Raw genomic sequence first — 72,089 nt, forward strand, 5'->3', positions numbered from 1 at the left:
GAATTAGATTTTGTGCGGCTACGTTCTAAATATAGCGTCAAGCATTTTTTAGTTTTATGTGGCGGAAATGTGTTCTTTTCTTTCTGTATTTCTCCGAAGTTGTGATGGCATAGTTTCTTTTCAGCTGACTAACCCTAAGGCAAAATGTACAAGTCTGCTTGGTGCTGCTGCCTTCTTTCCTTTACCAGACAGCTCACCTCCTCAAAGGATGCTGGAGCAGCGATGAGGTGTGAACACGGGAAGGGGGCTGGGAGAAAGAGCATGGAGGGAGGCGGGAGGGTTTGGCTCTCATGTTGAATGGGGAGAGAATGAGAAGCCCTTTTGGTTGCCTTGCTCATCGTGGAAAATTTAGCTTTGACCCTCCCTTGCTTCTTCTGCACCCTCCCACCCCTATTTTAAACCCCCCCCCCCCAACCGCCACAGCCCCACACACCACCCATACACAGTCCAGAAGATAGGCAGCATACCTCACTCGCCAGCTTTTTCCATCCAGCACAGTGTTTTTATACACACACACACACACACACACACATACACACGCGCACACACACACGCGCGCGCGCACACACACAGAGTTTGGTGCATCTACTGACATTGTCACGAAAGGCACAGTGGGGACAGGGCAAGAGAAAGGGGAAGGAGTAAGTCTCTAGAAGGCTGTTTCAAAACTATTCAATTTTCTCATTTATAAATTTGGATGCAATTACAGCAAAAAATTCTCCTTTGAAATAAATAACGTACAAGATAAAGCTATACTATATTTCTACACAAAAAAAAATTGGGTTGAAGGTACCCCCAAGCTCAGCAGGATGCTGCCTAGTCGGTAAGTTGTCTTTGGTGTTTTTTTTTCTTCTGGGGGGCTCATTAGGAGACTGCCAGCCGATTGGTTAGTGCTGTTGCGTTACTGGCAAGGGGGAATGAAGCATGAGCGTAGGGCCTTCGTCACTATACTTCACACTCTGGGCTTCTTCATCTTTTGCATTGTGTCTGCGAGCGCGTACGGTTGCGGCTTCTCGCAAGTGTCGCCGTTGCCAAGCATTTCCGGGGAAGGTGCTTCCGATGAGCCTGAGCCAGCTGCCTGTGTGTTGGTGGGCCTTGCCGTGAATATGAAGATTGGGGGAGAGATGCGTGCGCTGGCGGGTGGGGCGGAGCAACGAAAGAGGGCACATGCCGTGTTTATGGGCTCTCTGTGGGGCGTCTGATCTTCAACAGATTGCTGTTGTTTGGTGTGATCAGCCAGCTCTGTTGTTTGGGGCACACAGAAAGGGAGGGGAAGGAATAATAGACGGCAAGATCTGGGGAAGAGGAGGAGGAGGAGGAGGAGGAGGAGATAGTGCCAGGGCTCCGGGCTGTTTTTTTACATCCTTGACAAGACATGATGATTGCTGTGCCCCCCCCACACCATCATTCTCCCCACCTCACCCCCTGCACGATGCAGCCTTTTTCCCCCTCATTTGCGTGTCAAAGCAATAGAAGTGGTGGCGCAGATTAGTATGGAGATGACACAATGATGTAATGAATTAAACACACCCGTTTATGTGTGGCTCCGCGCCGCGGTGGGAGCTGGCAGGCAGCGAGGGAGCAAGGAAGAGGGTGAACGACGGCGGAAGCAGATAGACCCTGGGGCTATTAGAGCACTTTTCATACATCCAGCCTCTTGATATAGACATGAATGACTACATGAGATTACAGCAAAGTTCTTGGATTTTGCAGAGGGGGGAGTCAGACTCCAGTCCCCATTGTTTTCTCAGTTTTTGACATTGAGGTAGAGAACAATGCTGCTGCTGGATGATGGCAGCTCCGTCTGTGTACTGCTCTGCGCCTTCTATTTGACAGTTTTGTTTTGACGTTCAATTACAGTCAGTTCCGTTATTTTGAATCCTGCATTTAAACCTGTCTGTTTATCCACTTACAATGCGTATTTCTATTGCTGAAATGCTGGTTTTCTAAAAAGCCCATGTAGTTTTATTATTTGCAGCTCCATCAGTTTTTTCCACTGCATTGGAATGGGTAGACGTGCTGTTCTTTTTGGCCCTTCATCTACATTGTGTCCTTTCATGATGACTATCAAAATCATGGAGTCTTAGTCACTGTGCAGTGAGTAAGTCTGAACTGAAAGCTCATAAGCTTGGCTTACTTATGAAATATTTTAAAAAAATATTCACTTTCAGTAATGATGATAATTTAAAAAAAAAAAAAATCTTCATAGATATCTCTCTTAGGGACCACTCTCTTTTGAATCGGGTGTGCTTCAAGAATTTCTCTGAGATCTTCATAAAGAAACGGAATCCATTGTTATTCTTAGAGCCAGGAACATGGCTGAGCATGCACACTGTCTCATTCTCCCTCTCGGTCTCTAACCTAGCCCTTGAATTTTAAATTCACCCGGACTTTTGTTGTTATAAAGAAAATAGTGAGTTCCTGCTGAAGAGAACGGTTTTATATAAACGGTGAGTGGAAAAACAGGCCATGTAAGAAAGATGAGTAAGAGATGGAGAGAGGAAACCTGGCTTGTTCATGGGTGACCTCAGATGCTGAAGCATTTCTTGCCCCCATCCCCCCAACCCATGCATTATCAACCCTGAAAAAAATAACTGGGCTTCTTGCATTGGTTTAACACCCTGCTTGGCATGCTGGAACAACTGGAATACATTGGGTTTCCTTGAAAACTCACCTGTTTGTTTCCTATTCCACAACCCTGCAAATCATACAGAGTTTGTATAATGCTGACAAAACCTCATATGATGAAGCCAGGCAAAATAACCTGCGAATTACAGAGTTACTTGTATATATAAAATCAAAATAATTTCTTCAAAGCATGGATTTTTTAAAATTTCTACTAGCAATTTTAACTCTAATTCTCCCCCCCCCCCCCCCCCTCGGGTACTCTGGGTCACCACTTCCAGTCACCCAGTGCCCACCCATCACATGATGAGTAAGATTCACAGCTAACAGGAGAGGGCAGGGGGGTTTAGCATCTCACTGCAGCCAACTAGTCAAGTGCCTGAAAGCCAGCTTCCCCTTCGCATCCCCGTTCGCAACCATTAACTTTGGTTATGTTTCACACTGCTGGATTTGTGCTATTGTGAACACAGGGCCAAATACAAATTCTGGGATCTGATCTCGGTGGACATTTTTACCTGTATGTGGAAAGCAGTGGTATAAAGGTCATTTCCTTGCTTTCTGCCTGACTGATGTCCTTTCCAGTGCTGTTAAATGGTCACTGTACAGTAGGGATTAAAATTTACCTGCTTGCAGTTAATTTGACTTAACTTCAGTTAAAGGGAATAGTACAATGATGAGAGGATCAAGTCACAAGCTATATGAAACATCTTTAGTATGAGCTACTCAGGAAAAGGTGATAAATGGTGGCATCCTAAAGCTAGAAATAATGTATTATTCCAGGGCACTTTATAACGTAAGCAGCTGCAAGTTGTTGTAACCTTCCGTACGTTGTAGAATAACAGTTGCACTATTGATTTCAATGATGAATATTTTTTTCTACTATCACAGAAGAAAAAATAGTAACATCTCACTTACTGCTGGTGCAGCCCTGGCTGTAATTAGTTTAATGAAACATAAGTTTTGCACAGTTGCAGACCACATCACAGCTGAAGTTTCAGAGCCTGTGGCTCCAGTGGTTCAGATATAATTAACAAAGTTCACTGGTGTCGGTCAGTGTGATTACACTTATGTAACTGCTGGCTCAGAATTGGTTGCTTGGGGTCCATGAACATCATGATTTTGATTTGATTTCATGTTTTCTCACAAGTACCTGTGGGTATGTGGGTATGTGTGTTTGTGCCCTTGTATCCGTGCATAACGGAGAGATTTGGTGAGCACTGAATCCCTAGCCCCCTCACTACACCCTGCAGTTTCCACTGTGCTCTTCACAGGTCTCTTTTGCCAATGGGTGAGAAAGAGGATTATTGCTATTGATCTACCCGGGGGGATCATTAGGCATCACTATCAATCCACAAGTCCTAGCACCCAGCACTGGGTAGCACAGACATTGCCAATTTGTCCCTATTAGAGAGTGCCGCCTCTTGATGTCTGTTCCGATAGAAACTGCCCGTAGCCGTGCAAAAGTGGGCTGACTCAGGCCTGCCTCGTGGCATTCGCAAACGGACCTGCAGAGGCCTCTAGGTGCTTCCTATACTGCTGGATGTGAGATGTGTGTGTGCGTGCATGATTATAAGCTGGTCTTATTGTTGGAGTGGATCTCAGTCCGGCCATGTAAGAAGGCAGGTAAAGGTAAAGAAGTAGCAGGCTGTCCACACACATAGATGTGACACGGTTCCACAGGTGGTTAGTTTGCTTTTTGATGGGATTCTATTTTGTTAAATACCTTCTCGTGTCTTCTTACTTCTAATAAGTGTTTCATTCCACAGTAGTCCGTGCAGGTTGGAGTCAGACGTTCCTGGATAACTGTCGCTTTGTCTTATTAGTTTTGTGAAACGTGAACCCCGAGATGTCTGTTGTCACTGACGAGGCACCGGGATGCAGTCCTGAACAAATCGGTGCTTTTACGTAACAGTCGCAGGACCACGGGGTCTTTCGTGCTTTAGTTTTAGGGCTTGCGCAAGCTAGTCGTACGTGTGTTTTAGTAACATTCCGAAGAAATTAGTTTAAGGCTCAGCGGAATGTTTCTCGGCGATGGTCAGGACACGTTAAAATAATACGTGACAACGGGGCAGGGAGATCGACGGCATGGAAACAGCTCTCAGAATGGCAAGGCTGTCCCCCATCTACATGGGCTGTCCCCTTGCTATTATATCATTTTCTGGCTGTTAATTACAGCTGTACTAGCTTAGCTGTGGCTTATCCAGCCTCACCTGATGATTAGTGTAAGCCCTGGTCTAGAGGAAGATACCTGGTTTACTTCCTGAACCACTGACAGGTGCTGTAAATCCCTCCTCCCCCTCAGGCACAGAGAGAGACATGGAGATGGCACTTGGAGCGGCGATGTTTTGACACTGTGTCACTGCCGTGTCACCAGCGCTGATTAAAACCCAGCAGCAGTAGCTCCTTAATGCCTTCCGCTCTGCATGTCGAGGGAGGCGTTGCCCCTCTGCTCTCCTGCTCCTAATCTCTCCCGTGCAAGGCGCACCTCTGAAGTGGAGCCCTCGTTCATCCTTTCCAAGGTACAACTTTGCTCTGTGGGGGGAAGAAAAAATGTCCATTATTTCCATCAGGTCAAAGCCACCGTGAAATGCCTGGTTTCAATTGATTTGATTTGGTAAGAACAGTGAGCAGGATTCTGTTCTCCCTGCGGAATCAGTTTCTTTTTTTTTTTTTTGTTCCACAAGAAAAAATGCATTTAATAGTGGTTTTCAGAAACCCAGACAACGATGGCCGTTTTTTGTATAAACCGAGTCAACAAGACAAACGCTATAAAAATTCATAACCTACATGCCGTTACAGTATGTACCTAGAATGCCACATTTTTTTTTTTTTTATGTTGGCAAGCTATTTTAGTACTTTGGGATATTGGCACTTGGTTTATGATGTGCTTTGAAATCTAAACAAGAGAGCCTGGGTTCCATGCTGAGTGAGTGCTTGTCCAGCCTCCTAGTGAGCGGTGCTCCAACTCCAGATTGCAGTGCTTTGGAACTGGTGGAAAGGTGAAAACCCCACCGAGGTGGGTCACTTCCTGCCATCAGCTTCCTGCCACTTTCATTCGGCTCCTGTGGGTCGAGGGAGGACAGTACAGAGGCCGTATATGTCTGTGTGTATAAACACAAGGTGGAATCGGAAAGGACTGAGTGTTGTGTTAATGGGGTCTTTCTTGGGTTTTTGTTTAGGGGAAGTAGATGGAATAGTGGTTTGGGATGTCACTTGGCAGTTTTAAGATTCTTATTTCAAATCCCACTCCTGCAGTTACTACAGGAAGAATACGGGTCTATAACTCGTAACACCGTAAGTCACGCAGGACGAAGAAGAACCTTCTTTGTTCAGAATTATTTTATCACTTCGGATTAAACGAATTTCAGATCAGGGGTAAGTTACGCGTTCTTTCGTCCCTGCATGACTGCCGAGCACTGCAAACAGGCCGTGTATGTAAGGTGTTCCGTATTTAGAAGTTCTTTTCCTCTACTAACTTAGACATAAAAGAAGCCGTAGCTGACTGAGCGTGTCATCAAGGTACCAACTTAGTCGTACAACACATCTGCCTGCACGATCATGGGGTCAGTAGAGGGCGCTGTGGTCTGTTGAGCAGTTTACAGGGAGCCAGTCCGCAGCGTTTGAGCGCTTTACATGTTCAAAAAAGATACTTTGTTATTTCAGGTGCACACATGATACACAGGGCCTGTTGTCCTCTGCACCGAAACTGATTCACCATGGTTACATGAAAAAAGTGTCTGATTGCAGCAGTGGTAGTCTTGTCTCCTGCTGCAGTACATTATACTGGAGCCCATTCTGAATAATTGTAAATTTGCTTTCCTCTTCTGTAGTCTGAGCCAAAGGAGAAAGCACATCAGAGGCTGTATATTCTGTAAAGGAAATACAAGAGAAAAAAAAACATTACACATACCAGAATTTTCTACATATTCTAACCTGAAATTGATTTTTTTTAAAAAATCGCCCATGTTCATCATGCGTAGTTTGTATTTATAGCGTTGTCACAGCTGCATGGTATTCCGGACAAAAATAATTGCGTGTATGAATATAATATGTAGTGTAAAGGACAGTGGATGGTGTAGTGGATTTATGGATACGTGGAGGGGTATAGAAACTATTTCCAGTTGTGAGTGAACTGGAACATATGACACTGGAACTGATGCTATCAAACATAACACACGTTTTTTTTCAAAGGGTGGACACAAGGTACCTCCTTTTTAAGATTTTATTGCTCTGTCAAAATTTCTTTAATTTTGTACAATTTTGGAATATTTCTTTATAGTTGTATTGTGGTGGAGTATCATTGTGAAAGCTTAAATTTTTTTATATTTTAACTTTAAAAATTTCATACGAAAATGAAGGTGGCTGAGACCTTGCCTTCTTTCATGTTTTCAGGCTGTAGTTTTTTTGTATTGGTATGGTGAGATGAACCCTTGAATTCCCTCCTATGATAATGTAAGTGCATGTCTGTGGTTTTGGTCAGGAGAGATAGGTGGAGATGGTTCCTGGGCTTTAGGGTTTTTTAATTATAATGGCAGTGTGTTGGGCCGAAATTTCACCGTTTCCCTTCGGCTTTGCATCCGTTTCATGATTTCAACAGTACCTTCATCCCTAAGCCTTCAGCTCCACTGGCCAAACAAAGAATAAAGGAAAGGGTTTTAGAGCAGTAACCACCATGTGCTTACATAAATATCTTTCAGTCTCTTCACTTTTATAGAGAAGGCACTGCAGTAACTCTTCTAAATGAAGTCCGACGTGAAATGCGCCCATCGAACACAGTTAGCATGATGCTGCGGACACTTTCATTAAGTTAGGTGTGAACCTGGCTCCCCAAAAGACCTTGGCGCTTTAATCCCCTGGAGCCGCAGCAGGAGGGGTCACTGTGCCGTTGGCTGCACGGGCTGCAGGACAGGAATAGCGGCGCAGCTGTATTTGTGTTTTGCTTTCGCTTCTCACCACTTCTCTCACGACGTCTTTTATTCTCCATACAGCAAAAAATCTTCAGGTTGTCTTTGGTAGCTCCAGGTGGAAAAGTGACATCTGTGGAGTGGTGTAGTGGTCACATGTCAACCCTCCTTGTAGCAGTTTTCAGTGTAAAGCATCCATTTCTGTGTTTAGATACACACTGTTTTCCTTTGTCAAATGTTTTAGTCTTCTGGCTTTTTTAAAAATTTTTTTTTATTTTTAAAGAAATATTCACCGGGGTCACGGGAGTGTTATCGTGCCAGTTCATAATACAAGAAAACCTGAGTGAATTCTCTGTTTTTATTTTGTTTATATATATTTCTTCATTTAGCTGATGATTTTCCCCAAAGTCACCCGCATCTTACTTAAAATGATTTACACATTTATACAGCTGGCTGTTTTTTACCTTATTAATTTAGGGTAAGTACCACAGCAAGAAGTGTGATTTCGTAACTGGGAACTCACATCTTTTGAGAGCAAAGGAGCTACTCAAAACATTACTCAAATATTGTACTTATTTTCTCCTGATAACATGGATCTAAAAATCCAAAAAAAGATACTAGACATAAATTTGTCACTAATTTAGCCAAGTTATCCACTAATTAATTTCTTTAATGTAAGTTATCAACCAAAAATATTGTTGGTGTAAGTATACAAATATATAAAAATGAGTGAATTGATGGTGATTAGTAATTGCTCTGTAGAGACAGAATCCCTGAGCATCAAACTATAGTGACAACAAAGGGTTTTAGCCATTTTTCAGGAAACAAATGTACATCTACAGATAGGTCAAGACTGGTAATATATAGTCTCCATGCATCTCCATGACAACCTGATTTTGATGTAAGTTTCCTGTCTTATGCGCACCCTTCCCCCCCATTTTGGTTTGGTGGTTTGGGCTCTGAATTGCTTTTCTCCTGCCTCTGTGTCATATGAAAAAAAGTGGTGGTGTTATGGTGGGGGCGCTATGAGGAATCTAATGGGTGTCTGGTCTGATTGTCCTCAGCCCTGGCAGTAGAGACAAAGCAGATGAATTGTGAAATGTATTCGAAGAGATTGGAGACAAGTGCATGTCAGCACCCCCCCCCCCCCATCTTTTCTCTCCTGCTCCCTCTTTTCCTCTCCTCCTCTCTCTGCACCCCTCCGCCCCCCTCCCCTCTCCTTCATCTCTCCTCTTTTTGTCTGACACAAGAAAAAAAAAAAAATGGGCTTGACAGCAGTGTTCTGTTTAAGCAAAACATCAAAAAAGAAAATGCAATTTTCTCAGATTTTTCTTTCATGTGAGGTATTCAAGTAGATTGAGCTTGATATTGGGCACATTACATTAATCATAACACTTATTTATTGGATACGCAATAAACTAAGAGGATTTGAATATGTTTTCAAATGACTTAAGCTAATGTGTTGTATCATTCGGCATGCTCAAGGAGTACAAGTAAAATTAAGAAAAACCTTAATTTGCATTTTTAGCACATATTTTGAATAATTTTTTGCGCTGTTATTTTTGTCACAGAATTAGTTATTTTTGCTACCGAACCTTTTCAAAGTATTACATATAAAAACACAAAATACGTGCTTTTATATATATATAGAAAGTTTTTTTTTTGTAGATATGTATCACAAAGATTGTCAGGGCTTGTCATTTACTAGCCACTTGCATGTTACGTTCTTGTTCCGCTTGAGATCTGTGCCTGTCCTGCTGCTCTCCATGCCCCAGAGGGGCAGCAGGGGGAGTCAGTAGAATGTTCGGCTCTGGGCTCCCGTGTTCCCCTCCCACACCCAGGTCCTCACAAGAACTCCTGCTTTATGGGCATGGTGAGAGCAGATGTGTATAACAGTACGTTGCAAGTTGCTGATATGACTTGGAGACCATTTTGGATAATAGAGTCTCAAAAACTGCTCTTACAGCACCTATAATATACATGAAAGAGAGACAGCTGGTAGTGTGCTGTGTAGAGCTGCTGCTTTTGGACTCACAGGTTCGAATCCCACCTGTAACTGTAGTACCCTTGAGCAAGGTACTTACTCAGTAGTACTAGTAAAATTAGCCAGCTGTGTAAAATGGGTAAATAATTGTAAAAAGCTTAACATGGTAAGTTGCTTTGGAGAGAAGCAGCTAAATGAATACTGTATGTGTAAATGTAAAGTACTTAAGTAGTTTGTGACAATCAGGATTTTGTTGTGCTTTAGGTCGCGTAGTTACCGCCATCAGAATACATATCATATTTCTCATCTAAAAGTCATTGTAAAAGAATATAATTGAAAAAGTTTTGTAATGTTCAAACGCAGCCAGAGCCCTTCTTTGATTCAGATCACAGAAACAGAAAACGGGTTTCTCTTAAACCTCATACTAAGACAGATGAATGTTCAGTAATAACACTGGGCAGTTACTATATTTAATTTTGTTGTATACAGCCTTACTTAATGTTCTGCACAGACACCATTTCCTTTTTGGAAAAAAAAAAGAATATGATTAGGAAGAAGCAGATGGTGGCAGCTTGAAACCTGCTGCAAAGTATTAATGGTCACACTTCCTGAAAACGGTGCTGAGCAGTTTTTAGGGTTAGAGGAGTTCTGACACGGCAAAAACTGGGCTCAAATGGAGCCTTGAAGTGCGTACGTTAGCTTCAGGCCATGGCTCGTCACTGGCTTCCCTCCCCGGACAGCTGCCCAGGCCCTAATAACAGTGGATATATCACCAACCGTCAGTCAGCCAAGATCCCTTCATTTAAATCAAATGTGCTTCCAATCCAATATTAATAAAATGTGGTGGTCATCAAATATGGCTTAAAAACTGGTTGCACATCCTTGTTGTATCTGCCTGCCAGTTTTGCCAGTGCCGATTTTATCAGTGCTGAAAAGCACTCATACAAACATACACTTGCATAGCGGAATTCACAAGGTTGAACCTTAAACACAGTTTGTACATTGTTGCAAGAAAGTATTGACATATTTACTATTATAAAGAATAGTTGAAAGACTGCCAGAGTTGAAGAAGAACAGCTCCAACACCAGCAGCACTTGCATTTACCTCTGCGTGTGTGTGTGTGTGTGTGTGTGTGTGTGTGTGTGTGTGTGTGTGTGTGTGAAAGAGAGAGGAAGGTTCACTGGTGTTTAGATGACTGACTCATTGTAAGTAGCGTATGCAGAATTGCAAGACACCTTGGATAAAAAGATGTGTCTGCTAAATACTACTACATAATGTTCATTAGAAGCTGCTTTGGAGAAAAGTCTGCTAAATGAATATTTGAGAGACTTTTTTTCAGAGAACATGCTTTGAGAGTTTCATTTTTTCTTTAGCAATATTAGGTGCTGTGGGTTTTTTAGCAGGTACTATACAGATATTTTTTTCATACATTTGTGTATATTTGCATTCATCTAACATTCTTACAATTTCTTGAACTGCAAATGTGCTGCACACGTGTATATTCTTTATATTTTGCTTAAATTTTTTAACAGCTCATAAAAATATGGAAATACATGTCAATAAATGTAAATAAAAAATGATCAGAGGTAGAACTGGACAAAATATGAAACATAAATTACGGCAGATAAATACATTTGATTGGTTTCTGCCAGTGGATAATGTGGGGAGCAGTGGGTGGAAGCAACACATTGAGCGTGATAGGAGGTGAAGTGTTCAGGAAGTGTAGGAGGATAGACTGGGGTGGTTCCTGTTGGTGCTGTTTCCCTGTACGTGTGTGACTGTAACAGTGACCGTGCTGTGACCGTGACCAGCACTGACAGCACTGGTGCGATGCCCATGCTGTCCTGTAGTGACTGCAGTACGGTGGATGTGTGACCACAGCTCTCCTACGGGGCCCTGTTTGTACCATCAAATATCCACTGCTCTATGGTCCCACCAGTTCTGCATGAACCATCGTGCCAAAAGCTGTATTTAGAGCTAGTTTGAGTTGTCTTCATTTTCCATCTATTTTAAATTACACTCTTTTTTGAGTGCTTATGAAGCACAATACGAAAAAAAAAAATTAGAGCGCATGATTGTTCCAGTATTATGTAGAGGTGTTATGTTAATACAATTCTGTAAAAATATGATATAGAAATTTACTCACTTCACTATTAAAATTACAACCCATTGATTGCACTTAACTGTCTTACTTTATATAAAAATTCAGTTTATAGTTATTTATATAAATTTATAATTTATATAAAAACTCAGTTTATTGTTATTTGTATATTAATGCAGCACTAGTCACCGAATGAGTTTTAATTTAATGTACAAAATAAATTATGGCCTAATTAGGGATGTGGGTATTTCTTTATACATACAAAATAATTAAACAGGAGCCCTGTAAGTTGTCCTGTGTGCGCTAGGAAAGGTGTGTGGAACTCTTTCTCATGCGTCAAAGGGCTGCTACAGGTACACCGATGAACCCCAGAGCAAGGGGATCCACCTAATATCCACCAGCTGATACTCTTATTTTGTCTATGTGTGTGTGTGTGTGTGTTTGAGTCTGCTACTATATTTCTGTTAATTCTATTTAACTAACTTTGAATGTGTGACTATATTTCTTTAGCAGTGCTGTGGATGTAATTTATTATCATCAATGGTACTTCTTTTCTGGTAAATGTGCAAATAGCTCCATGTTGTACGTGGCTGGACAGAGCAGGGAGAAGATGCGTGCAGTGTTTGAGTCCTAACCTGTTGAAATTATGCAGTAGCTGGCTGCAGTGCATTGAAGTCATTGTGCCATGGCACTCATCACAGCGAATATATTGCTTGTCAAAGTGACAGTGAGAATGTGCTGCAGGTGAAGCTTTGTTTTTTTTTTTTTTACCCATTCTTGGAGCAGAAAGCCTTTGCTAAAAGCCATTCGGCCAAGGCAGCCTCAGAAAAAACACAATCTCTTTTTTGTTAAAATCCAGGTACTTACCATATTATATGGTAGATTTTGCTTTATTGACTTTATGTAATAAATGCATCTTAAGGATATACAGTATCTAGGCTTTCTAAATATTTAAATAATGTCACTTCAAGTGTGTCACTATTAATACTGTTAATATTGTTTCTGTATGTTATTCACTTGGTTGACTCATGGTGGTTGTAATCTTTACCTGCTGCCAAGATACATGACACCCATTTCTCTCGTAACTGTTGAATTTGTTCTGTGAAATCTCCCCAAAAGGTCTAAAAAAATTTTATTAATTAATTTACTTATTTATTGTAAACATAATTTGTTCCCACACAAAATTTGTGTTAAAATACTCATATATTTACATTTATTAATTTAGCAAATGCTTTTTTCCAAAGCGACCTACATGATGATGTGATTCTTAAATAAACTTAATTTGTTTCTTTCCATATTATGCATGACAATATGTTTTCAACATACTTTCTAATATTTTTAACAAAAATTATTAACAAAAGGTGCTGTGTATAGTTAAGAAATGTTTGATCCCTGCTCCTGCTGTAGTACAATTGAGGGAGGTACTTACCCTGATATGCTCCATTAAAAAGCACTGTTTTGCATAAAATTGGTAAAAAGAATTGAAGCCTTTAATGATAAATGTTAAGAGTAATAATAATAATAGTAGTGAACTTGCTGTTTTTTGATGGTTGTGTTTAGTTGAGATTGTCAGTGTGATAGAGATCAAGTGACAAGTATATAGTATGTGAATGTAAGTAGTATGATTGTGTTAATAAACTGCTCGAAGGAATATCTGCCTTTAATAAAGGCACTGAATATAAAACCACAACTGTTCAGCATCCTACTTGGACACTAGCAGTCATTGTTTCCAAGGTAATTTAGAGAATAAAATACTATATTTAGCTAGAAAATATGTAGATTGATAACTGCTGAGGGTCAAAAATCATTTGAATTTAAGACGGCAACTGTGTATATCTGTTTCAAAATGTCTGTAATAAAAATGATAAAAACAAATGTACAAATTAAAATACATGGCATGGAAGTATGGTTTCTGCTTTGCATAGTACAGCCTTCTTGCATCTGTGCTGCGGCGAATGGTGTCGGCTGGCAAAGGGTCACTGCAGTATTCCTGAGCCCATGTCATGATATCTGTTACAGAGACACAACAGTTTTTAAAACAGTGACGTCTGAGGGATCGTAAATCATGCACATTCGGAAGTGTTTTTTGGCCTTGCCCTTTACGTGCCGAGATTCGACCAGATTCCTTGAATCTTTTCATTATATTGTGGGCTGTAGAGAGTAAAATGGCCAAAATCCTACCGATTTCTCTTTGAGGAAAGTTGTTCTCAAAGCGCTGGATTATTCACTGACACATCTATTGACAAAGTGGTGAGCTTTGACCCATCCTTGCTCTTGAAGGGTTAGGCCTGTTTGGAAGGCTCCTTATATACTGTAACCTGATTACCTCATCTGTTTAACTTCACCTGTTTCACATCACCTTGTTATTTCAAGTTGTCACATTGTTATTTGTCCTAAATTACCCCTGTCCCAACTTTTTTGGAACGTGTTGTGGACATCAATTTCAGAATAAACGTATATCTTCAGAAAAACAATGCAGCTGATTAGGTAAAACATGAAATACCTTATCTTTAGACTGTTTTTGTTTGAATACAAGTCAGTGTAAATTTACAAGTGACTCCTTTTTGTTTCTATTAACATTTTCTATACTGTCCCAATTTTTTTGGACTTGGTGTTATATGTATATCAAACCCTTATGGTTAATTATAGTGTGTTGCATCTCTTTGTGTGCTTGTATCTTGGTTAGAAGGGATAGTAAAGTCACAAGCCACAGCTCAAGACTTTTCAGAGCTTTTCTAAGGAAATATTTACAAAACAAAAACATTTTTCTAGAAACTGCATAAAAATTGAAGGCGATTGTAATACTGACAATAGTATTTAGAATTCTGATATGTGTATTGCACAAAAATATCAATAAGGGGCACTAAATTAAAATAATTTAGAAAAACTATATTCTTAATATTTTACTACCAAAAAGTCCTGATAAAACTTCTGTTTTAAAATTCTGGAAACACTTAGCAATGTCGCCTTTTCTTTGCATGGAGGAAATATGTCCACAGGCTGCTGTTCATGCACAGATATTTAATTTCTTGTATAAAAGAGAGCAGCAGCCTGTGTGTGTTTGTGTGTAAGAGAGAGAAAGGACCCAGAGTGCTGTAGGACAGTGTGCTGAATGTAATTTGCCTGTGGTTGTCTTGCAGGACTGATGGTTCAGAAACCCAGCATCTTGTTCTACCCCTTTCTACGAGACATGTCCCCCAGCTAAGCAGTGCAAGTTATTGTGTTATTTCAGGAGAGGGTCCTTAGCAGCCAAAAATTCTAGTTCGTAAAAGTGTACATGGTGTAAAGGTGTTGGTGATGTTTCGGTCAGAGAAGGGAATGGTATTCTTTGTTATAAACCGCTGTGTAATACGTTATTACGGGTTCTGTTTTTCAACTCCGTGTTACTAACTCAGGGAAATTCTGCAATATTCTCTCTTTGCTTTAACACCCCTTGCATTTCTGTACATGAATCTACAGGTAAATTGCTGCTTATTCTGTTTGCAGGTAACATTATAGTCACCATGTCTGCTTCCCTGTCTTACGTAGGACTAAACAAAACATGCTCATCTTGTTAGTCCTTGTACGGGGATGCACTGTAATGCTGTAGTGCCTGTTGGGCTTCTCGGTATTTGCTCCTGTACAGAATTTAAAAACATGCCCAGGCAAGCATGAAAAAGCTGGATCTATGTCTTAAATAAAGCAAAGGTTTATTCCTTTCTTTCTTTATTGGTTTTCTCTTCATTTAAAAGCAGATTTGTGGACAGTGCATCTCATAAATGATACACATAAACTTGAAGGTGAATCCAGACCTGCAGTGAAGCATACATACGTAATGCGGGGTGACAGTGGTATGCAAAGCGACAGCTTTTCGGGTAAATTCATTGGCTTTCTTTTATTTGAGATCTTTCTCGCCAATAATTTATACTTTACTGCGTTCAGATGATTTTCACGTCCTGTTCAGTGTTTCAGAGATCACGGGAGTGTTCTTGTCATGGAATGAGAGCCTGGGGCCCTGATTCTGATTCCTAGTAGGATCCGTCCCTCTGTCTGCTGCCTTGTTTCACAGTCTGCTCAGGTTTTATTTGTGCTGGTGGTGTGACCATGTAGGGCTTGTGTCTGGCTGGAGGGGGTTTGCATCACTCATAAATATTGGGAGCTGTGGGGTAGACAAAGGGGGCTAGAATGGTGGGCTGTGCTGCCGGACAGGGTGGACCTGGCCATGTCCTGTACCCCAGTAATTTTTCCTGTGTGCTTAGAACTCAGTCAGGGGTTTAATTGGAATCCAGACTTCAAAGAATCTGTCGTCCTGACCACCCCCCACCCAGCCCCCTACCCTGGCTCTCTCCTGGCTGGGCCCTCATTACACTCGTACCGTGAACTGCACTTATCACAGTATCACACAGGACATCGAGTAAGCTCTGCTGATGCTTCCTCCTGCTCCAGTGTGATATACTTCAGATGTTCTGACAATTTGTGTGTGTGTGTGTGTGTGTGTGTGTGTGTGTGTGTGTGTGAGACATATTTTCTATACAGTACATTTACATATCGCAGAGGTTGATTATTTGGTCCACTGGCTTGCAATTTATCCAAAAGAAAAGAACAAGGGTTTGAAACACCTGGGTATTGTGTGCTACTTGTATCATGTCATTATTAGTGTATTTCCACATTTAGGGTCCTGTGTGTGTTAATTATTCTGGAGAATTTCAGTTTTGGTTGTTAGATAAGTGGTTGGGGTTAGATGTTGACTTGACTTATCTTGCTTTTTCATTTCTTCGGTGTCATATTAATTACAACATTTACAGTAATTGAGTAATTGACAAAAGTGTTTGATGATGGGAGAAGTCTAAATCAGTGAGCTCAATGCACTTGTAGTGGAGTTAAGCAACAGCTTCACATGTGACATTAATGGTAGCTTTTGATGAATGTGTGCGGTTTTGCTTTAGAGGTTTTCTTAGTGGTCTGAATCCTCAAAAAACACTGCTGCTGTATCTTTCATGCATTGTTTCAGTGGAGGTTCTCCAGTTTTAACAGCACGATGGCATATTCAGAAGAACTGTAAACTGTGTGTGTGTGTGTGTGTGTGTGTGTGTGTGTGTGTAAAATTTTGTATAACATCTTCATAACATTAACAGTCAGCAACTTGTTACAGTATGTTGCCTCAATTTTTTGTGTTTAAGGCATCTTAATTGGGATATGGGAAGCAACAGGCATTTGATGAGTAAATGAAAAACAGTATATTCATAATCATTGTGTCCCTGCTGCATTTGTAGTGGTCTGTCAGTACTTTAAAAGATGCACCCTTGTTTTTTTAATTTTTTCCATACCTTGTTAATATTGTGAAGAAGTTTCTTTTTTTTTTTTGAGAAACCGTACCTGAAGTTAATGTTTCAAAAATGTGTTTATAGTTAGGAATAAGACAACCTGTTTTCAGGCTTTCACCAAATCATTTTCCTCCACCAAATATAGTGAAAATGTTTATAATGCCTTGCCTTCTTTGATTTGAATGTATGAATAATGAATTGGCTGTATCATTAAAAGTGTAGTTAATAGTTAATAGATGAATTTCAGATGCCCTATCTGAGGAGGTAAGGTATGGATACCCAATTTAAACGCTTCCTACAGAGATTTTTTTCGTGTACTGTTCTCAACACACAAGCAATTAAAGTGGTAAATTGAACCTTTTGTGTTTCTTTTCATTCATTATTCACAGTTACGGGAGCAATTAAATGTGATACTGTAACAGGATTTAAACTTTTTTTGAAATTTACTTTGTCATGTTTTTGTTATGCTAATGATAATGATAGCTAATTGTGGTTTTAATAAAAACGAATAAAAATCAAAGCTCTTACTGAACAGGAATTCCAGCTACTGAAAAAAAGGAGCATTTGGTCACAGAAACCCAAAGTGACTTATTGGTTAGAGGGCAAAGTTTATAGGTATGGTGTTAAAGATCAAGTCAACACTTATTCCATTGCTCTTTACCATCCCCCAAAATGCGTGGTTTCTATGCTTTTTTTACAAGTTTCCTTATGTGGTGGAAACTCGGGGAGCATCAGGAAAGCCTGAGATCAAGGCTTGACAGTATAAGAGGAGAAGACTGAGGAAGAATGGAATTAACGAGAGGGGGCAAAAAAAAGAAAGACGGGGAGGAATCTTGTATCAAAGGGACTGCTGCAATAACACAACACAGCAGGATGCTAAGTTAAAGGGGTTGGCACATTATGGTGTGGCGGGAATCTCCCCACCGAGGCATCCATGCAGGGGTGTTGGCCACTTGGGGAGGTGTGCAGTGCGGCCTAGGGTGTCTGGGGGCTACACAGGCTCCAACCACTAAGCTCCCCCCATGTGGTCTCCTACCACCTCTTCCTAATTTCCATTTCTTTTCATCAAATATGAAAATACAGGGACCATGATTCTCTAAGCACTGTTTGTGGCCCTGTACAGCAGAAGTATTAAAAGGGGTTTTATTCTTTTGGGGTGGTCAGGGACTAGCTTTCATGTATAGCTTTGTGTCTGTGGTTTATCATTGCCTGTGGTATCTCTGATTTTTAGACTGGAAGAGGTAGCGTACACTGCTGAGAGCGACCCTACTGCTGTAATTTTGAGGATAGGCTTTGTGCTGAAGGTTCAAAATCACCACACTTCCTTTGCCTGGTCTCTATAACCTCAGTATTTTGTTTCCGCTTTCAGGTACTTAAGACAGCCTTATTTAAGGTGAACTTTCTATTTTTTCTTAAATCATTTAATCTTTATATTGTGACTTTAGTCATCTCCAATAATAGAATTTTTGTAGACACTACATCACATTAATCAGATTAACAGAATTTTTTCCTCTAATTTGTGGTTTGTACAAAGTAACTCTGTGTGTGTGTAGGGTTGTGCAGTGTACATTATTCTGAGCTAAGGGTTGGTGAATGTTTGTAGGGTGTTTCATGTATCTAGCACTGTAAATCACCCTGGATAAAAGCATCAGGTAAATGCTACACAGTACACACATTTCTGAACCGCTTGTCCCATACGGGGTCGCGGGGAACCGGAGCCTACCCAGCAACACAGGGCGTAAGGCCAGAGGGGGAGGGTACACACCCAGGACGGGACGCCAGTCCGTCGCAAGGCACCCCAAGCGGGACTCAAACCCCAGATCCACCGGAGAGCAGGACTGTGGTCCAACCCACTGCGCCACCACGCCCCCAAACTACACAGTTATCACTGAGTATTGCTTTGGAGAAGTGAGCAAATGTTTACCTTACGCTTACGTTTAGCACACGCTTTTCTCCAAGGCGACTTCCAATGAACCTTATATAGTAGTACCAGCCCGCACCTTATTCACCCAAGGTGACTTACAATGCTGAAGACAATACTATAACAAGTCGCTCATCCGTACAACAGCGAAAAACACTTTCCGTCTTTCACTCACACACTATAGGTGACTTTGAGAGTCACCAGTCCACCCAAACAGCATGTTTTTAGACTCTGGGGAGGAAACCCACACAGACACGGGGAGAACATGCAAATGCAGCACAGACTGAGGGGGATCCACCCCTTGTCCTCTCACACCAGCCATGCACTGTAAGAAAACAACGCTTCTCCCTGTGCCACCTTGTAAATGTGTCATGCCGCTCTGCTGTCAGCTGAATCCCAAACTCGACCTCCATAAATACAAAGAAACACCTTGTAAGTTGAAGTAGGAGTATCAAATGAAACTCCCGGTAAAGTCGAATTCTTGTAACTCGAATGGGTATATCTTGGGCGATTACGGCATTGCTAATTTACTGGTCTTGGCGATAGTGATGGTCAAGCTGGGAAGAGGAAGTGGAGGCCATAGCTGATTCTGAGCAGTGCGGAAAGCCATTGAATAATAGCTGTTTAAACTGGGCAAATTGCCTTGCTTGAAAGGCTATGCTAAGCTTTGAGTAATGGATGCTCAATGAAATCTGTTGGAAAAGAATAAACGGCATCAGGCAGGCTGATTTGTGCATTGCTCACAATACAGTAGGGTAAAAGAATGATTTAACAAATTAAGTATTGGGCAACAGTTACTCATTTAGCACAGAGCAGTATGCACAGCTTCTATAGCTTGAACAAACTAAAACATTGTCTCCAGAGAACTTTACTTTTTAACAAAATTAGGAAATTTAACTCCTATTTGCAGTACAAAACCCATCAATTTTTTTCTCTTCCAGGTGAGCTCAACTTTTAACTTTAAAGAAACTCCTGTGAGTGAATCCCAAAAATAATCAGTGTGAACTTTCAGACATACAACATATGAAAGGTTATTGTTGAGATTATATTTTAGTTTGAGGTTTCATAGTTCGTGGGAAATCGTCAGTGCATATTTGTGAATTACCTACCAGAGATTGTAACTTTGTCACCTTTTTGTTGTAGAAGTGGCTGAAGGTATGTCACATAATGCATTTAAACAAATCACATTGGGCACATATTACGTGCTAAGATTTGGGGCTGAAATGAATCATACGCACTTTTGCTTTGAAGAATCCTCTGCAATCTCGCTGAACAACCTTTTGACTACCATAGTAGTATTAACAAAGACTGATTTAATTTCTGAGCATAAGCCATTTCATAGCTCAATGAAAGACACACAAGCTTAATTAAGTAATTGACATTTTATTCTGTTTTTGTGGCTTTCATAGCAAACAATGTATGTACTGCAATAAACAGTGCATTTTTGACCATTCGCTCTCATGAAAAGTAGGCTTACGCATGTGGAAGTTTCCTGCTCAATTTTCTCCTAACATTATGGCACAATGGCAGCGGCTGTAATGGACTCTTTTGAAATGGTGGATGAAGTAGCTCAGGTGCATTTGTTCAATGAGGCGTCAGAGGTCCAGCTTCTCCAGGAGGCACAATGAATTGTTTTAGATAAGCGGCTGAATACATTGCAAGGTGTCAGCATTCTTCCCCCCGCTGCTAACTCATGCTGGCATCCTCCATTTGCTGTGAACACCCTGTGAGGCTCCTCTCACCACCTGGGCCTCCATGCTGTCCAGCCCACGGGACGCTAGTCTCAAAAAGGCCGTTGTCCCTTAAAAAGGCAGCATTTTTCACTTCAGTTTCAAAGAAATACCCAGAAAAAGTGTATAGTTCACATTGTCTGCAAATGTGGCATAATGCAAATGGTTTTGCTAAGAGCAATGAACAGTGCTTTGTTTATTGCTAGTGTACTGGCATGTAGATAGACCTTGATTTGCCACCCCTGCTTTATTGATATTTCTAAGAAATTCAAAGTTTCTAAGTTCTTGAGGATAAATGACATGAAGTAGCATGTAAAGGAACTGTTAGAGATTCAATATCATTATTATAAGCAGAGGATTGATGTGCAAAGCGTTGGTGAGAACAGTCGATAAGAAAATGAACTTGATAGCTTCCACTCTACGCTCCATATCTTGACAGCAGATGGATTGTCAGATCCTGGGAAGACTAGTGTTTGGACGCTTTTTTTATTTACCCGTCACTTTCAGAGCGCGGGAATTCTGTATGAATGTGATTTTGATGTAGAGTGTGCTAGGACCCGTTGGATCCCAACTCTAATGGAACTGTTTGAGCTGCAGACCTCGCCAGCTGAATCAGAATGAATGAGGGGAATAAAAGATAGAAATGCGTGAGGAATAAATGGGGTGGTGTTGGTGAGGCAATGCTGTGAATTACAGATGCGTCTCCGCTCCGAAAAATAGTTTTATGAATTTCTAAAACGAATTGAGCTGAGCTGATAATAAAAAGTAGCTGAAAGGAAGACAATGGAATACGTATACGAGCTTTTTAAATTCCTTACTGAAGAACTCTCCCACGTGCTGTTATGTTGTACACAGGTTTCAACAAACAGGGATGTTATGGCAACTGCTCACTCTAAATCAGTGTTTGGTTACTGGTGTGCGTGTTGCTTTTTGAGGACAAGTGATCCACACTAATCCAAGCTTTTTATCATGTGGTAGATTGCTATCTTTGTTTTGTGCCAGGAATCTAGCTTTCTGTCGCTGATTTGATGGAGGACATACACCTGGTTATGGTCTTAACCAAATGCCGTCAAAATGCCAGTCTCTCCTCACCTCCACACACAGTCTCTGCCGTGCATTTCATCATACCAGATGGATTACTTGCCTTTTAACCATATCTATACATTCTCGGTAAGCAGTATCACCTGTAGCTCTAAATAAATAAATATAAGTAATAATAATTGTTATTATAATAATTTCCATTTTTAGGATTAAGCAACAAGGACTGATTTAATTCTTTCAAATTTTATACAGGAAAAAGAACATTGAAAGTATGAAGTGTTTACCGTACTTTTAATTACAAAGTATGAACATTGTACATTAATTAACTTGGCTTGTGCATTAGCAAAATTTTATTTTACACTTACATTTATTCATTTCACTAATGGTTTTCTCCAAAGTGCCTTACAATGTTAAGGTACAATTTTAATGTGCTGCTGTACTTAATGTGCTTCAAGTGGGATATGCCTCACATTTTCACTGCTGTTGTCTACAGGGGTGAATTCATCATCTCACAAATAACGGTGAATAGTACATTGTCGTCATTGACGACACTGTAAAAAACAACCCAAGAGATCCTTCCCTAGTAGTGATCTGTGAAACCTTTTCTGTGCAGAAAAGCTGTTTGTATGTTTAGTGATGGATATAGTATGTACAGTCACACACACACACACACAAACTCTGAAACTGCTTGTCCTGAGCGGGGTTCTGATGAGCTGGAGCCTAACCCGGCAACACAGGACACAAGGCTGGAGGGGGAGGGGACACACCCAGGATGGGACGCCAGTCCATCGCACGGCACTCGAACCCCAGACCCGCCAGAGAGGAGGACCCAGCCAAACCTGCTGCGCCACCACATCCCCTCTGTACAGTGATAAAATATGCCTAATAGTACTTGGTCAGGCATCTGTTTCCAAAGTTGTGAAGAGCGAATCAGAGAACAATATAATGCAAAAAATTTGTGATGACGGAGTAGCTTATTTAGAAACCTGTGCTTATGGATTAGCTGCAGTTAAATCACTACAATCCATTTTCATACATTTCAAAACTGTGTGTAACCTGTCTCTGGCATGTTTCGTGCGGGATGTCCCGTCTTTTCAGACATTATTTTCAATAGGTTTTTGTGGCTTCGGCAAATGATAACGGCAGTTCTTCCCAGGAGCGAGAAAGAGAACCTTATGCATGGACCACGTTCAATCCATCCTGTGCATTTTTATTTCGGTGGGAGTGATGTGGCAGACCATGAGCCTAGGGGGAATATGGCCCATTCCATTGCATGGCAAGAAGCAGCTTTTCTGGGCGACTTTAAGCAGATTTTCAATTTAATATTCCAGAAAATAAGGTGGCCCATCCCCACACTATTGTTACACAGTCATGTTAATAAAGTAAGTAAAGTGGTTTTTGCATTCTTTGTGACTTGCTTAGCTCTCCAGTCTTCTCTGCTCACCCTCTTTTTCTCACTTACTCGCTGTTTTAAATGCAGTGTTATTAATTTTTTTTTATATATGTTTTTTTTTGTAGAAAAAAGCTTTATTTCTATCTTTTTTCCCCCTCTCCTGGAACCCAACCATTGTATTACAGACTGAGTGGAGGACTCGGCTTCTTTTCAGGCACGGATGACAGCTTTTCAAGTCATAATGGGCTGTTCATTTTGGAGCTGAGTGCATTGGTGGTGCTCTCTCTTTTCCCTCCTCCCATTCACTCCTGCCCACCTATCTGCACGTATACGAATGCTCCCTCCTGGGGTGAGTCCTCCATGGTCTGAACCACTGCACACTCCATGGTCCTTTGCAAGAAAGGATGATTAGAGCCGTTTTCCCCCTCTGCATTGCCGAGATTGGTGCCATCTGGGCCTGGTTCCGTAGCCCCATTGTCCGCCTGCTTTCCTCTGCCCTGTTCGTACAAGAGATCAGATTAATCTCGTTCACACTTTTTTACATTTTTGGCAGAAGTTACCGTTTCATTATTTTGTTTGCAGGCAGTTTGTCTGAAGAAATGAAAAGGACTACCCTCAGTGGATTTAGAACCCTAACTGCCAATGTCTTATAATTGTACTACATTAGATTGCATAATATAAAATATGCACAAAAAATGCTTTTTCCCCTCACACAGTGTCCCTTCCCAACCTTTGAGTGGAATTGATATCAGACTTGAGTGGACATTAAGATGCTGTTGATTGGTCCAGCTTGGCACACTGCCCATGGTCAGCAGTTGTATGTACTATTTGTATGGAATTTGTTGAATTCTCTTTATATTATTTTCTGTATTTGTCATAGTCTCTTCATAGTTTCTAATTTTGTTCTTGTTTCCCAGTATCTGTTGTTCTTATGTACTAAATGTGACTAAATTACCAACCACCAAGAAAAAGTTCTGTGTACATGTGAATAATAAGTGTTATTTTTAGGTGTATAAGCCAAAATGCTGAAAGGTCACTTATACTTCCTGAAATATATGAAAACAATTTTGTCAAGTAAAAATTACAATTGCGTGTATAGTAAGTTTTAGTGAAGTAGAAATTGAATTCATATACTATTTATTTATAGTAATTTATTTATGTCATGACAAATATTTTTTCAGAGGGAGGGAGAAAAGTGATATGTCCTATTGTGTTAATGTAACTTGTGTGTTTTTATTTGTATCCCAGTCACTCAGGAAAAAAGATGTTGATATAGCTACAAATATGAAATAGAAACTGTCAAATAGATACTGTATGATTCAGAATATTCTTCAACATGAAAGTATGTTCCCTTTTCTCTATACATTTCTTTCAAATTTTGGTCGTCTGTAAGTGCTGAAAATTATCACGACAAAATATAAAAGGGAGCGCAACATATTTACTGATTTCAAAGTGGTAATTTATGTCCATAGTGCTGTAGAAGGCTAATTTTAAAATAATTACATGCATCACTGTGAAAACGGTTTGGAAATAATCTGGTAATTGCCTCCATGCTACCTAATTGTGTAAAATGATTGCCATTATGTCTTTATAATCATATTTCTGGCAGTCCACTGCCTTTGCTGGCTCATGAAAGTGGGGTAGAGAAACTGAACAGCCCACTTGGTATCTGCCTGTTTTCCTGGGATAGAGATGTTATGGTAACAGTCGGTCAACCCCTCAACACCTCGCTCCTCTTTCTGCTCACCACCACCTCTCACTTATGTGGAAGCACCTTCCCTTTTCTGCAGCACCAAAAAAGATCTGTATAATGTTCACATTTAAATTGTAGGTTGTTTTCATAAATTTTTGTGATCAGTGTCACTTTTGCTGCACTCTTTCGACGCATTGCCAACCATGGAATCTAGAAGTCAGCACAGCGATGTGACTTGTTTAGATGTGGTGCAGTCCTGCAAACAAGGCTCTCCTGGAGCCTCACGGCCGTGTCTTTTCCATCTGCTCACCTCTTCAGGTTTAGTTCCTCCACCCTGCTATATTCCTCCCAGTCTCAGCCACAGACAAGTGTCCTGTTTACACTAACCTCTCCAAGGAGGACGTTGCTGTAAATGTTCCACCGCTTTAACCAAAGACCTGTTGGCCCTTCTCACTGTAGGAAAGAGTTCCTTTGTAGGCAGCCTGCAAGCTGCAGCTCTTCTGTAATCTTCAGCCCAACTATGTTTTTAAAAGCTCAGCAAGAAATATGGCCCATGAGTGCCATTTTGGTTGGAGATCTAGTCTCCAGAATGACCAGTGACTCCAGTGACCAGAATGTTTTTTATTAAAAGAACAAATGAGCTATTACTGTATCTTTCAACCAGGGCTCAGGTGCATAAATTGGATATAGGCTGGCCATTTGCTGTAATCTTCATATTAGTGTCTTAAAGAATAATAAAAATAATTGGAAACTGTGGCTTGAATGAGAGGAATGACATGTTTAGTGTGTTAACCTTGTTAATACTGTAAACATTAATTAAGTGAACTTTGGTAAGAGAATTTGACCAGTGTAGTGTCTGTAAAGGAGTGACACATATATAAAGATACAGCGCAGAAAGTGGGTGAGGGAGGGATGGAGGGTTAGAGAGCATATGCTGATTTATAGCTGGGCCAGAGAGCAGGCCCCTCAGGGTGAGAAGGCACTGCTTCAAATAGAAATTGCCGGTGGCCTCTTGTGTGATTCGCCACTCAAGGTGAGGCACTTAGTGATTTATCTTTCTCACAATCCGCTCAATCTGCAACCTTCTCTACCCTCCAGCACTAACCCATCCTGTGGGCAGTGTAGATTCTCCCTTACAGCTCAGCGTTCCCCAGGTGGGCTTCCGCTTTGGCCAGACAGAAAACAAAACTGATATACAGGCACCTGTATGTTAATTGATAGCAAGGGCAGTAGTAAATGTGCTTTAGAGCTTTTGCATACCCTATGGTGTAGGGTGGAAGAGTGGATAGGATGCACCTTTATCCTTGTGTCTTCTGGTTGGGTCTTGCTGGAGGCGCCCAGTACCCGTAGAGGCATCCCAACTCGCTGTAGTGGAAACTTTGGCGTGCATGACAGCAGAACGGCTCCATCCATTTCCTGCTGCATGCAGAGGCCCCAGGCGTACAGCTGCTTCTGCGTGGTCCCAGAGCCATCCACAATTCAGCTTGGTTAATGAGGAAGAGTCTCCTCAGCCGAGTGGACTGGACGCCAAAAGGAAAATTCAGAGATTCACCTCAGGAGCTTCATCTGTCAGCTGTGCCTTTGAGTGTGTATGAGAGAGTTCTCGGCTCCGCTTTAGCAGGCTTCACCACTTGGGACTGCCGCTGACATTTCCCCTGCCTTGGGATCCCTCAAGAGTGGATTTAGACTCATTTTCAGAGCAATTATGCCTGCCAGTTTTGACTGGTAGAATTGCCCTTCTTTCTGCTCATGTCTTCATGTTACAATGTTGGTCTGGTTCCTTAGGCTGAGGCTGGCAGTCTGACTTTCTGTCAATGAGGTGGCAGCCACACGGTTGGCTGGACTCTGTCCAGTGTTCTTTGCGGTAAACATGCTGTCCACCATTTTTTTAAAACAGATATAGAACAAGAAAAAATATGACAAACAAATAAATGTGTTCCAGTTGAAAATTTTAGGAATTACACAAGGGTAGACATACATACAGTGCTGTGCTCATACTGTGTATTTAACCTGTCTGAGCATTCAGCATTAACAGGCCCCATCCAGTGATTATTCTTATACGCTGCTGTTGTAAAGTGAACTGAACTGAAAGTACTGTACGATTTGGAGGTCATTCTATGGTTAATATACATCTTTGTGCAAAACTTGTTGCTACAAACTCTTTTTAGTAGATGCTGTAAATAATGCAGCCAGTTAAATTACTTACATCTGTACTGAAAATGTTAACTACAGCAAACAAAATTGTTGCTGCTGCCCTCTATTGGATTCTGAATGGAACAAAGTTAAAGTCCTGTTGCAGGCTAAGACAAAGCAAATGTCTATAAAATGCTTAGTATAAATAATCATTACATGATCGTTTCTCATTGTATTCACCTGTGAAGAACGAAGTGCAACTATCAAGGAAATGTCTCCTCAAGTGAATGCAGCAGGGTCTGTTTTTATTAATGGTGTGTTTTTTTTAAGTACTGTATTCACTATTTAGAAGATATTTTTACAGAATTTTTCCATGGTAATTACTTTTACTCTAATGCGTGTAGTGCATGTGATGTGTATTGTCCACGTTCTTTTTGTATTTTACTGTTATAACTAATGCTTTATCTAACCTCTATTGTAATGGATAAATGAAAAACCAGTAATGTGTTAAGAAAATGACATTTCTAATCTCAGGTGAGCAGTAATTTGTGATATATTTGTGATGTTATTTTTGCTGATTGTGACCCTTTAGTGACCTTTGCCTATTTCTGCTTTCTGATGCACTAAACTCGTTGTAAACCCCTAACTGCACATGCTTATGACTCATGGAACCCTCAAGTGATGCACTGGGACTGCAGGAAGGTGCTGGGGTTCAGACAAGCCTTTGGGAAAATGAGCCTCTGAGCTTTTATTTCACCACATTTTGCAGGATGTGCAGCATCTATCTTGCAGTTTGGTAGGTCAGGGACTGTTCTAAAATGCATTGCAGGGTGGATATTACAAAGGTTTATTTGGGCATCCAGGTTAATGTAATTTTAAGGCATTGCAGATCTTAATGTGTATCCCAAACCTGCTGTCATGAGGAGACATTGATTAACTAATTAGACAAAGAAAACTGCCATTGCTGATCAGTGTAAAATAGTTACACAACTCCCCTCAAAGTATCGCAGTCATTTTAAGATGACTTTATATTTACATTTACATTTATTCATTTAGCAGACACTTTTCTCCGAAGCGACGTACATCTCAGTGAAAATACAATGTGTGTATTACATTAAGAGAAAGAGACATGGCTGACATGAGACATGTGATTCTTAAGTAAACCTAGTTTGTTACTTTCCACTTGATGCACTGATGTTCATCGCTGAAGTAGGTGCATAGAATGCAGGATAGATGAATCTTGATAACCTTCCTACAATTTTTTTTATATATATATATAATAAGGTACACAAACAAACATTTACATACAGTGCCAGAGTAGTGGCTGTGTAAAGGCTTATTTGGGGATGATCATGGAGTTACGGGGGGACGCGGTGGTGCAGTGGGTTTGACCGGGTCCTCCTCTTCACCTGGGGTTCAAGTCCCGCTGGGGGTGCCTTGCGACAGACTGGAGTTCCGTGCTGGGTGTGTCCCCTTCCCCTCCAGCCTGGCGCCCTGTGTTGCCAGGTTAGGCTCTGGCTCCCCACGACCCCCGTATGGGACAAGTAGTTTCCGGTGTATGTGTGTGTGTGTGTGTGTGTGTGTGTGTGTGTGTCCATGAACAGTTACACCATACATGAGCTGGAGAGATCTTGGGCGAAGTGGGTCCGGAAAAGGTGAGTTTTCAGACCCTTCTTGAATGTAGACAGACTTTCTGCAGTTCTGAGTGAGAGGGGAAGGTAATTCCACCTCAAGGGAGCCAGAACCGAGAACATCCATGCTTTACTTTTCGTGCATGGGACCACCAAGCGAGCAGAAGTAGATGAGCAAAGGGGTCTGGCTGGAGTGTAGCAGTTGATCAAGTCTTATAAATAACTAGGAGCAGTTCTATTGACGCATTTGTAGACAATAACCAGGGTCTTGAATTTGATCTGGGCAGCTATACCAGTGCAGAGAAATGAGTAGATGAGATACATGAGAACGCTTTGGCAAATCAAACACAACTCGTGCAGCAGCAGTATGTATCAGCTGCAGAGGTTTGATGGCAGTAGCAGAAAGGCCACACAGGAGGAAGTTGTAGTAGTCCAAACAGGATGTCACCATGGCCTGGACAAGCAGTGGGGCAGAGTATTACAAATATTATGCAGGATGTATCTGAAGGACTGGGTTGTGGCTTCGATGTGCTGAGAGAAAGACAGACTCGAATCAATCGTTACTCCCAGACTCTTAGCCGAGGAGGTAGGCAAAATGAGTGAGTTGTCCAGTTTGATTGATAGATCATGACAGGAAGACAGGCCAGCTGGGAGGTGAAGAATCTCTGTTTTGGAGGTTGAGTTGGAGGTGGTGATTAGACATCCATACAGAAATGTCCAACAGGCAGGCAGCAATGCGTGCGGAAATGTCTGATGCTCCAGGTGGAAAGGAGAGGAAAAGCTAGGAATCATCAGCATAGCAGTTATATTTGAATCCATGGGAGGCCATGACCGGGCCGAGGGTGTAGATCAAGAAGAGAAGAGGACCCAGTACCGAGCCCTGCGGGACACCGGTTGAGAGAGGCAGAGGAGAAGAACGAGAGCTCCGCCAAACCACTTGATAGGATCTGTAAGAAAGCTAGGACTCAAACCATCTTAGTGCTGCTTCTTTGATCCCAAGCTGACTAAAAGAGGAGAGTAGAATCCAGTGGTTGATGGTGTCGAATGCTTCAGACAGATCAAGGAGGATGAGGACTGAGGAGAGGGAGGCGGCTCTAGCAGATTGGAGAGCATCAGACACCGCTACAAGGGCCATCTCAGTGGAGTAACCAACTTTGAAACCAGACTGATATCCATCGAGGAGATGATTCCGGGTGAGGAAATCAGAAAGTTGATCACAGGCTGCCTGCTGTAGAGTTTTAGACAGGAAGGAGAGAAGAGAGACCAGTCTGTAGATTTGGTCCGAACTGGGATCCAGGGAGGGTTTCTTTAACAGAGGTGAACTGAGAGCGGTTTTGAAGGCAGCTGGGAAACAGCCAGAGGAGAGCGAGGAGTTGATGATCTTAGAGATGAAGTTGGAGAGTTGTGGATCGGATCAAGCGAGCAGGTGGTGGCTCTGTGCAATATCAGGAGGTCAGAGATTTCAGATTCGGAGAGCGGCTTGAATTTGGAGAAGATGGCTTTGCAGGGAGATCCAGCGCGAACCGGGCAGGGTGATGCTGAGAACTTGTCAGTGATTGCTTTGACTTTGTTTCTGAAAAACAAAGCAAAGTCATCAGCAATGAGAGAGGAGGGAGGAGGAGGTGGTGGAGGACACGGAAGGGATGAGAAGGTGCAAAGACTCTCTCTGTGGTTTTTTAGATGCAGACTGTATTTTGTTGTGGTAGAAGGAGGTTTTAGCTGAAGAGACAGCAGAGTGAAAAGTACCTCAGAGTGACCGGTAGGCATACAGGTCCGAGCGAATCTTGGATTTTCGCCTTGTTTGCTCTGCAGCCCAGAGTTTGGTCCTGTTAGCTCATAACGTATCAGTCAGCCTTGGGGTGCACTGGAGCGTGCTGGTCTAGAAGACAGTGGACAGAGAGAGTCAAGGGTAGAAGATAGGGCAGAGAAGAAAATGGTAGTGGCATCATCTGTTGATAGGTCTGAGAATTGTGACGGGAGAACGGACAGCGTGGCAGAGGCAAAGCAACAAGGTGAGACAGCTTTTAAGTTGTGGTGGAAGGTGACAATGGGTGCAGAAAAAGGCGAGGAATTAGTGGTGAGACAGGGTTGAAAGGAAATGAAGAAGTGGTCAGAGACATGCAGCGGAGTGACAGAGAGGATGGGATAGCCACAGTTGCAGGAAAATACAAGGTCAAGGCAATTGCCTGCTTTGTGAGTAGCAGGGGATTGGGACAGGGAGAGATCGAAGGACCGTAGGAGCAACAGAAGGCCGCTTGTATGAATGTCGTCAACATGCAGGGTGAAGTCACCCAGGAGAATCAACGGAGTGTTCTCCCCTGGCAGAGAGCTCAGCAAGATGTCAAGGTCATCCAAGAAGCAGCCGAGAGGGCCAAGACAGCGATAAAGAACAACCACAAGAAGAGTGATTGGGGCAGTGATAGAGACAACATACCATTCAAAGGAGGACAGATCATGCAGGTGGAGGGGGAAAACAGAATATTTCCACCTGGGAGAGATGAGCAGGTCTCTGTCTCCAGCTCTGCCAGAGGAACGAGAGGTGTAAGAGAAGGAGTAGTTAGTGGAGAGTGCTGCAGGTGTGGCTGAGTTGTCTGGGGTGATCTAGGTTTCAGTTAGGGCCAGGAGGTCCAGTGAGAGATAGAAGGCATTGGCTGGTATGAAGTCAGCCTTTCTCACAGCAAACTGGCAGTTTCAGAGTCCCATGGAGAAATTAAAGCAGGGTGGAGGGTTTGACAGGTGGGAATAAACCAGGTTGCTGTAGTAGCGGGAGTGTCCAGGTGTCTGGTGGTGCCGACGCCGCATGGCCCGGTTACCATAGACAACTTTGATGGTCGACATGTTTGACGCATGATCCCTTGTGGAACACGGTACTGGTGGCCTTTCTCGGTGCACTCCCACAGGTAGACTCCCTTGTCTTTACATCCCGAGTCTTCGGACCAAGAGGCTGCCAGAACCGCTGCCTCTACGGGTCACCAGCCGCTACTTAAACCAGGCTAATTTCTATCAGCTGAGATTCCAAATCGAAACTACTCCAACAATGGCGACCAAAACAAACAACCAAACAGACGCGATTAATCGAATTTAAGATTTTGTGATGATATGCAAGACTAATGCGCTTTTGTTTCTTACTGCAGTGTTTATGTGTATTGTACATTGTCAGAGTATTCTGTGTGTGTTCCACAGTCAGTGTGTGCAACATTAGAAAAAGGTTGGTTTTGCTACCAACTCACATATAAAGACTGAGCCTTTGATCCAAAAATTTATGTAATCGGATTTAAAAATAGGCTAAAAAAGAGTCTTGAAGACAAACTGTGGAGGATTTAGCAACTGGGCTATCATTATCAGGATAAGAACAAGAGATGTTTGCAGAACTTGTATTGGGACTGGAAGTGCTGCTTACTGGCACGCAATACTGTGCTTTCCGGTTGCTGCCGCATTACTGCTCTCAGTAGCACTCTCGGTCGCACGGCTGATGACACTCGAAAGCAGCTTCTCTTGTGATGTATATTGGTTTTACATGGTGCAGTGTAGTGCGCTTCTGTATTGTTCTCTGAGATGTATCTTTGGAGAAAACCATGTGGGTAATGAAGAAATGTTATGTAATGTAGATCCTTTCAGTATTAGAAAACAGTACATATTCCAAGGTTCATTTTGATTAAAGGAGAAGAGACAGTAGTAGAAGAATTATTTTATTTACAGGAAATTCAAATAATAAGCTAATTGACAGAAACAGAGGTGGCTCAACAAGACATTACTTAAGCACACATACACAAAGCACAAAATTAATCTATAATAAGATATAACTAATCTAATCAAAACAGAAGGGGCACGGTGGCACAGCAGGCTTGGCTGGGTCCTGGTCTCTGGCGGGTCTGGGGTTCGAGTCCTGCTTGGGGTGCCTTGTGACGGACTGGTGTCCCGCCTTGGGCGTGTCCCCTCCCCCTCCAGTCTTACGCCCTGTGTTGCCAGGCTCGGCTCCGGCTCGCCACGACCCCTCTCGGGATGAGCAGTTTCAGTCTCTGTGTGTGTGTGTGTGTGTGTGTGTGTGTGTGTAATCAAAACAAGAGTCAGATATCTGCCGGGTTAACCGCTAAATAAACCATCAGCTTTTCACAGCTGCAGTACTAATGTGAAATGGAGTTGCTTTAATCCTCATAAACAGACACTTCAAACTATGTTTGTGTTCAGCCGCTCAGGAAAATAGCACAAATAACAGAAATAAAAACACGCAAGTAGAAACTTTTCCCCCATTTTTTTCTTAAAAATTTCTCTATTCCAGCTAATCCTTCTCACCATCCAAGTCCTAAATGCTTCCATTATAATATTTTTATATCTAAAACACCTTCTTGTTCTTCAGGAAATCATTTACAGTACTTGGAACTTATTTAATGGCACTCTTTGAACCTACAACAGTTTGGTGAAAAGTCCCATAACTAATGTCCTTGACATCCCATGCTACAAATAATAAAAAAAACCTTCAATAACAACCCCTTTAAAAGATAACAATGTTCACTTTTATTGTCTCAAGCCCCTGGTCAACATAATTCTTTTAAAAGGGTCATTGTTTATCTTTCTGTTTATGTCAGCTGTCTCTGGCCTCGCATAAAATTGACTTAATTGATACACAGTGATGCATTTCTCAACTTGGTTTGTGAATATTGTACTTGGAAATGTGTGTAGCTGAACCCCGGAGTCCCCACCCCCAGTTCCCCGGCCGTGCCCGTGGAGTCTTTTGGGGATTGGCGGAATGGTAGGGAGTCATTTACCCAATTCATCTCTGTTCTCTGCATCTGTGTTCACTTGATTTCACCTGCATCTAACAAGCTCTGTGCTCGAGCAGTTACCAGAATTTCTGCCATTCTTTGTGACTGGCAAAGGGGAAAGAAAAATGGCACAGTACCTTTCTTTGTTCTCTACAGCAGTTCTGTTTTTATGACCTCTTTAATAAGTTTTCTTAGTATACGTTACATTTATTCAAATGTATTGAATTTATTGGTCTTAAGGTAGTATTGCAAGCCCATGAACCGTATTTTCATTATGGGTTTTAGGGGTGAGCCATGTTTGAAAAATCAGACAGACAAACCATACCCAGTCATCCATGGAGGATAAAATTCTTTTCACATCAATTTTCTCTGCTTTGTAACAGATTTTTATTGAACATTTAAGTGTATTTTGTGCATATATTAGTGAGAATTGTGTATAATGTTTAGGGCACAATACTTAAATAAATATTGAAAAAAAATGTAACTGGAATACAGGGAGATGTCAAAACTGACAAAATATTTTTTCCCCGTTTTCCTATGCTTGCACACAGGTTCAACATTTTCAGTCACTGAAGGTACAAAGTATAGCAAAGTATAATCCCCAGATCCTCATCCTCATCTCTCGTTGCCCTTTCATGGCAGTGAGCAAGTAGGGTATGGAGCTGTGACTCCCATACATATTCATAGCATAGTGTCAAATGCCATGTTTACCTGTCAAGGTTGTGATTAGGGTAAGTTGTGATCAGCTACCTCTCTGAAGCACAGTACCTCAAAGGAGGGCAGTCAACAGAATCACACTAGGGTGTTTGATTCCTTTTTGCTTTTATTAATCTTTATTCTGATTCATCTCAGAATTACAACAGTAACTCATTATGAAATCTGTTAAATTAAATAATTGTTTCCAGTGCTGCCACTGTCTGTAATCATAATGCTTGTTACAGGGATAATTTCATACTTTTTTTTTAAAGTATTAGAAAGATAGTTGCTGTAAAAGAGACAGAGGTGACATCTCAGTAACATAGTTTTTTCATTATTGTGGCTATATATGCTCTGCATTTTCATGTTCCCCTGCCTTCCTTAAAATCTGTTGACTCAACTGATAAAAAAAAAATCAGCCACGAATATTTAACTTGAATGGAAGCAGTCTGACTTTCCTTATGAGAAATGACAGATGAGGACATAGTCTGTCCTCATCAAGGTAGATGAACAGAGACAGGAACGTCTCTCTTTAACTACTGTGCAAAAAATAAAATAGCCTTACATGCTGGGGGTGGGGGTGGGGGTGAGAAGAGAGGATACTGGGGTCTTGCTTTTTTTTCCATAATCAGTATATGAGGTGCTTTATAAAAGTCAAATCCTCAAAAACTCATTGCAGGCTCTGCTCTGCTGAGCCCATTTACAAGACATGTCCAGGCACCATGGGAATTGTGGGTGTCCTGATAAACAGGATCTTGCGCAGTAAGGGATAGCTCCTGATGTGAAAATTTCCTATCTATGTTCATGTACATGTGCATGGCTTTGCAGATGAATCTTAAGCCTTGTCTTCCCTGCTTCATTACAGCCAAGATGTGTCACTGTTTTTTCTTTTGGAATGCTGTACAATTTGCTCAATGTAGAATTTGATTCAATTTCTCCACATGAATATCTAGGTTATTAGTGAGGTACAGCCTTATGTTGCACTAAATGTGTCAAGCAGTTGTTTCTCTTGCACATGACCTAATGGCCATGGGGGTCAAGGCATGACTGTTATGTTCCCCAACACACAGACTGATGTGCCTGAAGATGACAGGCAGAACAAAAATTGCATTAACTCACCCAGAATCTAACATGGGTAAATCTTCATGTCCTCAGCAATTTTTTAAGGCGGAATACAGAAAGTATCAGCATGCGTAATGGTGGTTATGGGATGTTATGAGGAGCAGTGTTCACCACACAGACATGTCTGAAGGGTAGGTTACCTGTTTGGCCATGACAAGGGCTGAACCAGTGGTTTTTCTGTGACTGAAGAAAGTGAGCCAACTCATTCAATCAAACTTGAGTTCATCCTCTTGTTCGTGGTAGTATGTGTCTTCACACACTAGGGCTCCAGGATTATTCCCCTATCCAGAGCATGTCTCACTTGATTCTGTGCATTCTGTGCAATTGTCTTCTTGGTTGTAATTCACACTGAAGCTTACATCTTTCAATTTTTTGTATATTTTGTTTTCTTTTAACCAAATGACCTGATTCTAAGTGCTAATTTATGTTTTGTTGATTGATTGCATCCAATAATTGTTGTATTTTTCAGAAGCCCTTATGAACCTTTTCTGTACAGTGGCTTATCCTTGTTGTTAGTTGGATTTCAGTTCAGGGTTTCCTTACATAACAAGTGCGTTTTGTTCCTGAAGATGTGCTTATAAGGAGAATTTTTGTTAAAATGCTCATCTTTATTATTAATTACATAAATGGGATAAATTGACAGTTTTTTCCTGACAAACAAAATGCTTCCCCTTTTTACCCCAAACATGCAGAATTATTTCCTTTTAAACACAGAGAAAATATAGTTGAAAACCAAATCCAGAACACTGCAGCTTGACTGGAAACCTTTAAATCCATGCTCAAGACCCATTGTTCAAAGTCGCTGATACTGTATATGACATAGTTCCTTCCTCCTTTATATGTCCCATTTCCCTCTCATAATCTGTCTTGCTTTTATTTTCTCTTTTTATTTTGTTGTTTTAGTCTCTCTTTCGTGGCACAGTAACACAGCACGTGCCTCACAATTCCTGATGAGTGATTTTGAACATGGGTTTGAACTAGGCTCAATTTATACAGTGTTTGCATGTTCTCCTGATGTGTGTTTCCTCTGGGTGTTCCAGTTTCCTCCCACAGTACAAAGATGTGTGTTTCAGGTGAACTGGTAACTGTGAATGGTCCTTTGTGTGTGTGAGTGAGTAAATGAGTATTTACTCTGCCTCATGTCCTATGGTTCTGGGATGGGATAGGGACCTCTGTGATGCTGCACTGGAGAGGTGGTGACTGATGAAGCATGGATACCCCCGTTCTTTAATTTGTTGTACTATTAAATGCTGACATTTATTTCTGTTTTTTATAGTTACCCATGTTTTCCTTCTGTATTATTGTGTTTAGAGGGGGGCGCGGTGGCGCAGTGGGTTGGACCGGGTCCTGCTCTCCAGTGGGTCTGGGGTTCAAGTCCCGCTTGGGGTGCCTTGCGATGGACTGGCGTCCTGTCCTGGGTGTGTCCCCTCCCCCTCCAGCCTTACGCCCTGAGTTGCCGGGTTAGGCTCCGGTTCCCCACGACCCTGTATGGGACAAGCGGTTCAGAAAATGTGTGTGTGTATTGTGTTTAGAGAAGCTACTTTTAAATGTAGTATGCACAATAAACATTCTTCTTGTTTGAACACTATCCACCATGACAAATTTTGTAACTGATCAGTTCTAACCCTTGTTTCCCCTTTCCTGCTGAGCTATTGGTAAAGTATCATTTGTGCTGAAAGAACAGGTGAAGCAGTTAAGTAGGATCACTGAGTGAACAGTAGTCACTACAATTCTATGTCTTTTATGACTTAAACTTTTAAAAATATGTAAGGCTGTCTTCATAGCTGACAGGTGCAAAAGAAGCCACCCGCTAAATGGGTTGGGTTCTGCTCATTTTGTCTGGTGTGACATCACCAAGGTGTATATACTGAATTGAAATGTCTCCATTTTCATAAGGCAAATCTTGTGAGAGTTTATGACTTGTTATGGAAATTTGATGGTACAAATTTGCATACTCATAAGTTACAATTGTTGTAAATGGAACCATTGTCACACAGGGGAAGCCTGTATTGATTTTCACTTCATAGCATTACTTGCAACTTAAATGTCAGTATTTCATATATTTTTCGTTTAACACTTAGCAGTAGCTTTAATGCAGAAATTCAGACTTCGAGTTTTATTAATTTTTCCGTCTCTTGCCAAAGAGTTTGGGCTGAAAAGGCCATCACTTTAAGCCTTAAATGTATGTAAACTATATGATGTCCTCATGCCCATTTACCCAACTTGACTTCTGTCCAACACCCTTATGCTTGTGTATTGTAGGTAAACATGCACACAAACCCATACCTCACAGCACATGTCTGTCATGGTTTGTTCCGGAAGGATCTGCCGGACTCAATTGCAGAGCAAACAGGAGTTTATTTCAAGAAGGAACAGGAAGCGTGGTCAGGGACAGGCGAAGGTCTTCAATCCGCAAATGTTGTACAGAAGGACAATCCAGAAGTGTGGTCGAGGAAACATGCAGAAGGTCAAAACACAAGAAGACTGATCTGGGTTCAGGAAGGGGAAGGGACAGTGGGCGAGGACAAGGGCGAAGATAAAGGTGAAGGTGAAGCGAAGGCTGACTCAACCTCTCCGAAACAGAGATTCTTTACCTCCCAGCTGGCCTGTCCTCCTGTCACGACCTCTCGATCAAACTGGACAACTCACTCATTTCACCTAGCTCCTTTGCTAAGAGTCTCCCAGCCTGCTTTTAACAATTTCTTGGCTTCTGGCTAATGAAGAGCCATTGTTTAGGAAGTGGGCTGTTCCTCTCTGTTTGAAGTTGCATTTGGCTACTATACACCTTTATCTGGTTAAGAAGTGCCGTCGTAGTCAAAGGTAAACTCTCATTTGGCAATAGAGCAAAGGAATGAAGACATGGGAGAGAAATGGTAGAATAGTAAAAACAGATTGGTTGCTGAAACATGGGCTATCACTGAATAAACTTCCAAGTGCCTGTTCTTAATCTGGCAAATCAGTTGGTTCTCCCAGATTTAACAATGATACTGTTATAACCTGCGTAATATTGTGTAGTGCCGGCAAAACAGCTCCAACCTGTTGAGGCATGGGCTCCACAGGACCTGTGAAGGTGTCCTGTGGTATTTGGCACCAAGACGTTGGCAGAAGATCCTTTAAGTCCTGTAAGTTGCGAGGTGGGGCCTCCATGGATCGGACTTCTTTCTCCAGCACATCCCACAGATGCTCGATCGGATTGATATCAGGGGAATTTGGAGGCCAAGTCAACACCTCAAACTCTTTGTCATGTTCCTCACACCATTCCTGAACAATTTTTGCAGTGTAGCAGGGCCACTGCCATCAGGGAATACCATTGCCATGAAGGGTTGTACGTGGTCTGCAGCAATCTTTAGGTAGGTGGTACATGTCAAAGTAACATCCACATGAATGCCAGGACCCAAGGTTTTCCAGCAGAGCATTGGTCAGAGCATCACACTGCCTCCGCTGGCTTGCCCTCTTCCCATAGTGCATCCTGCTGCCATCTCTTCCACAGGTAAACGACGCACACAGACCCGGCCATCCACATGATCTAAAAGAAAACGTGATTCATCAGACCAGGCCACCTTCTTCCATTGCTCCATGGTCCAGTTCTGACACTCACATGCCCATTGTAGGCACCTTTGGCAGTGGACGGAGTCAGCTGGGCACTCTGACCAGTCTGCGGCTACACAGCAAGCTATGACACACTGTGTGTTCTGACACCTTTCTATCAGGGCCAGCATTAAGGTTTTCAGCAATTTGTGCTACAGTATCTCTGCTGTGGGATCTGACCAGACGGGCTAGCCTTTGCTCCCCACGCGCATCAGTGAGTTTTGGGCTCCCATGACCCTGTTGACGGTTCACCAGTTGTCCTTTCTCGGACCACTTTTGGTTGGTACTAACCACTGCATACAGGGAACACCCAACAAGACCTGCCGTTTTGGAGATGCTCTGACCCAGTCGTCTAGCCATCACAATTTGGCCCTTGTCAAAGTTGCTCAGATCTTTACGCTTGCCCATTTTTCCTGCTTCCGACATACCAAATTCAAGAACTGACTGTTCACTTGCTGCCTAATATATCCCACCCCTTGACAGTTTCCACTGTAACAAAATGGTTTTAATGTTTTGGCTGTTTAATGTTTCGGTTTATTTTTCCGTAAAAAGATTTTATGTTTAAATACTGTGTGTGGAGGGGGGGGTTGGGCCACAGTCCTGCTCTCCGGTGGGTCTGGAGTTCGAGTCCCGCTTGGGGTGTCTTGCGGCGGACTGGCGTCCCGTCCTGGGTGTGTCCTCTCCCCCTCTGGCCTTCCGCCCTGTGTTGCCAGGTAGGCTCCGGTTCCCCAGCGACCCCATATGGGACAAGCGGTTCTGAAAATGTGTGTGTGTGTGTACTGTGTGTGGAAATATACAGCGTTTGACAGATACACAGGCAATATGACATACGATGTACTGCTTTTCCATACGCAAAATAATTTCATTCATTAGCCGAAAGAAAAGAAGTAAGCCACAAGTTAACATATTTTCCTGCTTTTTGCATTCTGTAGAATTGTTTTGGGGACACATTTGTTGTCACATCCCCATGCACCATACTGCCTTTAAAAGGACTTCCTGAAGACTTGATCCTTTGGGGTTATCCTTTATTTGTGTTCATGCCATGTTATTGTCTCTTTTATGCCAAACCTTAATGAATATTTGTTTTTCACCTTTTTACAAATGTTATCTAGATGTTTTCTGAAAGATCTTTACTTAGTTCAGTTGTTATTTTGAGACTATTTTGTACAACCTTCAGATTTCAAAACAAATCGTGTAGGGTTTATTCTAAACAGAAGCACAAGGCTAAGATGTTTAAGGGAACCAGTAAAAGTTCTCACTGTGGTTGGAGGGTTGATGTAAGTGTGAATGACAAAAAAGGTGTGTGAGAAAAATAAATGGGAATACTCATAATAAGGCTTTAATGAATTTGGAGGTATATTATGTCTTTTCGTCTACAATGTTTTGACATGGAAGAAATACAGAGAGAAAAAAAGAGGCATAATTAAACAGTTTAACGAGTTTTAAGGAGACGCATTTTAGGAAGGGAGTTCTTAAGGCAGCAAATCTTCTTTCAGTGATGTCAAAGAAGTTTTTCATGGAGCAGTTATCACAGCATGTCAAATTGGTCAGGCTTGAGAAATAATTTGGATTTTTTTCTCACAAGATGCAGCGAAACAAAAGGCACCCCTTGGTCTAATTTGCCTTACTAGGGTCCCTCAGGGTGGGGGTATGTGCGGACAGAGGACCCTGCCTTCGTGCTGGGGGATTAGTGGATGTTTGATGGAGCCTACCAGTAATTTCACCCAAAATGCTGCAATTGTCTCCAGCATTGAACAGTACACTGCTGAAGCGCTCATTTTCCCTCTTTTCATTATCTCTCCCATATTTACTTACCTTTGTCTCAAAAAAAGAAAAAATCAAAGTTTGAAAGGCCCGTTTTCATATAAAAAGGGTTACAACAATAGTCTGGCATGGCAGTGTTCAACCAGGGAACGGTGGTGTTAAAAAGTGTATGAATTGCCACCTTTATACTTCTACTGGAATTATACACCAATTTTTCCCAAATTGTATTCCCTAGCGAACTGGTATAATTTCTTTTTTCTGTACAGCACAGTTGTGAAGTATCAAATTAGCACATAGACTGCTTGTCCGACGTTAAGCAAATTATGCTGGTTTTTTGCAGATGGACTGTTTTATAGTTCTAGAATTATTTTTCAGAGACAAATGCACTCTGTATATAATATTGCTTTGACTGCTTGCTCATCTGAATTTGCATGTAACTGTTTACTCCTGAAAAGGTTTCTATGAATGTGATTTTTATATTAAATGAGGAGAAATCTTCAGATTTCAAAAAGTTCTGAGAATTAAAAATCCCAAAATGTGAAGGAAAAACAAGTTCTCTCTTCCCTTAATTCTGCAGAACTTTAAAAAGCAAACCATGGAGATTCACTTAAAGTGTAGCTGCTCAGAAAGGACTCCGACTGGGCACATGTTTCTCTGCATCTGTGACAGCTGGGTGAGGCTACAATTCCAATATTGCAAGTAGTGGGGTCTCTGCCACCGAGACGACCTGCATGAATGAAGAATCAGGGATTAGGAAGAAGAAATGGGTCTAGTTTCAGTCTGCCTGCAGCAATGCAGAAAGGAACAGTGAAGGTGTGGGAACACAAAAACAATCAAACCTGTAGTTATAAGACTGAGGAGTAGGGAATAATATTGCTGAGAGCAGTTTCTCATTTCCTCGCCCGGAGAAACTTCAGGCGTGCTAGCACAGGCCCCTGTTGGCTACAGCTATAGATAAATTTCAGTGTAAAATTTAATTTTTCCTTTCTTCGAACTTAATTACTGATATTTCTGTGTAATATGTGGCTGATTTGAGGTAGATAATTAGTTGGAATATTGCAAAGGGCCTCCAGGGGCCCAGAGAGGGCCAACAGAGACAGGAAGATCAGGGGGACGCCATCTTTTCAAATTATACTTGGGGCGAGTGCTCCCAGGCAGCTTATACAGCTAAGGCCTGGTAATTAAATAGTAATTTAACCTGCCGTTTCCAGAGATAGTGGGCCGGGTTGGGCTGGGGCAGCAGTGCCAAGACAGGATTTACTCTTAATGAAATAATAAAGCGGTACTCTTGTGTTCTTCATCAGTCAGGACATGCCTACGTCCCAGATTCATTTCTTTGTCCACCATTAAGGGACACAGAGATCTAACTGTAGAGCTTGCCTTTACTTGTGTGTCCTATGTGTGTAAGGGTGGGAGACAAAGCACTGTGTTTCTGTTATTGCCGTTATTTCTGTGTGAGCGCATTGCTGGCCCATCTTTACCTCTTGCTTCTCCGATACTACATTTAGCCTTCTTGGAAATAACCTTGGTCTCCATGCGGTTTAGTCTCTCCTGCAGATGGGTTTGTACCAAGCACACGATTTATGTGAATGACCCATAGAGGAATGACCGTTGTATGTTACTATTTCTCCCGTGTGTTTGATGGCTGTCTCATCTATACACACTTAACATTTTAACATTTTTTACATACGTATATACATCTGTAGGGGGTGCAGTGGCGCAGTGGGTTAGACCGCAGTCCTGCTCTCTGGTGGGTCTGGGGTTCAAGTCCCGCTTGGGGTGCCTTGCGGCGGACTGGCGTCCCGTCCTGGGTGTGTCCCCTTCCCCCTCTGGCCTTACGCCCTGTGTTGCCGGGTAGGCTCCGGTTCCCCGTGACCCCGTAAGGGACAAGCGGTTCTGAAAATGTGTGTGTGTGTGTATATACATCTTTCCTTAGTTTTCATTAAAATGATCATGTGTTCTTTCGTCTTGTATGAGAACACAAGATGGAAAGAAGTGAGCAGAAAACATTTCCAACAAAGCGACTGTCACAGCTTTAACATTGTATTTAGAAGGAAAGGCGTGATTTTGATCTGAGGGAAACTACATATATCCCACAATCTACCAGAACTGTAGACAATTGCATTCCTTCCTCCAAACGCTGTTATAGCAGCAATGTCCCACTTCCCCCTGGGCCTATCCTTCCAGAGGACAGGTGGATGGGACCCCTCAAGGCTCCTGAGCAGTCCCTATTTACTGCAGTGTCTCTCCACGCTTCTGTCATACCTAGTCAGACCATGTAAATGACTGTTGTGAGCAAGAAGTAAAATGTAAATGACCGTTACATAGATCACAGCTGTAGTTAAACACAGAAAAGGTAGAGGATAGAAAAGCAGATCCACTCTGTGAAAACAGTGGGAAATAGCCATTAAAAATTTGCTTTCTATATCTGATTAGATTAAGTACATTTTTTTTTTTGTTTGTTTATTTAGCAACGATATAATTTTCTTCAGGTCCGTTGTCTTTTAGCGTCAGATTGAATGTGTGTGACACGATTGAATTGTCAACAAATTATTGACAATTAACCAGTAAAGTACATTGCTAATTCCCCACTAATGAGTTTAGCACATTAAGATTCAAACCTTTATGATATCGTGATTTTAATGGAGTAGAGATTATCCTGTGTAATAACCCCCTCATGTTAGTTAAGCTTGCTTAAAGCCCTTTAATTAAACCTGTTTGGAGAAGCCATTTTATTTCCATTTAGCTTTCACTGCAGATCAACATGGAGGATTTTGGACCTCACAGTTTATCTACATTTTTCACTCTTTCTAACACCCTTTCTCAATGTCTTGGTTTCCATTTATTCCTGCCCCCGACCCTCCCTCACCTCATGTTTAAAGTAATCAGATTTTCTCTGCATCTGCTGAGTGGAAAGGAATGGAGCGGCGTGGGCTTTGGGAAAGGGGGGACTGTTCCTCAATCATTTCTGCCACGCTGGATGGGTCTGTGCCTGGTGATGCCTTTTCTTCTTTGTTAGTTTTAAAATGAAATGTTTTCTTATTGTGGGAATGCACTAAACTGTGAGTGAACACGTGCTCACATCTATGTTTAGTACACAAAAGAACAAACACACAATTAGTGTTTATGATTTTGGTATTGATTTTCTTCGGTTTACACCCTGAAATACATGGTTTATTTTTGAGTTTTTTACTGCTGTACAGTATAGGTCTTTGTTGCATGTGTCAATGAGTTCTAGGGAGTAAAGTTTATTCCATATTAAGATGGTGTTTTCTGAGAAATACTGCAGGGCTGAATGTAAACTGTGTCAGGCAGATGGGACAGTTGGACTTGGTGAGGCTTGGTGTTTGGGCTGGGCAATAATTTCAGAGTGTCACTGTGATACACTAGCAGTATCGTTTTCTCTAGAGTACGCAAAACTAGTGGCGGTTCCTTTTTCCCGCAAAATATTTTAAGTAACTTTAACTATTTTTTGCAGCACTGCAAATGTTCACTTTTGCTATTCTTAATATCATAAACTAAATTCTACTCCGTGTTTATTGTTTTATGTATTTTAGTCAAAGGTCATTGGAGATGTCAGCAAATATTAATAAAAGGATGAAAAGGTGGCAGGGGGTGTGGTGGCGCAGTGGGTTGGACCACGGTCCTGCTTTTCGGTGGGTCTGGAGTTCGAGTCCCACTTGGGGTGCCTTGCGACGGACTGGCGTCCTGTCCTGGGTGTGTCCCCTCCCCCCCAGCCCTTTGCCCTGTGTTGCTGGCTTAGGCTCCAGTTCCCCGCGACCCCGTATGGGACAAGCGGTTCTGAAAATGTGTGTGTGTGTGTGTGTGTGTGTGTGTGTGTGTGAAAAGGTGGCACAGAACTGGTAACATTTTCAAAATAGTACAGTTAATTTCAATTCCATTAATATAACATGTCGTTTTTAAAATACAAACAATAACACACACACATTGACGCTTGTCCCAAGTGGGGTCGTGGCGAACCGGAGCCTAACCCTGCAACACAGGGTGCAAGGCCGGAGGGGGAGGGGACATACCCAGGACGGGACGCCAGTCCGCCACAAGGCACCCCAAGCGGGACTCGAACCCCAGACCCGCCAGAGAGCAGGACCTGGCCAAACCTGCTGTGCCACCATGCCCCCCACAAACAATAACTGATAGTGTAATTCAGGAAATGTGAAATCGGTCTATTGTCCGCATTGATGCGTTCCTCCTGCTGCATGTGTTAAACAGACGGTAGCTAGCTCCCTGAACCTTAGTACCCTTGGTGTTGAGGGTACGCAGAAGACAGCATCTGGGTAGAGTGACACCAACGCAGAATGTATGATGTGGAGAACCTGCTCAAACTTGGAAACATCCCTTTTAACATTAGCTACACCTAAAGTGCTTTTGAAGTCTGCAGCAGTTCTTAACTTCTTATAGGAGATGGACCCCTTCAGAAATCTAGTAAACACTCAGGACTCCTAGAAAACTTAGCCTCCTGGACAAATACGCTTAAGTTCAGAGGAAATATTCTGCACAATTTACTGTACTGAAACACAACTACTTTTCTGTGGAATTATGTCAGGCATAATAATAGCACAGTTATCTATTTTTTTTTGTTTTTACCATGATTTCAGTGTGAGGTTTTTTCAGTGGAAGATTGGGCTTCACACCCCCCCAGAGTCCATCCTCAGACAGGGTTTAGAATCCCTGCTCTACAAATGTTCTACTTTTACCCTTGGCAGTTTGTTTTACATGAAACATTTATTAAAAAAGAATCCCTACAAATATAGTCACATATTAAGTTTGTTCAATCAGTTTTGAACAGATCACTCAGTTTGACCATACAAAATAATACTTTTATTAGTTTTTACAAACATAACAGCAATAATTGAACCAAAATATCTAATAATATGATGTTTGAAGACAGAGCATTTAAACATTAGATGTTAAAATCGAAAATCAGGTTTCATTCCCTTGAACTGAAATACCTTTTGGAAAAGGACTCAAGTATATAAAAAAACAGGATACATCTCTTAGCAGTGATTTGTTTTCTAGCTTTGCAGCATGTTGTTGAATATAGCCTCAGTACTTGCGCACATTGCCCACATTCTCTATGGCGCTGTTGTTTTTCTCACTTTTTTCTTGTCTATAATATTAACCATCTCCCAGTGCTCAAGGAGATTTTTTGTGAGCTATTAAGGTTTTCTTGCTATCTGCAAATTCTCTGTGTTTTTTGCACTTTCATTTCGAAATACAAACCTCGGGTGTTAGAAAACTTCATACTGTACATCGTTGCAAATGAAGCCTGGGGGGCAAAGGTGAGGCTGTTTCGCTACCTCACGGTGCACGTTCACGCTCGCCACACACCGTTCCAGTGGTCGTAGCAGTCAGCTGGAGTCCTGCTGCTTCTCTGACAGAGAAAATAGGGTACACCTGCTGGTTTGGAGCGCACACCATGCGGTTCCCCGGTGTATGTGCCGGTGTGCAAGCGAGGGCATGCATCGAGGTCTGTGGGCGGGAGTCTTTATGGGTTTTTCAGGACCCTGTTCAACACAGCAAACAGGAGAGGTGAGCGCCATTTATGCCGCAGCGTGTCTCCCCCACACACCAGAAAGCCCCGCTCAATGTTCGCAGCTTTCCCTGGGCATCTCAAAACATTTGTCACAGCTGCCCACTCCTACCTGCCTTGTATGAGAAAAGGGCACCTCTTTTTCCATCCTCCATTTTCTACAGACTGACCTTAAAAAGTTTTTCTGCAAGCGTGTCCTACAAAGTCTCCCCCCTGTTTTTAAATGCATGGCATATTGCAGTGTGTGTTTGTGTGTGTGTGGTGCATTCAATGTGTGTATGTGAAATAGCACTGGAAGCGGGTGCAAATCCAGTGCTTTAGAAATAGAAGAAAAAAATACTGGAAGGACTGTTTCATGAAGCTGTTCAAATATGCTCTTGGTCTTGAGACCAATTATTTCATTAAACCATGGCCAGATGCATAAAATAGCAATACACTGCTCATAACTTTTTAAAAATGGAAATGGCTAATATGAGAGTTGGCCTGCTGTGTTATTTGAAATTATTGGCCCCCATTATAACATAACAGCTGTCTCTGAAATGTACCATGTTTTAGAATAAAGCCAAAATTCCTTAATAAAGCATAAAAAGAAAGAAATTTGCTTGTGAAATCTTTGAAGAGTTGGAGCCAGGCATTGGTTCACTCCCGTGGTGCAGAAAGCTGCTTCAGTGGAGTCCATCTGAGGGAGGAGTATTTCAAAAAAGAATAATATGATCGTGAAACAGTTTGCAACTTTATAAGGCCATTGACGCAGGAAGCTTTTAGCGGCCAGCAAATTGCAAAATGCAGACTTCCCATCCTTGGTAACCAAGAGCTCTGTGTACAAATGGCCAGTTAAACCCAAAGGTTGCACAACACAAACACCCCATCTTTCACACCTGGCAGCTTAGGTTTCATACTTTACCTCTGTATTTTTAACCCGCTCTGCCCCAATCACGAAAGAGTACGAGCCAGTGTATGTGTGACTCTGGAATTTAAAGGTCATGGATATTAGAAATGATACAGCATGTACAACCATGGATATAAGAATGTTTTGGCGTTTTTCTCAGGTGAATGTGTGTTGAGACTAAAAGAGCTTTCGTGTATGTAGCGCTGTGTGTGACTTCTGACGAATGCGCTAGCTGCTCGTCATCATCACGTGGCGTTGCTGTAACGGTGATCAGAGACCACTGCTTTTGTGGCCAGTTATTGATTTTGGCTAACGTTAACTTGACAAAGGAAATGGAAATTTTGGCTAACGTTCCTTGACAAAGGAGATGGAAATTTTTCCATTTATTTTTTGCTGTCAGTCTTTTCAATATTATTAGTTGCATCTCATTTGACCTCTTTATTTACTTACTGTATCAGTTGATTTCCCCGTTATGAAGGTCCCTATGTTTCCAGGCAACTTCTGCTCCCTCATCTTTGCCCGTGATCCCACAACTCCTTTAGTGCTGTGTGTGTGTGTGCACACACACGCACACACTCACAAACCCACCACTCACCTTCTGACTCTCAATGCCTGCATCAGGATCTGTATCAGGAGCCTGACACTGGCCTGCCCAGCATCAATAATTATTCCAGAAAGTACGACTTTTCCTGAGCTGAATAATTTATAGAGCATGATTAGCAGCTATATTTTGCAGAAATTCAAGCTGACATGGAAGATCTTGTTGCCTGTATGTTTTTCTTGGGTCTTTTTAAAAGACCCTTTTTCCCAATTGGAAATGAGAGAAGAGGTCGAACCAAGGCTGCGCAGTAATTTGACTGGAGATTGGATCATCGGGTGCCTTTGAGAGCACAGCCTTGTCACAGCTGGCTTCTTTACCAAACTTGCTCCGACGTGGATTGATCACTGAGCCGAAGCTGAAGCATCCGCTATAGGCACCGCCAGCTGATGTACAATATATCACGCAGCAGTCCTCATAGTGCAACCCTTGTTCAGCAACAAGCATGGCGGTGTGTGGAGAACGTGTATGTTTTTGTGAAGGCCCCGTGTCTTTTGGCGATTGCAAAATTATTCTCCATCGCTGAAAAAGCAATATTGATGTGGGCAGGACTTTAACGTTGCCTTGACATTGCTCTGTGTTAAAAACTTAATCAAAATGGCATACAGAATTCTCCAATTGAACTCACTTTTTGAGTTGCCTGAAATGGTTTTTGGACCATCTGTGAAACAGACGAATGTAAATGTAGTACTGTCTTCGGCGTGGAATACATTATCAGGAGTAGGATTTCTTCCAAAGTATAAAGGAAAACCCAGAAAATTTCAGGGTATCGAAACGACCGAGAACTGGCGCAAAAGTGAAAAATAATCCTTCATTCTCGATTTGTTACCCTGCTTTAATATTGCGGATAACATTTTGCTCTCATGAACTTTGCACAGTTATTTCAGGCAAAAAAATCAATTATGCTGTTTGCGCAGTAGGACAGAACACTATCAAATCTGTGTACCCTGACCTAGACTTATATCCCTTGAGTTTATTTGACAGTGTGCAGTGAATTCACTTCAATGCCCTATAATCCTATCACTTCCATTCTAAACTAATTACTTTTTGAAGAACGAGAAAAATCTCACAGATCTTGTGACTGAATTTGTAGATGATATTTCATGTGCCCTGTCCCCCCTCCCCAGAGTAATTAGCTGGTGTGATGTCTCTTTATGACTCTTTCACGGGTGTACATCTTTCAGCGTATCTGGTGAGGCATGTTTCTCTGCTTCAGAGGCGACGACAAATGTGTTTGTGGCACACTGAGCCAAAGTTCCCCAGAAAACAATGATATTATACTGTGGCTTCAAAGCATGGTTCTTGGATTCTGCATGATTTTTCCATGGCTGTGCTCTCGCGGTAGCTCCGCGTTAATGTCTTCGACCTGGCACTTAATGGTCGAAATGTTTTGCATGCTGGGAAATGTTGTTGAATGTACTGATTTTTACAAACAAATTATCAAATATAGGGTGAGGAGCTCAGTCACACGGGAGGAGCTCGGAGTAGAGCCGCTGCTCCTCCGCATCAAGAGGAGCCAGTTGAGGTGGCTTGGGCATCTGTTTCGGATGCCTCCTGGACGCCTCCCTGGGGAGGTGTTCCGGGCTTGTCCCACTGGGAGGAGGCCTCGGGGCAGACCCAGGACACGTTGGAGAGACTGTGTCTCCCGGCTGGCCTGGGAACGCCTTGGGGTTCACCCAGAGGAGCTGGAGGAGATGTGCGGGGAGAGGGAAGTCTGGGGGGCTCTGCTCGGACTACTGCCCCCGCGACCCGGTCCCGGATAAGCGGAGGAAGATGGATGGATGGAATTATCAAATAATGTTTGGTTTAATATTCCTTGAAATCCTTAGAAATCCTTGAAATAATTCCCTTAAAAATCAAATTTAGAGCAAGAGAATGCTAGTTTGAGGATATTTTAAGATGGTTAGATTGGGATTAAGTGGGAGAAATAATTAAAATGACATATGTGCAGCGCAGAGATATCAGAGGTTATACCAGTTCTCTAAGGCTTCCTTCCGGAAGTGGGTACAGACAGGTGGCCCACGGTAAGGGGGGTGGAAGCATCGTGAATTATGCCACAATAAGTGAGCTGGCTGCTGGTGTCCTGCAACTCCACCGTCTCTCTTTGTGTGTAGGCGTGGAGTGTGGCACAGAGCCTGAACTTTTGATCGCTGCAAAAACTGGGGGTTTACTGTTCATTAGCACGCAGAGAATGCCCGAGGCCTGGAATGGGGAGCGTGAGTTGTGTGTGTGTGTGTGTGTGTGTGTGTGTGTGTGTGTGTGTGTGTGTGTGTGTGTGTGTGTGGGGAGGCTTTGGGTTGGCTATATGGAAATTGACCAGCGCGCTGTAACTACTCACCGGGTGTAGGCCCTTTGAAGTGAGCTGTACAGCGTTGCTGCTGTCTTTGTTCTTGGTAATTGTCTAAATGATCTCAGTGGAGTGCTGGGCCGCACTACAGCTCAACTAATCCAGGACAGCCCGCTGCTTTGACAGGGAGCTGCTTTCTGTGCCCGTCTGCAGCCCTCCCCCCACCCCACTCTGTTGTGGCTCTTTATTAGCAGTCCACGGTTGGGGATCGGATGCTTGAGGGCGCGGTGTCCATTGTTGGAGCGAAGGCTGTGCATCCGTGGAGCTTAGCCACACGCTCAGAAGCCTGCCCTCTTATGCGCATTATTTTTTAATGCAAATAAGCTGTAACTCCATCTGCAAATCACAGAGAGCTGATTAATCCAACACACTTAGTAGCGACAACAATGATACACAGCTCTGATCCGAGCTGAGCTGGCCTCTTTTTTTTGTCATTTAACCTGCTGCCAGCAGTCAGACAAGCCCCCTGCAATTTAAGAACACATGGAGTAGTGAAGGGGGAGTGGGGCCGTGGTACAACTGGCTGTGCGGTGTTAAGCTGTAGGAGTCTCACCAAGCTTCACACAAGCACTGATTGGGGTGGAGAGTGGTGCGGCTCTCTGTAGGAGACTTCTGTAGCAAGGCTGAGCTGGAAAGGTTGTGTTTGCTGGAGATCTAATCCTCAGAGCTGAAGCCCTTTAGGGGAGGCCCTCACCTTCATTCAAGTTCAAATGCAACCAGCTTGGGTCAGCGGGCCGCTCAGAGGTCAAGTTGTCTGTGCAAGAGAAAGCTTTGAGAACAACAGTCTGACTGAGCACCACGAGGGAGCAGGACGCTCGGAAAGCCCTCCATTACAACAACATGACTCGGTACCTTTTTTGGGGGGTTACGGCCGGGAGACGATTGAATCAGTCTCCAACATGTACACAAAGGATCTTCAAAGTGACACTTGACATGTCGAGGATCTGGTGCCAGACATAATGAAGAGGCCCCCTCCCAGTGTCCTGGGACAGAAGCAGTGGTGGGATATCAGGTAGACGGAGGTCCCTTGTAAAAGCGGCCCCTATGAATTATAAATCATAGGCCACTGGAGCTACAGCCTGTGGGATCGGAGGGCTATGTTCCCGGAACAAAGACTGGAGGCGGGAGGGGCTGTGAAGGGGGTGCTGGTGTAAGGGGTGACAAATGGTAAAATATAGTAGTCTCCTATTTGTTGGAGGGGGAGTCTTTGTTGTGGTCTTTTGAATATAATGTATGGATCCTGAGGCTCAGTTTTAATGTACTCTGATCTTGTCTCTATACCTGTGGGCTGTTTACAGAAGAGTCTTTCAGAATATTGATGGTTATTGCCTTAATTACAATATGAAAAATGATTGTTATTTCAGGAAAAAAGAACTCGCGTACGTAAAAAACATGACTGAATATTCATTTCAGTGACTTTTCTTGTAAGTAGAATTTTAAATAAACTTGTAAAATTTTAATTTTATTGCATGATTTTATCATATGCATATGTAATATATTGTTTGTGTGATGTATTTTTCTTGTATTTGTATGATTACATTTTCATAAATTTGATTGATCATTTTAGTTAGCTAAAACAGTGTTCGGTTCTAATGATTTCAGAAAGTTTATACCTGTGTTTTGTAAATGTTTCTGTGGTACCACTAGATGTGTGTTTGTGTCTGGTGGATGTTTCCATAACCTGTGGGACAAGAGGCCTGGGCAGAGCACCTTCCCAGCATGCATCTGCTCTTTGTGCCAGAGTCACTGCGGGACGTGACAGAAGTAAGAGGGTCCAGTTGCTGCAAGTCTGGATGGTGGCCTCACTACCCCATAGGGCAGTGGGGTGCCGGGCAGGTCCAGCTGACTGCAGCTGAAGGAAAATATTGTTTTTTGGCCGAGCTGATGAAAAGTTGATTGATATGGTGTCAGGCGCTCTGTGATGGATTAAATTGTGTGTGCGGTCGGCTGCCGCCCCGGCCAGCCACGGCCGCTCTGCTGTTCCCGGAGTCACGGCAGCGGCAGCTTTAAGAAAATTTGATTTTCGCAGCTCAGAAACATGTGGTGGCCTCTTTTGCGCCACTCTCTGACTCCCATTTAGTTTGTGAGGGCACACATGATTCTTCATTGGATGAAATTTGGACCGGATTGGATGAAGCGTTAACCTCTGAGCCATCTATAACTTTCAGAAGTTGTTTCATCATTAAAAAAGGTTAAGGAAATAAATCTCACACACGTACACACTGTGCCTAAAGGATATTGCACATTTGAAAACGAACTGGTCCACAAAAAGTACAAACCTGCATGTGTCTGTGACCTTGGTGGTATTCTGTATTCCCTGGCATCCAGCTTCTATCCAAGAAGGTTTAAATCCACCACCTCCAGAAACACTGTGACTATAAGCTTCTGTTCCTCCAACTCAAAAATAGCATTTCATGCAAAGGTTTCGGCAGAATGATCCAATTTTGCCTTTCACTACATCTGAAATGCTGCCCTCTTAAAAGATTAATCCAACTGCCTGCAACCAGTTTTTTGCTTGTCCAGATGAGATAAACCTCCCCTCAGGTTGGACAAACTGACCACACAGGTTGCTGTTGAAGTTTCCATCATTCAGACTAATGATAAGGTGTTAGTTTTGTTTGTCTATTTCTTGGGAATCCATCTGCTATCATCCGCTGTCAAATGTGAAGCGCAGCGTCTTGGCCTGACCTGTCCTGTCTTGCACAGGGCAGCGGGAAGCCAGAATGTATAGTGTACGTTTAGCTGTGGACGACGCTGCACGGTTGAGAAAATGAAAGGAAGGTGAGACTAATAATTATTTAAAGGGGCCCTCTCCTGAAGTATTTCCTGCTTTTGTAAATAATGCAGCTGGAAATAGACTTCAGATGATGTAACTCTGTTTTTCAACCCTTTACCCTCAATACATCTTTCTGGCTGCAAAGCCTTGAGGTGTTATGAACCCACTGGGCACTCACTTCAATAAGTTGTGACAAAGCAGCACTTTTTTAGCCAGGCCAAAGGGCCTTAATGAGCACAGGGAGTAGGCATTAACAAATCATCAGAAGTATTTTATTAAGAGCATTTACATTTATTCACTTAGCTGATGCTTTTCTCCAAAGCAACTTACAATGTTAAAGTACTTACAGTTATTTACCCATTTATACAACTGAGTAATTCTGCTGGGGAAATTTAGGGTAAGTGCCTGACTCAAAGTACTAGAACTAGAGGTGGGAATGGAACCTGAAGACTTTTTTGGGTCCAAAGGCAGTAGCCCTAACCACTATGCTACCAGCTGCCCATTAAAACATAGTACTGTGACTTGGAGATATATAACTACATATATAACTACATTTCGTAGTTCCAAGTGATAACGTTTGTCTTTTACATATTAGTGGGTATGAGTTAGTGGGTAGTAAGACCAATGTGTCCTTCTCACAGGTGTTTAATTTTACATACTCGTCTCGTTTCGGTGAAATACTCATTCTTAGATTTATTTCAGGATTCACATGGAATTCCAGTCTCAATCAATTCCTTGTGTCCCAGTTACAAAAGCTTTAATAGAATGTACTCCAAAAAAGAGAACATGAACTAACATGCCCTTTTACTTATAATTCCAAAGGTGAAAACCTAAGATGTTTACCTAATTTAACCTAACCTAGAACCTAAGCTCCTGTTAGAAATACCTGCTCAATGAATGAATATAAATGTATCGTGTTGAATGTGGCATGTGGTTACACAGCACCAGTTGCATACCTTGTTCCTGTCCTTCTATCATACTGAACCAATCAATAAAGTATTCTGACAGGTCTTACATGAGATATCTCAGATGCATACTCTATGTGTACTCTACAGATCCTATGTTTTTTTTTTAAAAACAGTAATGTATATTTATAAATGTTGTATATAGCAGGGGTAGCCTAGTGGCTACAGTTCCTGCCTTTGGACCGAAAGATTGCCCGTTTGACCCCCACCTCTAGCTGTAAAACCCTTGAGCAAGGTTCTTACCCTAAATAGCTCCAGTAAAGATTACCCAACTGTATAAATGTGTAATAATTGTAAGTAACTTTGAAGAAAAGCATCAGCTAAAGATAAGTTTAGTGAGTATTGCTTCTTTTTACATACATTTCTTTTGTTTTGACATTATTAAATTTTGCTTTTTAATCTTACTCAAAGTTAAAATTGAGTTACCAACTAAATACTGTCAGAAATGATTCTTGCTGACAGATTTTATGTTTGTGTTTCAATAGAAACTCAATTTCATGTCTCAGCAGATATTAAAATGTACTATTTGTTTTCCAGTTCACAACAGGATCATTTGCTTTATAAAGAACATATAGAATAAGAATTTATTTTCATATGAATTCGTTGCTAGGCCCTTTAAAGTGGCTGTCCACATTCTTATTTTATATTTTTTGGTTTATTCAATAATGTCTTTATTGTCAGTAAGTTTTTAACATTCTTGGGTGTATAAATGTATTTATTATGTAAGAATTATAACATTACATAGTAAGAATTGGTTTAATTATAAAAGAGAATTATGATCAGTGAGATAAAAATGTTTGAGCAATGGAATTCTTCGAATGTCGAAAAGTGGACTCATTGTACAGGCAGCGGACTGTCGTAGCCCCGTAGAGCAGAGTCCATGTGTCACTAGTTCAGTCATACAGCTTCTGACCTGGGTTAATTCCAAGTGCATTTTTAATCATTTTTTTCATCAGTTGAAGAAATTGTTCAGACTTTCCTAATAAAGAGAGGCTTTGTCAAAGAATGCTGATGGAAATGAACAAGAGAGACCTCCTCGCTATCTCTATGTCTTTCAAGTTTGGAAGTTCCATAAGTCAGAAGCGTGCTAGCAGGGGGAAAAAGCTTTTGCTTTCTTGTTTCATCCGAACCTTCCCCCAGTCCTGAAATATTGGACTGATTAAAGATGGCTAAAAACAAAGAAAACCAACTGAGGTTATTCTTCACTCTCCTTTTTTCTTAAACTTTTATTATTTAATGGAGAGCCGTCCCAGAGCTTGTTTACTTGTGAACAGAAGGACATAAATGTTTTAAAATTTAACCATGAGAAGAACACAAAAAGAAAGGAGTAATTGGAGAAAGATTTAATCTTAATAATTTACAGTGCAGTTCTATAACCCTTTTTTCAAAGCAGCTTGTATTTGATGATGAAGGGATAGTATTATTTAGCTGTGTACTTGGCAAGTGCTGAGACCATAGGTGTGTAAGATCTGCAGTGACTACTCTGCTGACATTCACATGCACGTGGGTAAATGGGGTGAGCGGTGGCACAACAGCTCAGGTGAGAAGAACGTTCAGGGATGACTTTACGGATCTCTGAGAGACCGCTCTTTGTGGATCGAAGGATTTGGAGTCTCTGGGCAGCTAACAAATTAAAGAAGACATGACCCGTTCAGTAATGATTGTTAAGCTGCAGGTGCCAGCTCAGCAAATATCGTATTCACTCCAGACAGTATTGTAAGAATTCTTAGCCCATTCATTATAGCAATCTGACAAACAATTTGTATACCTGTAATAATGACATTTTTAAAATGCTTGTAAAGGAAGTTACATCAGTCAGTGTGTGTCTTCTGTTAAATGTTAAAGTGTAACAGCACCTGTTTTTAGGTTAGAAGTGGGCTAAATGAAAGGTTGGGTAGTAGAAAAGATTAAGAGTGTGATAGAGAGAAGTGGAGACAGAGTGAGAGCATCTGCTTTGGGTATCAGCGCTGTCATCTCCCCTGACATTATGGACCAGTGTTTTCAGAGAGGTCAAAACTGACACTGACCAAGACCTGGTCCACAGATCAGCAGCCAAGCCATCTAAGAGGAAACATCAGAGAGGCACACCGACACCCTGTTTGAGGCAGCGCTCTGTGATAATGCTCTGATATTGATCAGTTATCTGCCGTTAAAGCTGGGGAGAGGTCTTCATTAAATACGTGCTGCGAGCTGTTGTCTCTGCAGACGGGGCGGCAGCCGCGCCTGTCCGTTTGTCTGTGTGCTGAAATCACAGGGTCACCCGAGGTGAGAGGTCAGAGGTTACCCTCCCCATCTGGAGCTCTGGGAGTCAAGTTCAGCCACAATATCTCAGCAGCTCTGTCTCAATATATGTATATGTTAATGGGCCAGCTGACATTTCAAGGTTTTGTTGTATATAATTACATTACTCTCAGTCTTGAATTGTAACTTCTCCATTTGCCAAATTTGTTTTCTGCGTAAAGTACAAATAATTAGTGTATATGAGTTTCATGTATATTTTTTGAAGTAGCCAAATAAATTTTGAATATGTGACTGTTTCAGGTTCCATCAATATTTGGAACTCCGTGGCTCTTAGTTATCAGTAGTTTTGGCCGCATTGAGATATTGCATGCATTCAGGACATTTATTGTCTGTTGTCTGAAGTCTTGACCTCAGGCCTCTTTAGAATCAACATTTTGACCACTTTTATTTTTTATCTCCGATTTCAGCTGCTCTGGGACTTTGGGAGCATAAAAAATACAAAGGGCTTAGAGGCTGACAGTAAACTAAATTTGTTGCTGAGGCCTCGCATTTTTAAATACACCATTATGCACCTCCTATTAAAAAATGATTTCCCTGAGAAAATGTAAAATTTATTGTGTTGGCTGTTCCATTACAATAATCTGTTCTGAGTGCATATGTCCCTTGGACTGTGCAGTATGCAATACCACATGGCCCCCTGCAGCCCACCCATCACCGCAGAGGTCCGGCATGGATTAGTCATGGTGTCAGGGTGGCTCTGACTTTGCCCCCCCAGTCTCTCTCTGTCTCTCTCTCTCTGTCTTGCTCTCTCTCATCCTTCTGGCTCAGTTGCAAAGCTGGGCCAAGATCAAGCCCAGACCACACATCCTGCTGTTGGATGATTAATCGAACCAAGGCCGGAGCTCTGCCCCTGCTCTAGAGGACAGAAATAAACCAAAACAAGGTATTACCCTCTATTCTGTATGTCTGTGTTCTCTCAGGGATTTAGCTTGGTCACCAATGTCAAGAGCTGCCGGCACTCTTTCTCACTTGATCATGCAGTCAAAATGTAATTATTACAGATGGTAATTAAAAGAATGGAGATGTGAATGCTATATTTTTGCTGTATTGACTTGAATGATGGTGTTTCAAGTAATGGTGGATGTGTAGAGAATGGTATAGGTTTGGAGGAATGCTGAAATGGACATTTGCATGGTCTGTGATTGTCTGCCATTGCCAAGATTGCTTCTCTGGAGTTATGGCGGTAATATGCTTTTGAGGGCCCAAACTGGTGTTGCTATATTTGCTGTTTGGTTTTTACATTTGGTTGGCATGTCTATTTTGTACATTTCAATATGTCGGTTCCCACAAGTTCTGCACTGATTAGTTAATTAATGCAAAAGAGTTTATATGTTATCAAATCCTCATTGTGAGAACATAGGTGTAAGAACAGGAAAACTAATTTTCTCTGACTTTTCTGAATCTTGCATAGTTCCCAATATTTAAGTGAGATAGCAAATGTTCAGCTATAAACATATTTGACTCTAATACATGACTGGCAATTTCCTTATGGGGTAGAAGCGGTCCTTTCAAATTTGACAATATAGCAAAAATGTGACAATTGTGCCCCATATTTACTAATGCAATACAGTGCTGTTGGCCCAAAAGTGAAGCAGATATTTAGATACAATCATTCAGATTTTGGTTACAAATTTGGTTACACATTTTCTTTACTGCTAAGGCAAAATCTCCTAACTTGAAGTGAAATAATTTTTCAGAGGCTTTAAGAGTCTATGCAACTTAAAACTTAGTAGATGTCTTAGGTGAGGTTTGAGCTTCCCAAGCCAAGTAGTTAATTAGCTCATGGTATTTCTGTTCAGAGTATGGTGCACTGCTCTGCCATTAGTATCAGCATGCATCTGTCAGGATCAGTTTACATATGTAATGTGACTCTGATGATTTAATTACTGTGTGCTGGGCAATTCCATTGCATTGACTGCTGGGACAGGTGTTACACACTGTGAAATATTTTCACGCAAACACAATCCTGGCTGTGTGACTTACATATTTATCTTTTAAAGGCATCATAACTATGTTTCTTAGCTCATTCATTGCAGCCTCCTGCATTTGGCCCATTTATACTACTGAGAGTTGTGCTGGAGTCATTCAGTGAATGTGCTTTGCTTAAGGGCACTCCAGCAGTAGCAGAGAGTGGGACTTAAACTGGCAACCTTCAGGATGGAGTCTATGTCCGTTACTGCAGTGCTGCTTGCTGCAGGCTGGTAGTATGTGTGTGTCTTCAGCACCTCTCTTCTGACAGTGGCTTTGCTTTCCCTCCTTTTTTCCTCTCTTCCCTCTTGTGGACACTGGGTTGATAACACAGTTAAGGAGATTTCCGTTTGCAGTTGCAGGAATAAACATTAAGTCTCTTTCTTTCTACATTTATTAAAACGCTTCATAAATATGTTAGGACACGTTATTGCACAGGATTACTGAAAATTCAAACTAATGCAAAGTGATAGTGATTCTGATTGACAGTTTTCCCTGTTACTGTACTACTGGATGTTTTTATAGTGTCAGATAACATATTTAGTCTTTATTATTGTATAAACCCAGAAGGAACACTTTCAGCTTTCACACAGAAGAAATGTTTCTCATTATGCAGAAAACATTTGTGTGCAATCCATTTTCCACAAGGTCTGCCTTTTTCAAGGCAAATAATTTGTTTCATAACTTATGGAGAACAGTTTCCTATGTGGGTATTTCAGGTGTGAACATTATGTCGGTGTTTCCAAACGTGCCTTGTTCTTTAGTTTGGACTCTGGTCATAGGGCATAATATCACTTTAAGAATCTTTCCTTTTCAGTATAGAGGAACAAATACTGAGTTTCTGTTTGGAAGTGAGGTAATATACACAATGGAACTATTGGAATGATTTTTTTTCGTGCAGCTCATTCGTTGATATGACGTTGTTAATAAAAGATAGTCATCACTACAACAAACTTCATTATGAATATGACACCTTATGTCAGCATTCACAGTTGTGTTTGAAACATATTTTTATTGGATATTTTGATTTTTTTTCCTCATACAAAATTTATAATTTTAGCATTTATAATTGTTCAGAAATCAAGTCCCATTGAATTATTTTTTTTTCAGTTCTGAGCAGCGTTTAAATTACCTTTATGAAATGTAAAAAGATAAAAAGAAAAATGTTTAAAAAAAACTTTAACAGAGTAACTGCAACGGTTAATGTATAGATTTGAGATTTACGCACATCATCAGCTCTGTAAACAGAATGTATGATTGTTTTATTACAGGACAGCATAGACACAGTATGGGAACTCTTTAACGTATATGATGAAAAATGCTTAAGTTAAATGCGCACAGATGCCAAGGTTTCTAACTGTACTTCACTGTGATTTCAAAAATATGTTGCGGTACATGAAATTCTTCAGACAGAAAGTATAAGAAGGACATAGAGGCAATAGAATATGTCTCAGTCAGCCTGTCGGGGTTTGGTGGGGCAGTGACAATTGAAGTGTCATAATGGACGTGGTGCGTTTAGGACAGCAGCACTCCTGCACTGTGACTGTGCTCACTGTCCAAAATGCACAGCATCTAATATGAAACGTCACTACTAATTATAACTGACCAGTAACACAAAACTGCGGACCTGTTATGCATACGCCTCGGGTATAAAATAAACATAACACATTATGATTATTAAAAAAAAAAAAAAAAAAATAGAAATAATCGAACCAAGGGGAAATCTTTACTTTTCCCGTCTGCAAAAGTTAGTTAAGCTCGTTAACTTAAAAACTTTTGAGGATTTTGTTACCGTTAGTGGTTCGTTAAAGGATCTTAATAGTACAGCCGTTGTATTTTACAATCGTTCAGTGTTGGAAATTCGCTGAGTTACTAAACGGACGTGATATTTGGAACGCTGAAATAAATCTCATCCTCCCATTTCTCAGTTTTACATTTTTATCTGTGGAGTCTGTCTACTTCGTATTCACTTTTTAATCTCCTTTCCGTATTTTTACCCCTCTATTTTGTGGGCTATCCGCAAATATGAGACTTGCATGTCTGATATTGTCATAAGAAGAAACAAACGCGATTTAATATTTTGCCCAGCTCTGTTATGATTTGTCATGATGTCCAGAGTGTCCACCCCGCTGCTCTGTCTGTGCGGCCACTGTGACAGCTTCGCGCCTCCGCACATTTGTCACTTTTTGTAAAACATCCTCTCTCTCATTTTGTACGGCTCCATTTTTATCTGTACATTCAAACATTTGATACTCATTTTAACTGCTTTTTTTTTTTTTTTCAAAACACATCTATTCGCATTAATCGAACAGAAATTATGTTCTCTCTAATGTAACTGTTCCTCCTCGTGTCCAAGCATTCGAAGGGGGGCTTACAGTTAAGTTCGCTTTGTTTCTATATTTTCCTATTTGTTTTACTGACATTAAATTTTTTAAAACCCTTGGGAGAAATAAGAAAATTACTCTAAAAATATAATATTTCAAAATAACAAAAAAGCAGAAATTAAGCATTTAAAAAAAAAAAAAATTTAAAGGAGCATGTATAAATCGTCTTGCATTTGTTTTATGAAATATAAATTTATTCGCCTATAGCATCAAAATAAAAGCGGCAAGAAAACTGTTGTTTTGGAGAGGCTGTCTGTCATGTTTTATTGTCTTAAAAAATAAATCGAAGGAACAAACGAATAGACGGAGCAAGAGGAAACCACCTTAACACAAACGGGAAACAATTAAAGCAGTAGTAAAATACAATTAAATGAGTAAAAACAATTGAGGTTTTAAAACACTGCCAATTTTGTTCTCATATATTTAATTTATTTAGGCGTCATGATTCGCTCTGGCCAAATTCCTGAGCTCTTGAGTAATTAATCCGACCAATTAAGCGGCGCTAACGGCTAATTGTACCTAATTGGTTCAGAGGAGTTCTGCTAATTATCACATCTTAATTGAAAAGGCTTTTAAAGGGGTCGCGTGGTGTCATGCGGTGTGTTTCACAGCGAGCGGCTCTCCGCAGTAAACACACACCATTCATGTGTATTCACACCTATTCACATGTAAATAAGAGACACGAACCCCCCACCCCACCCATCTCTGGTAGCTCGCGCCCCCGCCGCCAGCGCTCGCTGCGCCTTTGTTAACCGCTGATATATTAACACGGAGCGCGCCGACGTGTGGCACTGTGCCAAACTTGTGGACACGCGCCGATTTGCCTGATGCGCAAGCACGACGCTGCCGTCCAGAGTAAGGACGCAAACGGATAATTTAGTCACATACCTAAATTGGCTTTCATCACCTTTTAACTATGTTTCTGAATTTATTTTAAAATTGCGTAACTCCGGCCATTGAATTATTTATTTACCCCCAGTCGGGGTCTTGCTACTTTCCTGTGGAATTGAGATTACCGTCCAGCCCATTATGCAGCAGGTTTTTTTTTTTTTTTTTTTTCCTCTTTTTTTTTGGGGCGGGGACTTCTTGTCTTGAGCCGTAATAATTCTTCCGTGCGGGGTTTTTTTTTTTTTTTCTTCCTCATTTATGTTTCGATTTGAAAAATAATAGTAATTCTACTGTCCCGGTTTAAACAATTAGATTTTAAATGTTTCACAACACCAGTACAAGTAAGAGTTTGCTTGCGGTATGTTAGAAAGCAGAGCTGGGTAAGAAAGAGAGCCATTGTATAATGTGTATTTTAGCTGTTGAGGTTTTAGCGTTTCACGTGTAATTGAATGACGCGCCCGAACGCACAGCGAGTTACTCTGTGGCTCTGCGGCTCTGCGGCTCTGTGGCGCACTTAGCGCACCGGACTGGGCTGCTGCTGCCTCCCTGCGTGCCGTGAGCCCTTTGTCTGGAGGTCGGTCTTCTCCTGCAGCCCTGTCACCGCACAACATTCACGTTAATTATATGACCCTCCTGTTCAGGGCTCTCGCCTAAAATCCCACGCGCACTGTTTTTAATCCAGAATAAGCAATCAGTGTGTACAGAACGCGCTAGTGTGATCAAATCATCGGGCAAATTAGAAACGTGTCATCGATTTATCATTTTTGAAGATGACATCATGAAAATGAGCAAGGAATGTTTCACAGCCTGCATGTCTCCTAGGATTTATACTACTATTGCTATTTAGGAAATGCAAAGTCTTTTTTTCTTTTGTTTAAATGCAAGTGTTGATTCAAATTCGTGTGTTTCGTGAATCTTTTAAAACTGTGTATTTATTAAAGTGGTTCATAGCAGATTACAGATATTAATCGGAGAAATGTGTGAAACAAAAGAAAGCAAATGTATGAAAAAAATTATTAGCTTTCCCTGAATCCTGTTAAAGGAGCATGGGGGGCTAATGAGTGCTGATGCTTTGAGGGAGTACACAGGGATTTTGCTCTTTACATGAAACTGTTCTTATTGATTTAAAAAACAACAAAAAAAAAAAAAACAGCGTGAACGTCCTCTTGAGGGACACAAGGTCAAGTCCAGGACCTTTGTCCGTCTCTGTCTGGGCTGCCCGAGCCTGCTGAACTAGTAGGAGGAAGGCTGAGGATTGGCTAGTTTGTCTGCATCTCCAGCCGGTCGTAGGCCCCTGCTCTTCTTCGTTTACTCTGCTCTAACGTCCACTCCATCTATTATTCATCAGACTTATTAAAAGTTGTTTCAGACCTGTCAGCTCCTGGCAGATGACCCAGGAGTCTCTCAGATCTGCTCCTGACCTCTCCATTGCTGCACTGCAAGCAAACGGACATGGTAGAACAGCTTGAACACATAGGTTAAAAACACACAGAAAATATAGCCTGAATTATTCAGAAGCTATTTGATACAGGAGACCTTTTACAAATTCTTTTTTATTTGACTAGACTGAACATGGAAACATCATTAATTTTGCCAGAATTATATCTCAAAGCAAAATAACAGAAATTAAACCCTATATTCAGTTATGCTTTCTTTAGCAAAAGTGTTATGGTCCTAATCAATGGTACATTTCCATTTTTTTTTAGTTCATTTGAGAAATTTGTAGCAAAGGCAAATATATCATTAAAACCAAGTACATTGCCTACAGTGGTCAAGTTCATTGGTTCAAATTTTAAAACAAGCAATTTAAGCAGGCAAATAGGTTTTCCGTTAATAATACCTCTTTGAGACGTAGGAATTAAAACACATTTATGCATGATTTTTACTAAGGTACTAAGAAGAGTGTATACTGCCAATACTTCTAAATGTAGCCATGGCCTAAATCAGAGAAAAATAGATGTGGAATTTGACTGTATTCCAGAGTGCAGTATGTACACCACATTAAATTGTGTTTTCAACCTCTGTAAGAATGAGTTCCACATCTAAACTGCAAGATGTGACTGGTGTGCGGTGTGCTTTTTAGAACCGCGCAGTCCACACTTGCAGAATGTGCACGAGCTTCCTACTTCTGCTCTGACGTGTGTGCGGACACCCATCCTGTTACGTCCGCTTGGGCGTTGGGGGGGGGGGGCGTTGATGAGGGCAGTGGAGCGGCAGTCGCAGAAAGGTCAGGGAGACAGTAGACAGCCACTGTGGTCGGCTGGCAGCGTGTTGAACCTAACAGATGGAGAAGGTTATGTGACATCCCCTTGCTCGGCCTCTCCCTAGTAATTGAGGATAATTTGAGCACCCAGAGACAGGCCTGGCCACCGTGAGGCCAAAGCATGGGAGGCAAGGTTAATATGAAAATGATTTTGCATCAGCGGCTGTTTCACGTGGACAGCGGACACATTCTGACTCTAATCTTGGCCTGGGGCGCTGGGGATGAAAAATGTCACCCAGGGTCTGGATGGCGTAGTGCACATGAATTCATAACTGCTCCGACAGTCCTAACTGCGCTCCTATTAACTAACTCTCTGCCAAGACCGATTACACACTTGGGCTCTGGGAGCTCAGGATATGAAGCTGCTTGTGGATGAGATTTAAAAAGCACCCCTGCCCTCGCAAGAGTATAAGAGGCTCCCTCTGTAAGGCATGGAAGGTGTATGTCTCTGATATTGAGCCAAAATTTCTAATACCAAAGAGCTGGAAAAGAATATTAATCACAAAGTCGCTCTGTAGTTTTCTTTTTTCCTCTTTTTGGTTTTAATTAAAGTGTATTTTTTTTAAGTTTGTCTTCTGTTATTCCTGTTTAATTTCTGTGACAGTGAAAAATGAGCAGTAAAATGTGCGTTTGAAATTCTGAAACACATACAAATGAAGCTGAAGGAATTTCATCTGAAGGTGAAGCTGGCCAGCATAAGCATTTGACAAGTCTGGTTGGAAAGTTTCCTCTACAGTGAGATATAATCATTTACAACTCTTGATCCGATAATTAAATTGGTGCTATAACCTTTAAAGCCCCAAAAAACTTCTCTTAGAAATCAAGGCACCCCTGGGATCGAGTCTTGCTGCAGCAGGAGACACGCAACTTTTGATGTTACTTGATCATTTTAGAACTCCATACATAATACAGATGGGCGTTTCATAAAATTTAGATCATGGGAAGTCTTGGTTTTGCTTGGTTTTAATGGACATTCATTGCTGATTTTAGGTGTTCGTTGTGATCATCACGCTTTTAAATGTAAAATTCCCTGATGATAATGAATTTTAAAAAGTCAGTAGAACTGTTGAAGTATGACATAAGATGTTTCACTTTGTGGTGGTGCTCATTTGTTAATATTGTTTATTTAGTATACCTGGCACAGTGAGGACTGCTGTCGATATGGCAGATTATTTCCATTTAAAAGCATAGCAACCGGTATGTAAAATTTGGGCTTGTGAAAATCAAACTTCATGCACTGGGTTTCATGAAGCATGAAATGTCTGTTTTCAAGCTGTTACCTTTTCATGGGATGACGTGAGATGTTGTGAGACTTTGAGGCTTTCAGTAACCATTAAATATACTTTAGGAATGACCTTTTTCTATAAATGCTTGTTGTCCTGATTGGGAACAGGGTTGCTTTATCTATACCTATATTTCACCTTCGTGCCGAACTGCTAGACCCGTGACCGGTGTTGTTGCTCTTGTCCATCTCTCCCCTCAACCATTCCCTGCTTCAGCAGGGGTCCCTAGGAAGGCTGAATCCTCTCTGGACGCCGTCATTACTCAGCAAACTATTGGTGGCAGAAACAGGACGCCGGAGCTCGCTAATATTACTGCCATTTTATTGTTTTACTCGGCTTTCCAAGAAGCTCTCGGTGGAATAATAGCCAAGGGTGATGGGGTTAAATTATCTAGGGCAAAAGGGAATTTGGCCAGACTGACCCAGTTTTTCTCTCTCCCATCCTCATGTCCGCACAGAAATTCTTTGTGTGGACTTGTATTGGCATCGTCACAAGTCACTGGGGTCAGTTTAGGCCACACTGAGAAATACAAAAGTGTGGGATTTAAAAAAAAAAAGAACTCTGAGCCACATTTTAACTGCTCATACTGCTCATGTAAATGCGTCTGACCATCGCAGCCTAATCACCCTGACGGCTGGAGAGGGTCAGGGGTAGGATTAACAGTTATTGTCCGGGTGCGAAACACCAGCTGTCTTTTGTTAATGAGCATATATTTAGCTTACAGTCATATTTAGATGAGTTCACATATGCTTCGCAAATGCAAAATTGCAAAAATCATGCACTTTTGCGCTCTCTAAGAAAAATTATATTATCACATAGTTAAGTGGCTTACGGGTTTTTGTCATTTCCAGCTCTGCTTTTAATTTTACCTGCATTTTTAGAGAATACATAAAAGTGATGAGATTAATATGGTGCATTTCTGAAAAAAACTTGAAAATTCACCTTTTTAGTCTGGATAACCTCCTGTTTAAATTTAAAGCTTTTCATTTAGAAAAATGATCATTTTTAATTAAGTAGTATTTCACATACTACAAAATAATAATAATGTAATAATAATAATAAGAGGAAGAACAATAATAACAATAATAATAATCTTTTGGTGAAAAAATATTTTCAAGCATGCATTTAAGAATGTATCAGTAAAATTTTTAAGTGTTTCCATTTTAGGTTCTTTTTGTTTTAGGTTAATTCTAATTTACATTTTTTTAAAAATCAGCACCTTTACATGCATTGAAGCAAGTACTTTTGTCTTAGGCCTCTCTAAAACAACTTAAAGCTGTGATTTTTGCTTCCATATGAGAAAAAGTATTCATCATTCTGTTGACCTGTGAGATAAGCTGCAAAAAGCACTGCTTTGAAAAATAAAGCAAGAACTTGCTTCTGAATAACATAAATTGTAAACAAATCCCTGTCAAGGCTTTGAACAGTCTTGCCAAGAGATTTACCTTGCCCTGTGGCAAATAATATTTCTTGAACTGAGTTCAAATTTCAAGTGTCTTGGGTTTATATGAACCTGGAACAAAAGAAAATCATTCTCAGAGCAGCAAATCTTATCTGCTTCCTGGGCAAGATGTCAAAAAAGCATTTTTGTTGTCTCAAATGCCAGAGCATGGGTTGTTTGGCAAACGACTATGTGAAACAATGTATGTGTTTATCTCTTGTTTTGCTGCAGTACTACAAGTCAGATCTGCGTAAATTGTTCTGAAAAAAGGTACAAAAACTGTATTTTTATTTCCTTTTTAGCGAATCATTCCTGAAATTTCTAAAGGCTGTTTGGATTAAATTATCTACATAATTTATCAGATGAGCAACATTCTATATGATATTGTACAATGTGTTTATTTGTCAGTATGTACAATATGCTTTTCCTCCTGTTTTTTGCAGATTGTATCTTTCAATCAAATGCTATTTTATGAGGTACAACAGCCCACCAATAGTGTATTTTAATTACTACACTAAACTTTAATTAGTATTTTTATTTAGTCACTTTATGTGATGAAAAGTGATTTTTTTTTTAAAGACGTACACAGTTCTACATTTTTAAATCATTTTTATTAAAGGATGATAAAATGGATCATGACTGAGTTTCAGCAAATGTAGTACACTGTAACTCCTTAATATGCCTCTGTGAAGCCAAGAATTAGACATCGTTTTAGTTATATGCTCTGCTTGCTGGACTTTCCCTTTACCCTGTTTCAGCTGTGTAAGGTAAAGTCCCTTATGTGATGGCTTACACTGTAAGATCAGTACCTTAGGGTTTTATTGAAGTATTTTTGGTAGGGTTCCCCCCCAAAAAATTAAAAAGAAATTATTGGTAGTAAAAGGTTATTACTGTGCATTTTGCACAATCCCCTAAATTAAATATGCACTTTTTTTATTTTATTTTTACAGTCAGTAAAAGTGTTTTAATTCCTGACTCCTCTGTAAAAGTAAATAAATTCTAAATAACAAGTGACTCAGACAGCCTCCCTGTGAAGAGTTTCTGTCCATCATCTGAGGTTCCACTCTACTTGAAACAGAGGGAGAAGGAAGGGGGTGAGTGGGATAACAAATCTTGGCCCTGCTATCATTTTATTCCTATTTTTTTCCATCCTTTACTTTAATCTCATTGATGAAGCCTCAACAGGCTGAGGCATGCTCTCACAGTTTGCAATTTCACTGCCCCATATGCGTCTCACAGGAAAGATAGCAGAGAGGAATTGGGCCTGGCAGGAGTGGTGAAATATAGCAAAGACAGGAGGAGGGAGAAACTGCAGAGTGCTGGCGAGTGGGGGTTGCTCTCGGGATTGCTCAAATTCGCCATAACCTGTCATTACGCTCGGTCCAGCTCCCGAAGCTTCGGAGATTGTGAAGCAACATTGTCTTACAAAAAAAAGGACCAAGGCTGGAATCATTTGCGTGTGAACTTGATACTCAGTGGAAAAATTGTTCTGTCTTGTGCTTTTGCTATTTTTAGGCTCTATGTGAGCATATCATGGGTCCAGGCCCTGGTAATTCATACTTGGGATTTCCAGTTTCCACTTGGCTTCTTTCTTTATCACTTGTGGCCACACTGAATCGCAAAGCATGTGATTAGGTTATAACAACTGACAGATTTTTTTTTTCTCCACAGTTAATGTCCAGTTTGTGTATCTGTGTGCAGCTAAAATTGGACTGATTATTATTAATTTTTTTTAAAAAAAAAAGCTCTACTCCAACCCATCAATAAAGAAATCCGATGTGTTTATCATACTGTGAATTTAGTGCTTGTGAGGTATAGTAATTAAATTTATTTCAGTGGTAAAAACTATATAAACCAATGGATGATTCTCTGCTAGAAGTAATGTCCTGTATTGAGGTATTTAGTGAAAGAAACTAAAGTATTTCTCATGCTTTTAATAGCATTCAGTATGTAGTTAAAAAAACCTTAGGATATAGAGTGAAGGGTATCAGTTTTAAATGCCTCTGTTTTGCTAATTGAGAAGCAAAATGACACAGGAGTGACAATTAAAGGAAGTGGGGGATAGAACAGAGTAGAATGAATAGACCTTGCTCTGTAACGTACAAGGAGACATCCATAATTCTTGATGCAGCTCATCAGCCTGCCTTGCATTTAATGCTGAGCCAGCAGGTTGCTTTCGAAACCTTGCCGTGCCGTCGCCTCTTTTCTAATACGCGCGTCCTACGGTCCGTGCCTGCAGTTCGCAAGGTGGGCAGCGCGAGGAATGTGTGTTCGTCCCATAATCTGCACCCACCTTTTGTACCGCTTAGAAGACACGCGATGGGCAGCGCTGTTTAAGTTGTCAGCGGAGATTGTGCTTAAGGCTACTTCCTGTGACTCTCCTGTTTAGCTATGCACGTTGGTTGCTGAAAAGGAGCTTTACACCAGCGACAAACAAATGATTTTTTTTTTATATGTTTGCTCTGTTTTCTTTACCCGCCACAGTTAATGTTCTTGTGATGCTTGTTTCAGCAGGAATAATTTTAATAGAGATATATTAAATGCTTTATAAAAAAAAGAAAAATCAAAATGATTTCACCCCGTTTTTTTTTTTTTTTTGTGTACCGTAATAAGGGTTTTTAGGAAAGACCTGCCTTTCACAGGCCAACAAATGGGTTTGAGACCACCTGTTCAATTCACTTCGCTCTAATGGAAATTGAGACATGCTGAAGTATTGATTTGGATATTGACGTCATTTGTTAATTCCTTTGAAAGAAATTTCAGGAAGTGCGTGCGGTGATTAAACGATTATGTACCAGAGCAGGAAGGGCTCAGATTTTTTGTTAGGATTTTTTTTTTAATCATTTTGCCATATGCAGCCCTTTTTTTGCCATTTGTCATTCAAGCAGTGTTACATAAAGTATATTGCAAATAAAAAAATTAATACATTTATTTTGGGGGTAACATGGTGGCACAGCAAGTAGCATTGCTGTCTCATCACGCCTGGGTGGTGCGAGAGGACGTGGGTTCGACCCCCTCTCAGTCTGTGTGGAGTTTGCATGTTCTCCCCGTGTCTGCGTGGGTTTCCTCCGGGTGCTCTGGTTTCCTCCCACAGTCCAAAGACGTGCTATTCAGGTTCCCCCATAGTGTGTGAGTGACAGACAGAGTGTGTTCCACTGATGTATGGATGAGTAACCCAGTGTAAGTAGTGTATCTTGTGGTGTAAGTGACCTTGGTGAATAAGGTGTGTGAACTAGTAACACTACATAGAGTTCATTGAAAGTTGCTTTGGAGAAAAGCATCTACAAAATAAATAAATGTAAATTAAAAATGAATATATACAGTACCTTTCTCATCTATCTGCAAAGCATTTTACATTAATGATTTACAGACCTCTTGAACAATAAACCTTTATTGGCCCTTGTTCAATTAATGTCATGTTTTTATATTTACAAGTTTCATGTATTTCTTTAAAATCAAAAGCAAGAGGATAGATTTTCACAGATTTCAACATTTTCTTATCTTGATAGTATTACTGTTTTTGCCCTTTAAGTAAGAAATCAGTCACAGTATTTGCAGTTTGCAAAGAATAATAATATTCAAAACTATTAAACAGAACACTGTTGTTTTCAAATAATTCCTGACTTATTAATTCGGTATATGGTAATTGCTGGGTTATGAACTATGGTTTTTACATAAAATAGTTAGTTTCCTGCAAGATGAAATGGCATCTGTGCATGATGTCATGCAGGCGCAGATGTGTTTGTGCATTAGGTTTCCAGACTTTGGCAACACAGGCCAATCCAGACTTGGCCCCTGACCCTGGGTGTGCGCTGGACTACTGCGGAAGGTCATGAGTACTCTGCATATACTCACTTTTCTTATTATTTTGATGCTGTACTGTCCGAACGGCATGGAAGGGCTCCTTTTGGAATTTTTAAAACGTAATGTGTGATATTCACAGAATTTGTATTACAGAGCAAATTGTTAATACAGAAACTAGAAACACTTTTCAGTTCTTAACCCACAGCCTCTCGTTTACCCAATATCTTGGTGTAATTTTCTGTGATTTGTTAAATGTTTTTTTTTTTTTCTTCGCAATAAAGATCTTTCAACTCAGTTACAAAAAAGTACAAGTAGCTTTGTTTGTGTTCAGCAGTATTTTATTCCTGCTCTGTGAAATTGTTGCATTTTGATATGTATTTTTTTAGAATCAGTTTAGCATAACCTAATTTTGCAAGTCTTTATTATTTATAGTAATACGTGATAATTACAGGAAGACAGACATAATAATTGAAGTATCGTTTGACATGTCTGTGTGCAGTTGTTAAGAATACATGCCTAATTCAGAGGACTGAGTAAATTATAATCCTTTTTTCTTTTAGTATGTTTCAGGGTTATGAAGACCCGCTTCAGTGCAGTTAGTGGTGTTTACTAGTGAAACCCAGAATAAAATTTAAAAGTGACACGTCACTGGACTGTCACAAACCTACGACATTCAAGGTGGGAAAGAGTTGACTAGTGATATGACAAAGAAATTGGAATGAAATGGATAGGTGTGTGTGACAGGGTTTTTTATGTTTATTTGTGTGTGTGTGTGTGCGCGCGCATGTGCATGCACACTGGGGCTGAATGATGCCGAAGAATTGGACGGTTTGTGGTAAAACACAGAATACTGGGAGATCCAGAGCCAAAAATCGTATCCAAAAGTGAACCTGTGACTAACATTTTACATCTGTGGGCAGCACAGGGACTCAGGGACTCTACGCTTCCCTCTCAGAAACATTTTAAACCTGGTTAAACCCTGTCATGTTTTTTACTCTTTCTTTTAGTTACGGCTTTCTTTCTTTGGGTTTCTGAGAATGTGTCCGTAGTGAAAACATTACGTACTGTATGTCATTAGTAAATCTCTCAGTTACTGAATTCAGGGGGGGAAAAGTACATTTCCTGTTTTTCATACGTAGGAGACAGATCATCACATAGTAACAGTGTTGTTCTTTAACATAATTTTTGTAAAAACAGAGCAGAGCCAAAATCATGGTGCGATTACTTATTTCATAATAACATGATTAGTGATATTGTTTTTGCTGGTATGTACTGTATAGAGACATAGACACATCAGGATACAAAAAAGAAAACGAAGCGGCATGAACTAAAAACTGTTAGGTGATTTTATGAAAGTATTGAAAAGAAGTCATTAGCCGCTAGCTAAAACAAAAGGATTTTAACGAAAATAAATTTACATTGGTTGGTTTCCGATGATTTGAAAATGTGGGCAGTGTGCAGAATTTGTATCTGGTACTGTGCCACACTTCTTGGCTTACACTTGGGTATTTATAAACAATTAAACCTTATTTCGATATGACAAATAAAATATTACGATTGCTGTGCTATGATAGAGTGCATTATGAGGGAACGAGACTTTAATATGCAGCATGGGCAGAACCGCATGGTGATGGCATCCACAAACCGAGAAGCAAAACAGGCAGCTCCTCCTCCTCTTTCGTGTCCCAGAGCTGAAAGGCATCTTCTTCCTCAGGGACACATGTTGCTAGAGGGCAAGGAGTTTGGCTTTATTTTCAGTGCAGCCGGGGAGGTTGGCATCCAGGCTTACTTGCTATCTGGACAAAATGTCCATCAACAGTAGTGGCTGTGTCTTAATACATTCAAGAAATAACACGTTTGTATTTTCTATAAATTATAAATTGTATGAAGCAGAGCTTATTAGTTTTCTGTCATTACCCAAAATGCGTAATTTGTTTAAGGTTTGGACATTGTTTGAGCTTTGCCACCAGTTACCGTGTGTCTGACATTCAGAAAATGTACAAAAAAAATCTTCACATTTTACGCACTTGACGGAGAATGCTATACATGCATAAGTGATTGACAGCTCGATTGCTGGGGTTTGCTGTAATATTTCTGTAGCGAGGCAGTCACACCACAGGCTATTTATGTTTGGTTTTCTACGAAGAGGGATACGTAATTCTAGGCTGTACGCAAATAGACACGTATATGTAAACATGCAGTGCTTCACATAATGACTTTTTGGAATTCCGTTTCGGT

This window comes from Scleropages formosus, chromosome 7 (assembly GCF_900964775.1).
Source record: "Scleropages formosus chromosome 7, fSclFor1.1, whole genome shotgun sequence".
In the NCBI taxonomy this organism is placed as follows: domain Eukaryota; kingdom Metazoa; phylum Chordata; class Actinopteri; order Osteoglossiformes; family Osteoglossidae; genus Scleropages; species Scleropages formosus.